The sequence below is a fragment of the Heterodontus francisci genome, chromosome 9 (assembly GCF_036365525.1).
Source record: "Heterodontus francisci isolate sHetFra1 chromosome 9, sHetFra1.hap1, whole genome shotgun sequence".
NCBI lineage: Eukaryota > Metazoa > Chordata > Chondrichthyes > Heterodontiformes > Heterodontidae > Heterodontus > Heterodontus francisci.
The window spans coordinates 65,896,104-65,968,192 of record NC_090379.1 but is presented as its reverse complement, the minus strand read 5'-3'; the positions used below and the strand labels follow the sequence as shown (position 1 = coordinate 65,968,192).

The following is a 72,089-nucleotide window of genomic DNA, read 5'->3' as shown; positions in this document are numbered from 1 at the left end:
TAGAGCAGTAAGGGAATTGTGTTGCAGTTTAAATCTATAATTATGTGTTCAAATAAATGAACCTTATTAAACATACAAACCTTTGGGTGAATTATTAACATATTCTCTTGTAATTGCAGGTCAACACAAGCTACATGCCTGGGTATAAAAAGGCTTACAGATGAAACATTAAACGAGGCTCCATATGTCCTCTCAGGTGTATGTAAACAATCCCATGGCACTGTTTTAAAGGAGATTAGTCCCTGGGCTTGAGAGGCTTGTCCTCTGATGAGTGGCTGAGTAAATTGGGTCTATGCTCCCTGGTGTTTAGAAAAATGAGATGTGATCTCATTGAAACATATAAGATTCTGAAGGGACGTGACAGGGTCGACACTGAGAGGTTGTTTCTCCTGGCTGAGGAGCAGACTGAGGATAAGGGATGGATCATTTAGGACTGAGATGAGGCGAATTTTATTCACTTAGAGAGTTGTAAATCGTTGGAATTGCCTACCCCAGACGATTGTGGATGCTCCATCATTGAATATATTTAAGGCTGAAATGGACAGATTTTTGGACTCTCAGGGAATGAAGGGAGATGGGAAGCAGGCTGGAAAGTGGAGTTGAAGCGTAAGATCAGCCATGATCATATTGAATACACTGGGGATAACTTCCCTGCTCTTAAGGAACAGGCTTGAGGGGCAGTATGCTCATATTTCTTATGTTCTTAAAAGCAGGGGAGTTATCCCCAGTGTCCTGGTCAATATTTATTCTTCAATCAACATCACAAAAACAGATTATCTGGTCATTAACACAATGCTGTTAGTGGGAGCTGCAAATTGGCTGCTGCATTTCCTACATTATGACAGTGAATCCACTTCAAAAAGTACTTCATTGGCTGTAAAGTGCTTTGGGACATCAGGTGGTCATGAAAAGCGCTATATAAATGCAAGTCCTTCTTTCTACTCCAGTCCTTTTTATAATATGGAAAACAGAAATGTCACTGTACTTCAAATGTGATCTAACCAAGGTTCGAGACATTCATTCTCTGCATTTCAGTTCTATCCTTCTAGTAATTAACCCCAATGCTTTGTTTTTCAATGGTTTAATTAACCTATGTTGCTGCTTTTAGTGATTTGTGTATCTGTCCATTCAGAACACCTGTTCCTCTGCCCCTTATTTTCCAAGGACTCACATATATTTTTTTCTCTATCAAAATGTATTACCTCACATTTACCTATATTGAAGTTCATTTGCCAGTTATGTGCTTATTCTGCAACTTTATTAATGTCTTCCTGTATGTTATTGCAGCCCTCCTCTGTATTAACTACACCTCCAATTCAGTGGTATCCACAAATTTAGAATAGTGTTTCCAATTATTGAGTCCAACTAATTTATGTACATTGTGAACTGAGTGGTCCTGGCACTACTCCTTGCGAAATGCCACTTCCTACCATTTGCCAATCTGAATAACTATCTTCAGCCACTACTTTCTGTTTTTCACTTTGTAGCTAGATTTCTATTCATTCTGCTAGTTGTCCCCTGACTCCACATGTTCTGACCTTAGTCATGAGTCTTGGTATCCAAATATATTACATCTACCACATTACCCTTATCTACCCTCTGTTACTTCATGAAAAGATTCCATAAGGCAATAAGGTTGGTCAAGCATAACCATTGCTTTTGGAATCCATGCTGACTACTCTTTATTATAATTTCAGTTTCTAGATATTTTTCTATTTCATCTTTGAGTAAGGATTCATAGAATCATAGAATGGTTACAGCACAGGAGGCCATTTGGCCTGTCAAACCCATGCCAGTTCTCTGCCCCACTCCCCCCACTCTTTCCCCATAGCCCTGCATTTTTTTTTCTTTAGGTGCTTATTCAACTACCTTTTGAAATCCTCAATTGAATTTTCCTCCACCACCACCCCCCCGCAATGGAATTGCATTCCAGATCCTAACCACTCACTGCGTAAAAAAGCTTTCCTCGTGTCGCCTTTGGTTCTTTTGCCATTCACCTTAAATCTGTGTCCTCTGGTTCTCAACTCTTCTGCCAATAGGAACAGTTTCTCTCTCTCTCTATTCTGTCTAGATGCCTCGTGATTTTCAACACCTCTAAGGAGAACAACCCCAGTTTCTCCAATCTATCACTGAAATCACTCTTCCTCAATGCGTTATTGAGGACAACTGTAGATCATCCATCACCGGAACAGTGCAAATCACTGTTGTCTACTCAATTTCCAACTAGACCTTGACAAAGGCTAGGTACGGATTTATTCATGTTTAGTGGGAAGTCATTTATCATCATCATTATCAATTACTTTTCCAGGCATATAGAAGTCCAACTATTACATTCTACAACCACCGAGGTAGTTATCAGAATCCTCATGGACATCTTTGCAACACATGGGCTTCTGGACAATGGACCACAGTTCGTGAATGAATGTTTTACCCAGTTTGCCATGAAGATGGACTTTCAGAATCTTACGAGCTGACCAAGGTATCTACAGTCCAATGGCGAGGGAGAACGACGTATGAGATCCATAATATCTTTACTCAAGAAAAATGAAGATCGTTCTATCTCATTCCTAGTTTATTGTTCAATGCCACTGCTGTATGGATTATCACCAGCAGAATTACTAATGTGAAGGAAGTTAAGAACACAGCTTCCAGTATTGCCTTAACAATTAATGCCTGGATTGAAGTCTCAAGACTATGAGAAAGTTCAAGAAAGAGAAAACTCCTAAAGGAGGAAACAAACTCAGAATTACAATAGGAGATTTCGAGCGAGAAGCTTACCCAAATTAAACAATGGTCAAAATGTTTGGATATGTGACCTAGAATGGGAAGTACAGTAATCCATAAACATAAGGACTATCAGCGATCGTATGTTATATGAATGAATGAAGGGAACATATGAAGGAGTCAGAGGAACATCATTCCCATTCCGCAAAAGCAACAGCCAATAATCCATCTGCCAGATCCAGACGAAGATGAATAAACCCAGTCCGAATGGAATACTACAACCCGTAGAAATGAAAAACCAAGCTTGCAACCCAGACTTCCTGTGAAGACTATTGATCGTCCCAGACAGATTACGACAGACAGATCGGGGACAGTTGTCAAACCTTCAATGAGACTGAATCTGTAAAGTCAGAGACGTGGGGGGAGAGAGAGTAGCAGAGAAGTCATAAATGTAGATGTTTGGAAAAATTTTGGATAAAGTCTTGGGGGGCGATGTAGTATCAGGATGTAAAAGGTTAATACAGAAGACAGTGAGAGAGACCCCCCCCACTGAACAAGCAATTATGTAACAGTAACATAGGACAGTGTTACGACCAAGTGAGAAAGGTGTCTAGGGGTCTCTTTCAGCCTTCACCTGGTCTTATTGTAACAGGATTTAATCTTAAACACACTGTGTTTTGAGCTCCCCCTTGGTGAATCCTTGTTCACTGCTTTCCAATTATAAGGCAAAGAAATAAGCACAAACAGGGCTTCTTAGTTTAAAGAAGAAAAGTGAAATTTATTAAAACTTAAACTGTAATTCGGTTAACGCCTAGGGATACACACTGCGCCCCACGCTGGCATGCATATGCAATATGCACATGCAAATAGAGACAGAAAAGAGCAGAAGAAAAAATAAATTAGGGAAGATTGAGACAATATCAGAAGAGTTTCCTGTTACTGTGCTTCGAGTTTACTGTAGTCCTTTTGTAGGTAGTCTTGCTTTTCGTTGGGGCCCAGTGTTCTTCTTAAACCTTGTTCACTGTAGGAGACTTTTCTCTTTTGGGGTTCATGTGTCTTCAATGGGTCTTCAGTTCTGTGAGAAAGAGATAGGAGCAGACAGGAGAGAGGTCTTTTCAGTCCAGGAGCAAACAGCTTTCTGAGTTTTAAAACTCAGTGGCAAGTTCAAATTCAAAAAAACTCCAACAGCCAGTTAGTCATGTGACTAAACTGGTCTGACCACGTCTGTTTGTGTATTTGGCCATCTTAGCAGTTAACCTGGAATGCTAGCCTCTCCACCTTCAACATCTGGTAATCAAATGTCCGTTGTTGGTTAAACTGGAGCAGGGAGTGGCCCCTTTGTCCTTTCCAAGCACTATCTGTTACTATGCAAATGTATTTCCAGTCAGGGGCTTGGCAACCCCTTGCAATAGGCCTTCTTTTCTTCTCAGCAACAATTTTAAAATGTAATGTCCATGTGGAGAAATTAATGCTGAGAGTGTATATAGTAACTGTAAATAATAAAGAGTTGTTAGTTAACCTTTACCAGGGTCTAAGACTTTTTCTAGAATGCCCAACAATGCTACTAATACAAACCCAACAACACAACAGACCCGACCAGTGTATGTGAGATTGGGAGTGCAGGAGCAGATTTCTCTGTTTATTTAATAGGGGTTGTCACGCATGACATTGGGAAAGCATCTCTAGCACCTGTCAGAATGTAAAGGTCACACAGGCCAGAGTGGTTCAAAAAGAAGTTTCAAGATCACCTTCTAAGGGCAACTAGAGATGGGCAATAAATGTTAGCATTGCCAGCGACACCTAGATCTTAAGAATGAATATTTTTTTAAAAAGCTTCATTGTTTACTCCACAGGTTTTCATCAGGCTCCTAAATGCATCAATCCCTTGAAGCAACCACAGGCTTTAGAGCCTGCAGCAGTGCTTTCTTGTGCCTTATGAGTGTTCCTAATAGGTTGCTGCAATGCCTATTATGCCCACAACTTGCAAATGAGCCCAGACAGAAAATTAGGGTTTGAATGCACGATACACGCATATTGTACTCTTTTCTATGGGCGCCAGGGAAATCACTACTTATATCTAAGCTGGCTGTTAGCGGTTTCATTATTGCAATTCAGCACCCTCTCAGCTGGACTCAAAACATTAGAACAAAGAACAAAGAACAAAGAACAGTACAGCACAGGAACAGGCCATTCAGCCCTCCAAGCCTGCGCCGATCTTGATGCCTGCCTAAACTAACACCTTCTGCACTTCCGGTTTAAGATGTCTCTTAAACGTCGCTATCGTATCTGCTTCCACCACCTCCCCTGGCAGTAATTTATGTTCATATTGTGGACAAGCCTTTCACATTTTGTTAATTCTCAGTGCTCTGTGGAAAAAGTCTCCAAAATCTAAGATCCATACCACTTTAAATAAATGGGTTTGAGAAATGCAAAAGGACCAATCTTTTCACTGATTCCCTCTGTCATACTACCTGGCGGACAACCTGACAACTGACAAACATTATTGTGCTAGCATTTTCAATGAAATTGTTTCTATTGCTCTGACACATCTTTATCTTCAAAAAAAAATGACAGTAATATCACTGTGCCAGCAACAGAAGTTTTTTCCCTTGTTCCTATGCCTTATAGCAACTGTCATTCAAGAGATTCATTATTTTGGTGAGGCTAACCGGAGTTCTCTACTCCAAAAAAAGCAGTGCTGTTCATCAGTCCCTCTGCAGTCTTACTGATAAATATCAGCTAGACTACACGAGGCACAGATGATTGCAGCTTAAAGATGTCAGGCAATGGTGATAGGTCGTGATAAGTTATCACCATTTTCTGCTCAATCCTTGGCCTGACTTTTAACTGCCGGCAAATTTCTGGCAAACTGCACTGACCAGTTAGTTTCCTGCCCGTTTTTGACAGAATGAGACATGGCTGCTTTTAATGACGATCGCCTCATTAAGCCCTGTCAGCCGACTTCCTACCTGAAACTGGCAAGTAGCCAGCAGGATGTGATAGAAAATCATGTGGACCAGAGTCAACCTGAAAGTTTCTGCCCTTGTACATATCTAACCCATCAGCCTTCGTTATTCATCATTCACAAGTTGGCTTTCTTTTCATTTTTTTTTTGGTCTCAGCAGCTCAGGAGCTACCATGACAAGTGGATTACTCATTTGACATTTCACATTTTAAAAATCCCTGAAGTAAATTTGTGGTATGGTGTCACAGCAAGATCAGGAGCTTCTCAGGTTTAATTCCTGGGCTGATCTCAGGACTAGTGCAGGTGTCAGATGTATCTCAAACATTTGTAGTTGGTTGAAAAAATTAAATCAGCCAGAATTTCCATTTCTGATATCATCCACCACTGGAAAATGTTCAAGTCTGAGTGTCGAGTGAAGACAGGATTCGGCACAATCATGATTGTTGGTTTCCAACATTTGGGCCCAGTTTTAACACTATGTAACTGAATGGGGCCCATACTGTCTAGGCTCACACAGGCCCTGCCTTAGGAGGGGGCGAAGTGGGGGAACCACTCAGGGTGACATGCTCGTGGGGCAGTAGGAGGGGGCACTGCGAGGGGGCACTGCAAAAGATGACATTGTGGGTAACCCTGACATGATGGCTAAAATGTTGATTCAGCATTTTTTTAGCACAGTTTGTAAGCTGTAGTTTGAGCAGCGAATTGAATGGATGACGAGCTGGCAGTGCGTGCAAGCTATGAAATGTGAGTGTGAGGCTTGCAGCAGAGCTAAATGCATGAGGGCAAGTTGAAGCTATGAATGTTAGGTATGAGTCACTATTGATATAGATTGTTGATAAGTGAGTGCTGGGGGGATGGTGCCTTGAGCATTGTGTGAGGCTAGTGGTGCGGATGGTGGGATATGGCATTTGAAGATAGAGTCACTGACCTTGACTACTCGTGTGAGGTCATTGAACTTTTTGCGCCCCTGCATCCAGGTCCTTAGGGCTTGACTTCTGGCATTGACTGCCACAGCTATCTGCTCCCACTGCCTTCTGAGGGTTTGTCTGGAGGGTCTCCTGTCCCCCATGATAGAGCATATCTCTCGTTTGCACCTCCTCAATAAGGTCTCCAGTGCAGCATCTGAAAATTGTGAAACCATTTGTGTGTTTTCCCCACATCAAAATCACTTTTAGAATTACTTCCAGCATCTGCTTCAGCCAAAATGCACCTCCCTTTTAAGAGTTACCAGACTGCCTTTCAATGACTCTCATGATTTTGTACCTCCACTCAGGTGAGCAGCCATGTTACAGCATGTTTTTTTTTTACTTGTTCATGGGATGTGAGCTTTACAGGCACAGCCCATCCCTAATTGCCCTTGAGAAGGTGGCGATGAGCCGCCTTCATCAACAACTGCAGTCCATATGCTGTAGGTACGCCCACAGTGCTGTTAGGGAGTGAGTTCCAGGTTTTTCACCCAGTGACAATGAAGGAACGGTGATATCATTCCAAGTCATGATGGTGTGTGGCTTGGAGGGAAACTTGCTGATGGTGGTGTTCCCATGCACTGGCAGACAGCATGAATTTTTACTCCAAGTATTTACATATCATTCCTTATAACCAAATCTCTAGAATTCTACAGTCTTTTTTATTCATATTTAATTGTAAAGGAACATTGGGGTCTAGAAGAAGGAGGCCTGAGGTTTGTCCAAAATTCACCTCATATCCTTCTTGGAATAAATCTGGTGAAATATGTGCACAAATCAGGGTAAGTCCAGGCAGGGAGGGGTGAGGCAAATGTGAAGTGGGGTGAGCACAGGCTAGTATTGGCCTGTGGTAGTAATGTGGGGGCAGGAAAAACCTGCCTCCTGTTTCGATGCTAAGATGTCTCACGGCATCAGGTCAAACATGGGCAAGGAAACCTCCTGCTGATTACCACCTACCACCCCCAGTCGGCTGATGAATCAGTGCATCTCCATGTTGAACAACAATTGGAAAAAGCACCAAGGGTAGCAAGGACGCAAAATGTACAGTTGGCGGGGGACTCCAATGTCCATCACCTAGAGTGGCTTGGTAGCCACCAAGAGCTGGCTGAGTCCTGAAGGACATGGCTGCTAGACTGGATCTGCGGCAGGTGGTGAGGGAACCAAAAAGATTTCCCCAGCATCATCAATGCCAGCCTTAAGCCAATCTGATTCACTCCACGTGATATCAAGAAATGGCTGAAGGCACTGGGTACTGCAAAGGCTGTGTGCCCAGACAACATTCTGACAATAGTACTTGAACTTGTCCTCAGCAATCTACCTGTCGCAGATGCATCTATCCATGACAGTGTTGATCGGAGTGAGCACCGCACAGTCCTTGTGGAGGTGAAGTCCCTTCTTCACACTGAGAGTACCCACGATCATGTTGTGTGGCATTACCAACACGCTAAATGGGATAGATTTTGAACAGATCTAGCAACTCAAAACTGGGCATCCATGAGGCACTGTGGGCCATCAGCTGCAGCAGAATTGTATTCAACCACAATCTGTCACCTCATGGCCCGGCATATCTCTCACTCTACCATTACCATCAAGCCGAGGGACCAACCCTGGTTCAATGAAGTGTGCAGGGGGGCATGCCAGGAGCAGCACCAGGCATACCTAAAAATGAGGTGTCAGCCTGGAGAAGCTACAACACAGGAATACTTGCATGCCAAACTGCGGAAGAAATATGCAATAGACAGGGCTAAGCGATCCCACAACCAACAGATCAGATATAAGCTCTGTGGTCCTATCACATCCAGTCGTGAATGGTGGTGGACAATTAAACAACTGACAGGAGGAGGAGGAGGAGGAGGCTCCGTAAACATCCCCATCCTTAATTATGGGGGAGCCCAGCACATCATTGCAAAAGACAAGGCTGAAGCATTTGCATCCATCTGCAGCCAGAAATGCCGAGTGGATGATCCATGTCTGCCTCCTCCTGAGGTCCCCACATCACAAATGCCAGTCTTCAGCCAATCTGATTCACTCCATGTGATATCAAGTAACTGCTGAAAGCACTGGATACTGCAAAAGCTATGGGCCCAGACAACATTCTGGCAATAGTACTTGTGCTCCAGAACTAGCTGTGCCGCGAGCCAAGGTGTTCCAGTACAGCTACAACACTGGCATCTATCCGCCAATGTGAAAAATTGCCCTGTCCACAAAAAGCAGGACAAATCCGACCCGACTAATTACTGCCCTATCAGTCTACTCCCGATCATCAGCAAAGTGATGGAAGGGGTCGTCAACAGTGCTATCAAGCAGCACTTGCTCAGCAATAACCTGCTCACTGATGCTCAGTTTGGGTTCTGCCAGGACCACTCAGCTCCTGACCTCATTGCAGCCTTGGTCCAAACATGAACAAAAGAGCTGAACTCAAGAGGTGAGGTGAGAGTAACTGCCCTTGAAATCAAGGCAGCATTTGACCGAGTATGGCATCAAGGAGCTCTAGCAAAACTGGAGTCAATGGGAATCAGGGGGAAAACTCTCCACTGGTTGGAGTCATACCTAGCACGAAGGAAGATGGTTGTGATTGTTGGAGGTCAATCATCTTAGTCCCAGGACATTACTGCAGGAGTTCCTCAGGGTAGCGTCCTAGGCCCAACCATCTTCAGCTGCTTCATCAATGACTTTCCCTCCATCATAATATCAGAAATGGGGATGTTCACTGATGATTGCACAATGTTCAGCACCATTCGCGACTCCTCAGATACTGAAGCAGTCTGTGTCCATATGCAGCAAGACCTGGACAACATCCAGGCTTGGGCTGATAAGTGGCAAGTAACATTCTTGCCACACAAGTGCCAGGCAATGACCATCTCAAACAAGAGAGAATCTAACCATCTCCCCTTGATGTTCAATGCCATTACCATCGCTGAATCTCCCGCTATCAATATCCTGGGGGTTACCATTGACAATATACTGAACTGGACCCCAGCCACACAGATGCTGTGGCTACAAGAGCAGGTCAGAGGCTGGGAATTCTGCGGCGAGTAACTCACCTCCGGACTCCCCAAAGCCTGGTCACCATCTACAAGTCAAGAGTGTGATGGAATACTCTCCACTTACCGAGATGGGTGCAGCTCCAATAATACTCAAGAAGCTCGAAGCCATCCAGGAGAAAGCAGTCTGCTTGATTGGCACTCCACCAACCACCTTCAACATTCACTCCCTCCACCGCAGTGGCAGCAGTGTGTGCCATCTACAATATGTACAGCAGCAACTCACCAAGACACCTTCAACAGGACCTTCCAAACCCGCAACCTCTACCATCTAGAAGGACAAGGGCAGCAGATGCATGCGAACACCACCACATGCAAGTCCCCCTCCAAGCCACACACCATCCTGACTTGGAACTATATCGCCATTCCTTCACTGTCGCTGGGTCAAAATCCTGGAATTCCCTTCCTAACAGCACTGTTGGTGTAACTGCACCCCGAGGACAGCAGCAGTTCAAGAAGATAGCTCACCACCACCTTCTCAAGGGCAATTAGGGATGGGCAATAAATGCTGGCATAGCCAGTGAAGCCACATTCCCAGAACAAATAAAAAAAAGTTAAAAGCATGTGCTTGCCGGTTTCTTCAGAAGCCGCCTGCAGTCCTTTTAAGATTCACTCATCCGGCATCTGTTGAGCCTGAAGTATTAGTAGGCAAATTGTGACTAGTTTAAATGAATTTAACAAACGGTTCCTGAACTGGGCTCCAGATCTTTATTACAATATTGAAATTGGCCTGTGCTCATTTCAGGCAGTCACCAAGCCCAAACAAAAGCCTGAGGAATTTAGCAGTTGCTTGAACATGTGCAAATTAGGCTATTGCTCTGCTAAATTCATCATTGTTTTTCATCTTTTACACCTGTAAAACGGGTGGAATGAATTTCAATTTGTGCCCCATTGTTTTAAAATATGTAGATACACTTTTAACGAAAGATGTTAATTGAGGTCTCTATTCAGTAATTTTGGAAAGTGCACTAACTTGAGGTTCTATCATTGCATGATTTGACTGGCTACAATATTAATGCAGAGTTTATCTGATTCATGGTCGCAGAGTTGATAATCCGCTTCAACTATGAGAGTTTTACAGCAGGCTCCACAATTAGATGTTTGCTTATCCCTAACTAGTCCCTCAGCACTCGCTTCTTGTCAATGCTTGGATGCTTATTGTCAATAGCCTCGACCGAAATGAATCACCATGAAAGGTTAAGGTCTTTTACCAGAGAATTTAAGAAAGGTTCCTGCAAAATTCCATCTTCTGGCCATTTTTATTCCAGGCATTCAGCTTGTAAACTCTAAATAAACCAAAAGAAAGTAGCTGATCCAGTTTACATCATCCCTCCATAGAATTATGTAGAATCTATAGCACAGAAATAGACAATTTGGCCCAACTGTGGAGTGTGTTTATACTCCATATAAAGCTCCTCTCACTCTAATTACACCATCTCACCATATTCTGGTATTCCCTTCAGTCTCATGTATGCATCAACCCTCGCCTTATTTGTACCAATGATATCTGCTTCAACCACTCCATGTGACAGACTGTCCCACGTTCACATCATTCTCTGTGAGAATAACTTCTTTATTTGACCTGTCAATGGTTATCTTATATTTATGCACCTTATTCTGGATTTACTCAATAGCAACACTTTCTCCACATCATTCCGATTGAACCCCGTCATAATTGAATCTATCAGTTCTCCTCACAAACTTCCCTCATCTACAGAAAAGAGTCCCAGTCTGCTCAATCTTTTCTGATAGTTGCAGTCTCTCAATTCGGGTAACACGCTTGTGCGTCTTTTCTGAACTTCCTCCAGTCCTCCAATATCCTTTTTATAGCATAGAGACCAGAATTGCACAAATGTGATGCAGGCAAGGTTCTATATATAAATTTAACATTATCTGCCTACTATTGTATTCGATTCCTCCAGAAATGAACCACGGGACATAGTTTGCACTCTTTATGGTTTATCAATTTGTGTTGCTACTTTTACTGATTTATATATCTGCATCTCTACTCCATCTACTCCTTTGTCTTCCTTATTCCTCATACCAAAATTAACCACCTTACACTTTGCTGCAAGAATATTGAACTATGTAGAACATGCTTTATGATTGGGTAAACTAAGTAACCGAATTATGGGAGAAGTGTCAAGCCAGAAGCTGCAAGAGAATTATGCTGAAGTTGCGAAAGTATTGTTCGTGCCAAGACAGTTGATTAGGTTGAAACCACAGTGAGACAGTTGATTAGGTTGAAATCACATTGAGTAGTTGATTAGGTTAAAACCACAGTGTAACTGAAGTTGTGTAACCACATGATGAGATACATTGTAAGAAAAGGAACTGGAGAACAAAAGGGATCACAATCTCATTAGAATGTACGTGACTTGACTCACAGGAGATAGCGGACTCATGTGGATGGCAACAATTGGATCAGAAATGGACGGGCTTATCCCTGAAAGGTGTTCTGACAAAAGTTGGCAAGGGCACCAAGGGATAAAAGGGATAACCGGCATGACAGAGAGAAGACACTAGGCAGGAGAAGAAGGATACAGAGAAAGACAGACAGCTGCAACATGCGAAGTATATAGCTCAGATTGTTCCGTAAATCGCTGCCTAAATCTATAATATCGTGCTACTTGGATTTCTCTCTTGTTTCTCAATGAAGTAATGCAACCTGCCAATTGGTATAGTCACATTGAATCCTTAACCACTACATTGCTATATTGAACTTAATTTGCCATTTACCCACCCTCTCTGCAAGCCTATTTATATCGCCCTGTATTTTGGTGCAATTCTTCAATTGTAAGCTTTACCCCCAATTTGGTATCATCTGTAAAATTTTGATGCCGTACCTTCAATTTCTCATTTTGTTTTATTCGTTCATGGGATATGGGTGTCGCTGGCTACACCAGCATTTATTGTGGTATTTCATTGAAGAATTCAATAGGTTCTTTGAGTACAACCATGCACTTAGAAATGTATTCTGGTTATATTTAATTAAATTCTCAGGCCCCTATTTTTACTGCCTCCCGATGGTGGTAAAAGTGCCCTCTGTTTAACTGCCCCCAGGCAGTTAAAATAAGGTAAGTCATTTACTCCTTCCAATCCCACTGTGTCCCAATATTAAAGTGCTCTTTTGGGCAGAGGATTAGGACACCCACAGGAAGGAAACAGGGTCCTACACTATCATCAGGTTTCACATCTGCAATTTCTACCTGAGACCTGAGCAGAGAGGCAGCCTTGGCTTCCCTATCAGGCAAAGCCTGCGAGGAGTCACAGCCTGGACCAGAAGATAAGCTTTGAAGTTTTATTTTATGTTTCCTTGTGGCAAAAAGGGACAGGAGTGCTCCTCTTGGCCTCACAAGGAGACCTATTCCTAGAAACATAGGAGCAGGAGAAGACCATTCAGCCTATCGAGCCTGCTCCATCATTCAATTAGATCATGGCTGATCATCTACCTCAACGCCACTTTCCCGGGCTATCCCCATATCGCTTGATGTCATTAATATCCAGATATCTATCGATTTCTGTCTTGAACATGATTGAACTTCCACAGCCCTCTGGGGTAGAAAATTCCAAAGATTCACCACTCTCTGAGTAAAGAAATTCCTCCTCATCTCAGTTTTAAATGGCCTACCCCTTATTCTGAGACAATGTCTCTTGGTTCTAGACTCACAGCCAGGGGAAACATCCTATTTACATCCACCCTGTCATGCCCTGTAAGAATTTTGTAAGTTTCAATGAGATCACTTCTCATTCTTCAAAACTCTAGAGAATATAGAATAATCTTGTGCTGGTGTACCACCCTACTGATCTTGGACAGTTCCTTCCTTTCTTGCACCCCCTCGATAGTGGCCAGAGGCTTCCATCACTCCCATTGGTGGCCTGAGGCTTCAATCCCTTCCATTACTGGGCATAGGCTTCCCCCTTCTCCCTCCCCCTTTTCAATCCCTACCTAGAGCCTTCCCTATCCCACTGGCTGCAGGGAATATTTCACACTGGACCTTAGCTGCAGCGTGCTGTCATTAGTTGCACATCCCAACCCGCCGGCCAGGTAGTCAATCTGGCCAGTTGTCAGGCAGGATTTTTGTAGAGATTTTAGTTAAACACCAATAAGATCAGCAGGACCTCAACATTCGCAGCCTTACTGGGGTCCTCACCCTCTACCAGGCTTCTCGGCACACTGCCTGCGCCCTCACTTCAGGAAATTCTAGGTCACTGTCTCAAGATGTCTTGTTATCTGATCTTTTAGCAAAGACTCCAGTATCTTTCCTCCCACTAATATTAAGCGAACTGATCCACAATTCCTTGGATTCGATCTATCTCCCTTTCTGAAGATAGAAATTACATCTGCTGTCTGCAAGTCTTCTGGCAGTACTCCTTTTTCTGTTTAATTACTAGTGCTTGTTAATGCCTCCCAAGTTTCATCGAATATTGGCAGCACAATACATCTGAACCTGGGATTTTGTCCTTTTTAATTTTGGTCAGTTTGTTTATTATCTCCTTTCTTTACATCGTAACAGAGGCAAAATACCGGGTTGAGTTTTACTGGCCCCTCGATGCCGCGGATAGCGGTGCGGGGGCCGGTAAAATGCTGTGGGGAGAGGCCCGCCTCGACCCACGATGTCGACACGTGCCTGCCGCATTTTACCGGCGGTGGCGGGATCTCGGTGCGGCCCCCCCACCACCGCCGCACGGCAGCAACACCACAATCAACATACATTAATGATTACTAACCTATGCTGATTATGCAGCCCGCTGCCTCTCCACCACCACTGCCGGATTTTCCATTGAACGGGCAGCTGTCACGTACCGTCCCATTCACGATCTGAAAAGCCGGCAGGTCCTCACTCTGCATTACTGAAGGGAGGAGGGAGGGGGGATATGCAGGGGTCTAACTCTGCATTCCTAAAGGGAAGAGGGAGGGGGGGATATGCAGGGGTCTAACTCTGCATTCCTAAAGGGAAGAGGGAGGGGGGGATATGCAGGGGTCTAACTCTGCATTCCTAAAGGGAAGAGGGAGGGGGGGATATGCAGGGGTCTAACTCTGCATTCCTAAAGGGAAGAGGGAGGGGGGGATATGCAGGGGTCTAACTCTGCATTCCTAAAGGGAAGAGGGAGGGGGGGATATGCAGGGGTCTAACTCCGCATTCCTAAAGGGAAGAGGGAGGGGGGGATATGCAGGGGTCTAACTCTGCATTCCTAAAGGGAAGAGGGAGGGGGGGATATGCAGGGGTCTAACTCTGCATTCCTAAAGGGAAGAGGGAGGGGGGGATATGCAGGGGTCTAACTCTGCATTCCTAAAGGGAGGAGGGAGGGGGGGATACACAGAGGTCTAACTCTGCATTCTTAAAGGGAGGAGGGAGGGGGGGATATGCAGGGGTCTAACTCTGCATTCCTAAAGGGAAGAGGGAGGGGGGATATGCAGGGGTCCAACTCTGCATTCCTAAAGGGAAGAGGGAGGGGGGATATGCAGGGGTCTAACTCTGCATTCCTAAAGGGAAGAGGGAGGGGGGGAATATGCAGGGGTCTAACTCTGCATTCCTAAAGGGAAGAGGGAGGGTGGATATGCAGGGGTCTAACTCTGCATTCTTAAAGGGAGGAGGGAGGGGTGATATGCAGGGGTCTAACTCTGCATTCCTAAAGGGAGGAGGGAGGGGGGGATACACAGAGGTCTAACTCCGCATTCTTAAAGGGAGGAGGGAGGGGGGATATGCAGGGGTCTAACTCTGCATTCCTAAAGGGAAGAGGGAGGGGGGGGATATGCAGGGGTCTAACTCTGCATTCCTAAAGGGAGGAGGGAGGGGGGGATACACAGAGGTCTAACTCTGCATTCTTAAAGGGAGGAGGGAGGGGGGGATATGCAGGGGTCTAACTCTGCATTCCTAAAGGGAAGAGGAAGGGGGGATATGCAGGGGTCTAACTCTGCATTCCTAAAGGGAAGAGGGAGGGGGGATATGCAGGGGTCTAACTCTGCATTCCTAAAGGGAAGAGGGAGCGGGGGGGGGGGGGGGGTGGGGGGTGGGGGTGGGGGGGATATGCAGGGGTCTTACTCTGCATTCCTAAAGGGAAGAGGGAGGGTGGATATGCAGGGGTCTAACTCTGCATTCCTAAAGGCAAGAGGGAGGGGGGGATACACAGAGGTCTAACTCTGCATTCTTAAAGGGAGGAGGGAGGGGGGATATGCAGGGGTCTAACTCTGCATTCCTAAAGGGAGGAGGGAGGGGGGGGGGGATACACAGAGGTCTAACTCTGCATTCTTAAAGGGAGGAGGGAGGGTGGATACGCAGGGGTCTAACTCTGCATTTCTAAAGGGAAGAGGGAGGGGGAGATATGCAGGGGTCTAACTCTGCATTCCTAAAGGGAAGAGGGAGGGGTGATATGCAGGGGTCTAACTCTGCATTCCGAAAGGGAAGAGGGAGGGGGAGATATGCAGGGGTCTAACTCTGCATTCCTAAAGGGAAGACGGAGGGGGGGATACACAGAGGTCTAACTCTGCATTCTTAAAGGGAGGAGGGAGGGTGGATATGCAGGGGTCTAACTCTGCATTTCTAAAGGGAAGAGGGAGGGGGGGATATGCAGGGGTCTAACTCTGCATTTCTAAAGGGAAGAGGGAGGGGGGGATATGCAGGGGTCTAACTCTGCATTTCTAAAGGGAAGAGGGAGGGGGGGATATGCAGGGGTCTAACTCTGTATTCCTAAAGGGAAGTGGGAGGGGGGGATATGCAGGGGTCTAACTCTGCATTCCTAAAGGGAAGAGGGAGGGGGGGATACACAGAGGTCTAACTCTGTATTCCTAAAGGGAGGAGGGAGGGGTGATATGCAGGGGTCTAACTCTGCATTCCAAGAGGGAGTGGGGGGGGGGGGATATGCAGGGGTCTAACTCTGCATTCCTAAAGGGAAGAGGGAGGGGGGGATACACAGAGGTCTAACTCTGTATTCCTAAAGGGAGGAGGGAGGGGTGATATGCAGGGGTCTAACTCTGCATTCCAAGAGGGAGTGGGGGGGGGGGATATGCAGGGGTCTAACTCTGCATTCCTAAAGGGAAGAGGGAGGGGGGGATATGCAGGGGTCTAACTCTGCATTCCAAAAGGGAAGTGGGAGGGGAGGGATACACAGAGGTCTAACTCTGCATTCTTAAAGGGAGGAGGGAGGGTGGATTTGCAGGGGTCTAACTCTGCATTCCTAAAGGGAAGAGGGAGGGGGGGATATGCAGGGGTCTAACTCTGCATTCCTCAAGGGAGGAGGGAGGGGTGATATGCAGGGGTCTAACTCTGCATTCCAAGAGGGAGGGGGTGGGGGGATACACAGGGGTCTCACTCTGCATTCTGAAAGGGAGGAGGGAGGGGGGATATGCAGGGGTCTAACTCTGCATTTCTAAAGGGAGGAGGGAGGGGTGATATGCAGGGGTCTAATTCTGCATTCCAAGAGGGAGGGTGGGGGGATACACAGGGGTCACTCTGCATTCTGAAAGGGAGGAGGTCTGGGATTACTGGAGGGAAAGCTGAGCTGGCATGAAGGGAGGTACTGTGTACCATCCCTCCATTATCAGCGTATGCTCTGTGTTTGTGAGGGGGCAATGGCACATTGGGCACCCTGTGTGTGGAGAGGGTGCCAGAAAGGGCACGAGCCTTAAGGTTTTATGGATGGTGGGGGCAATCGATTCAGCTGGTCAGATTTTGATGTGGTCATGCTGTGCCACTCTGAGTGTTGGCCAAGATGAGCACTGCCATGGCACACCACATAGTTGATCCAGGAAAGTAGCTGATGTACCCATCAACACCAATCCCTGCCCTGTTAGGAACCTTCGAATACATAAAGGGTTCAACTTTATTTTTCACAAGTAGGTATGGATCATCCTACATTGTGTGATTCTCTGCACGTGATGATCTGTATGCGCCAGAGGCAATATCAACTGGCAGGTGTGGTCCACGTAGAGGCCCTCGGTCGTGAGCAGCAGCCCTCAAGGGGAGCTCGCCATTATGATTGCCGTGCATCTACAGGCCTCACATAACATGTCATCGGATGTCAGAGCACCAGTGGCAGAGGAAATTGCTCATATAGAGAGGATGGTGACATGTCTCTCTGCCCTGCTCAAGGATGACCTGCAGCCCATGGGGTCCGGTGGTCATCCCATGCCTTTGTTCCTCATAGTGACAGCGGTTCTCAAGCCTCTACAGCCTTTTAGGGGCCCACCATAGACTTTAGTGGGGTCACACAGTCAGCAGTGCACCGCTGCATCAGGGAGGTCACCAATGCCCTGCTCCAGAGGGCCAGTGAGGATGTCCACTTCAGGACGGACTCTCACAGCCAGGCCCAGAGTGCCATTGGTTTTGGCACCATTGCCGGAGAACCATAGGTTGTAATGTTCATAGACTGCACTCATGTGGCCATCAGGCCTACTGCCAGGCTACCACCTGCAGACGTCACCATTAAAGGAGCCCTCTCAATCTAGGTGAAGCTGGTATGTGAACACTGCAGATGCTTGCAGCGAATGTGTGACTGCTTCTCAGGCAGCTGGGTATTGCGCCAGTCCCGGCTGCCACCGCTGTTCACTGAACTGGCTCAGATGGAGGGGTGGCTTCTTGGAGATAAAGGCTATCCTTTGCAGACATGGCTCCCGACTCCAGTGAGAGACTCCACCACTGCTGCAGAGGAGAGATACAATGCCAGCCACTGAGCTACATGAGCCACCATCGAGCAGGAGATCAGCATGCTGAAGGAGCACCTCCAATGCCGGTATGGATAGGGTGATGCCCTGTACTACGGGCTGAAAAGGCCAGCTCCTTTCTTTGCTGCTCTGCACAACTACACACCTAATTGGCCTGGCATGATGAGGAGAGTCGTCAACAGGATTCCTCCTCGGACTGTGAGGACGCCGAGGACCTACAATATAAAAGACGCATGGGAGGGCAGATGGCACCAAGGCTCTGCACGCAGGGCTATAAGTGAGGTAAGGATGTACGGAAGTGGCTTATCAAACAACAGCTCTCTGCTCCATAGGAACCAGCATGAGCTCTGCAAGCCACACATCACCCTCGCTCACCTGCTGTGCACCAGACCACATCTGCAGCATCCCTGTATAAACCATTAGAGGCAGCAGCTGACTAAGCCAATGTCCATGTCACTGCATCCATGGAGATGCTCATGTGTAATGGTGGAATGGCAATGCTGTTATTGCATACGCTAGCTCTTCTGAAGGGCCAACAGTGCAAAGGGATGTGACATTGGCGTTACATGCTGGCACACATCATTCGCACAGAGAAAAGGACACACATGTTGGTGAGAAACATTTCGTGAAAGACGTATTTACATTGCTGTGACACCTCTGCATTCCCATTTGTGTCAGTGTGTTCTCATTAAACCTCTGTAATACCTTATATGGTTTATTTAAGTCTCACATCCTGGAATGTGCAAATTTAAGATTATTCACCCAGGCACAGCACCCCTACAAGAAGGAATGTTACACTTGAGTGGAAGAAGAGGATCGCAACTTCACAGGACACTGGGACACAGCAGGGTAAGTATGTGGCAGCAAAGCGGAAAGTGTTGGGGTAACTCAGCAGGTCAGGCAGCATTTGTGGAGAGAGAAGCAGAGTTAACTTTCAGGTCTGTGAACTTGGACAAGTTAACTCTGCTTCTCTCTCCACAGATGCTGCCTGACCTGCTGGATTTCTGCAGCACTTTCTGCTTTGCTGCCAGATAGAGAGCAGCCCCGCTCTTCAGTAGTCAGGTAAGTATTTCTTTGACAGCCGTCAGGGAACAGGTGCTGGGACGCTTAAAATAGGGCCCCAGCACCTGCTGCACAACTGTCAAAGGGTTCCTCACTGCGCCGAATGTCCCGCATCTCCCAACGCAATATCAGAGGGGAGGCTTGGCGCAGTGATGCTAATGAGCCCCCTCGCGTAATATCACGGGGGCCCTGCGGCGGCCACTAAATGCAGGCGCCGTGCTGAGTTCAAAGGGCGCTGCCGCCTAATAAAATTCAGCCCACCTATTCAGTATCCCTGGCATTTCAACATCACCTCCTTTGAATTTATTGTGTTCACTCCATAGTGATCCTATCACTATCTTAATTCTCCTTTTCTTGTTTATATGCCTATAGAATAATTTACTATTTTTCATTGTATACTTCTCTATTTTCATTTTGTATTGCCTCTTTGCCTGCCTAATGGTCTGTTCGCCCCTTTCTTAAGATCATCATATTCATCTTTGTCCTCCCTATTGTTCATAAACATAGTAACTGCCTTTTTCTTTAGGCTTAATTTTATCTACAGCTCTATTTATTCATGGCATTGCATTCCTGGCTCGTTTGTTCTTATTGTTTACTGAAATATATTTCTCCTGCACTCGAACTATTGCCCACTGTTGTTCCACTTCTTTATCTGTCACTACTTTTATTTCTTTCTTAGCTCAATCCATATTTCATAGTTGTTTTTCTTGTAATCTATTACTTTGGTCTTTGCACTATCTGTAACTCCCTCCGTCATTATCTTATATCTTATTATTTTATGTTCACGAGATGTTCTCCCTAGATGTTCTCCTACATTTACTTATCGTAACTGCTTTGGTTCATTTACCACCACTCAGTCTGACAGTGCTTTCTCCTTTCTTGGGTTTCTTACATATTGGGTCAGTAAGGAATCCTGCACATGCTGTAAAAACTCCATCCCTTTTTCCCCTTTCACTCCCTTTCAGTTTAATTGGGATAGCTGAATTCACCCATGATGATGATTTTGCTTTTTTTGAAACTTATTTCATATAATTGCCTGCATATTTGTCTTTCCACCACATGATGGTCGGTAGTATATCTCCAATAGTGTAACTAATCCCTTGCTGTGCTTTATCTCAATTCATATGAATTCTAATTGCATCTTTTTGTCTATGTCTTTTCTTGCTACTGCTGTTATGTTATTTTTGATTAACACTACTACTCCACCAACCCTTCTTCATTTCCTATAACTTCTAAATACATTTTAGCATACAATATTTAACCGCCAGTCCTGTCCTATCTGCAAATGTTTCCATTATATCTATATATCTAGGGCGGCACAGTGGCGCAGTGGTTAGCACCGCAGCCTCACAGCTCCAGGGACCCGGGTTCGATTCCGGGTACTGCCTGTGTGGAGTTTGCAAGTTCTCCCTGTGTCTGCATGGGTTTTCTCCGGGTGCTCCGGTTTCCTCCCACAAGCCAAAAGACTTGCAGGTTGATAGGTAAATTGGCCATTATAAATTGTCACTAGTATAGGTAGGTGGTAGGGAATGTAAGGACAGGTGGGGATGTTTGGTAGGAATATGGGATTAGTGTAGGATTAGTATAAATGGGTGGTTGATGTTCGGCACAGACTCGGTGGGCCGAAGGGCCTGTTTCAGTGCTGTATCTCTAATCTAAAAAAAACATGTTTCGTCATTTCTAATTACTACCTCCTCTTCCCCAGATTTTGTTGCTAATACTCTGTACACAGCTATATAGGCACATTTAATATGCTCTTGATGTTCAATACTCCTTTTTTATTTTTGTTATGTGGTTTATTATTATTTTCCATGAACTTTTCTGTTCCATGAGTACTCTTCCTTTTTCTCTCAACTTTTTTTCTTTCCTTTAAGTTTATTCATAATCTTATCTATTATATGCCATCCCACCTCCTTTACTATTTTAAAGTCTTTTCTTCAGCCATATTTATCCTTGCTGCTAGGATTTTGGTCCCTGCCCTGTTCACGTATTGCCCATCCCAGCATACAGCTCTTTCCTGCACCAGTACTGATGCAAGTGCCCATGAATTGGAACCCCTCTTTCCCACATCACTTTTTCAGATACGCATCCACACTTTCCTGATCTGTTTAACACTATGCTCATTGGCACATGGCTCACGCAGTAATGCAGAGATTAACACCTTGAGCGTTGCTTTTTAATTTAGTTCCTACCCCGATATCCCTTGGTAGGACCTCCTCCCTTTTCTTTGCTCTTGACCATTAAAGAAAGCAAAACCTTGCAATTTTCTGGTGCCATTCATGACTTGAGAGCAGCAGGGAGAAGAAAATCCCAAACAGTGTAGGTGCGAGAACACAGCCTTGTTTCACACCACTCAGGATAGGAAAGGGGTCTGATGAGGCGCCACTATGCTGAATTGTGCCTTTCATATTGTCATGGAATGAGGTGATGATACTTAGTAGCTTTGGTGGACATCCGATCTTTGCGAGTAGTCTGAAGAGACCACGTCTGCTGACGAGGTCAAAGGCTTTGGTGAGATCAATGAAAGCAACATAGAGGGGCATCTGTTGTTCGCGGCATTTCTCCTGTAGCTGACGAAGGGAGAACAACATGTCACTGATCGATCTCTCTGCTCAAAAGCCACACTGTGCCTCAGGGTAGACACGCTCGGCCAGCTTAAAGCGACTCGAGCGAAGACTTTCCCCACTATGCCGAGCAGGGAGATTCCACGGCAGTTGTTGCAGTCACTGCGGTCACCTTTGTTTTTATAGAGGGTGATGATATTGGCATCGCACATGTCCTGTGGTACTGCTCCCTCATCCCAGCACAGGCAAAGCAGTTCGTAGAGTGCTGAGAGTATAGCAGGCTTAGCACTCTGGATTATTTCAGGTGTAAAGCCGTCCTTCCCAGGGGCTTTTCCGCTGGCTAGAGAATCAATGGCATTACTGAGTTCTGATTTTGTTGGCTGTACGTCCAGTTTACCCATGACTGGCAGAGACTGGGCTGCATTGAGGGCAGTCTCAGCGACATTCTCCCTGGAGTACAGTTCGAGGTAGTGCTCAACCTAGCAGTCCATTTGCTTGCATTGACGATGCTGCATTAACATCTCACACTGAAGAGTGTCTGCAGAATCTCATCAACAGGTTTGCAGCTGCCTGCAACGTATTTGGCCTAACCATCAGCTTTAAGAAAACAAACATCATGGGGCAGGACGTCAGAAATGCTCCATCCATCAATATCGGCGACCACGCTCTGGAAGTGGTTCAAGAGTTCACTTACCTCGGCTCAACTATCACCAGTAACCTTTCTCTCGATGCACAAATCAACAAGCGCATGGGAAAGGCTTCCACTGCTATGTCCAGACTGGCCAAGAGAGTGTGGGAAAATGGCGCACTGACACGGAACACAAAAGTCCGCGTGTATCAAGCCTGTGTCCTCAGTACCTTGCTCTACGGCAGCGAGGCCTGGACAACATATGTCAGCCAAGAGTGACGTCTCAATTCATTCCATCTTTGCTGCCTCCGGAGAATACTTGGCATCAGGTGGCAGGAACGTATCTCCAACACAGAAGTCCTCGAGGCGGCCAACATCCCCAGCATATACACACTACTGAGTCAGTGGCGCTTGAGATGGCTTGGCCATGTGAACCGCATGGAAGATGGCAGGATCCCAAAGGACACATTGTACAGCGAGCTCACCACTGGTATCAGACCCACCGGTCGTCCATGCCTCCACTTTAAAGACGTCTGCAAACGCGACATGAAGTCCTGTGACATTGATCACAAGTCGTGGGAGTCAGTTGCCAGTGATCGCCAGAGCTGGTGGGCAGCCATAAAGGCAGGGCTAAAGTGTGGCGAGTCGAAGAGACTTAGCAGTTGGCAGGAAAAAAGACAGCAGCGCAAGGGGAGAGCCAACTGCGAAACAGCCCCGACAACCAATTTTATCTGCCCTTGCTAGCGAACCCCACAACCCCCTCTCCCACAGCCCCCATCCCACAAGGTCCCTCCTGCCCTGACCTACCTGTTGCCTGGATCCAGTGCCACTCCTGTGTCTCTGGTGGTTGCTCCTCCAGCAGCAAGCACCTGCTCCGCGCTGCTCAGTGGAAGAGCTGCTGGCCTCTAATTGGCTGGCAGCTCTCCGACACTGGGACTTCCGGTGATGGGTTCCTTGATCCTGTGGCAGACCCGCCACTGACCACTTAAGTGCCTGATTGGCACTTGATTCAACGGGCCTTCCAGAGAAGAGGCGATGTGGGGATCTCAATGTTCTTTTTCTGGATGTCGAGACCCCTGTCACAAGCGTAAAATCCTGGCTCTTTTCTTCAAATAGTATCATGTAATTGTTTAAGTTTACCTGAGAGGACAGATAGGGCTTCAGTTTAACACTCACCCAAAAGATAGCACTTTCAACAGTCCAGCACTCTCTAAGTACTGTACTGAGTGCAGTCTAGATTTTGCACTCAAGACTCTGAAGTGGGGCTCAAACCTGCAACATTCTGACTCAGAAGTGAGAATATTACCACTAATCCATGGCTGACATATTGGCTCACCTTCCATATTGCTTTGCATTTCCATGACTTGCATGCTCAATCTATAATGTATCTTCTCACTCTGCTGCCTTCTGTCTTCAACAGGTTTTTCACATTTTTATGTGATGTACTATTAGTCATGACCATCTTAATCTGCATGTACACAGCCTTTAGTCGCATTCAGGTTGTATTGTATTGTTTACTGCCTAGAGGTCCATCTCCACTGGTGAATGCTCCAAGATGGCTTTGAATGTCCTGATAATGAGGGTGATACTAGATAATTTACTCAACTGTTCAAGCCATTATCCTGAATGGGAGCTTTTTAGACATGTGTCTAAACGTCGATGTCCTGGAATGTGAGGTATTTCAATGCAAATTGTGGTGACCAGCTTAGCTGGCAGTTTTTAAAAAGTTTAATGTAGGTTTCCAACTGATAAATTAAAAATCCTCATTCAGCATAGCATGTTTTTTTGACAGAGGGTCATTTACAAATCATGTGCAGTTATTTGATTTGATTAAAGACAATAATTTTCCTGAGCATAATACAACAAAAATCTTTAAGATTGATACTCAATTAACTTATTTGTAAATGGCTAGGATAATATAATTGACTTGTTGACATGACCTTTTTGGTCATTAACTGAATATGTAGAACTGAGTAACGACTCTTTCTTTTGCATTAAGCCTTCCACCAAATAACTGCTGGATGATTAGGATTCTTTCTTGCATTTCAATTTGTTAGAAGTATAGCCAGCATTTAGAATGCTTTGTGTTTCCTTTGTTGTGCTCCATCAATCTGTTCTAACACAAGTAAATTGAATTGTTAATAGAATTGGGCTTTGTACCAAAGAATAAGCATTGACTTATGATTTTGTGTAAACTCTTAATTGTTTTATTATTTATTCGTTCTTGGGCTATGAGCATCACTAGCTAGGCCAGCATTTGTGGCCCATCCCTAATCGCCCTTGAGAAGGTGGTGGTGAGCTGCCTTCTTAAACTGATGCAGGTCACATTTTGCAGGTAAACCCACAGTGCTGTCAGGGAGGGAGTTCCAGGATTTTGACCCACCGACAGTGAAGGAATGGCAATATAGTTCCAAGTTGGGATGGAGGGCAGCTTGCAGGTGGTGCTGTTCCCATGCATTTGCTGCCCTTGTCCTTCTAGGTGGTAGAGGTCATGGAAACCCTGTGCTGTTGAAGGAATCTTGGTGCATTGCTGCAGTGCATCTTGTAGATCGTTCAGACTGCTGCCCCTGTACTCCGGTAGTGGAGGGAGTGAACATTTAAGATGGACGGTGGGGTGCTGATCAAACAAGCCGCTTTGCCTTGGAAGGTGTTGAGCTTCCTGTGTTGTTGGAGCTGCAGTTATCCAGGCAAGTGGAGAATATTCCGTCACACTTCTGATTTGTGCCTTGTAGATGGTGAACAAGCTATTGGGAGTCAGGAGGTGAGTTACTCGCCATATAATTCCCAGCCTCTGACCTTCTCTAATAGAAACAACATTTATATGGCTGGTCCAGTTATGTTTCTGATCAATGTTAACCCCTAGGATGTTGATGGTGGGGGATTCAGCGATGGTAATGTTGTTGAATGTCAAGGGGAGATGGTTAGATTCTGTTCTGTTGGAGATGGTCATTGCCTGGCATTTGTGTGGCACGAATGTTACTTGCCACATATCAGCCCAAGCCTGAATGTTGTCCAGGTCTTGCCACATGCTGGCACAAACTGCTTTAGTATCTGAGGAGTTGTGAATGGTATTGAATATTGTGCAATCATCAGCGAATATCCCCTCTTCTGACCTTATGTTGGAGGGAAGGTCATTGATGAAGCAGCTGAAGATGGACAGTACCCTGAGGAACGCCTACACGATGTCCTGAGGCTGAGATGATTGGCCTCCAACAACCACAACCATCTTTCTTTGTGCTAGGTATGAATCCAACCAGTGGAGAACTTTCCTCCGGTTCTCATTGACTTCATTTTTGCTAGGGTTCCTTGATGCCACACTTGGTCAAATGCTGCCTTATTGTCAAAAGCAGTCACTCACACCTCACCTCTTAAGTTTATTTTGTTCATGTTTGGACCAAGGCTGAAATGAAGTCTGCAACCAAGTGGCCCTGGTAGAACTCAAACTGAGCATCGGTAAGTTGTTGTTGAATACTACCGCTTGATAGCGCTTTCAATAACACCTTCCATTGCTTTGCTGATGTTTGAGAGTAGGGTGATGGAGTGGTAATTGGCTGGATTTGGTTTGTCCTGCTTTTTGTGGACAGGACATACCTGGGCAATTTTCCACATTGCTGGGTAAATGCCTGTGTTGTAGTTGCACTGAAATAACTTCAGATCCATATCCCAAATATTTATTCAAATAATTTATAGAAAATTTGAAGCTGTGGGTGAATGCACAGACTGGCACAAACTGCTTTAGTATCTGAGGAGTTGTGAATGGTATTGAATATTGTGCAATCATCAGCGAATATCCCCTCTTCTGACCTTATGTTGGAGGGAAGGTCATTGATGAAGCGGCCACATCTCTTTCCTCAGCGACTGTCTCCAGTTCCAACCTATTCCATGTGGATTCCAACTGAAGTTCCATCCTTCATGTTTTGAATCCACCCAGTACCTCCAAGACATACAACATTCCTCAGACTGCTGTTCTTGTCGCATCTTGAGATCCACACTCAGTGCCATGCACTGCTACATGTACCCACTAGACTTCTCTCTCCAGGAGCACTGACTCATTTTATCTCAAAGCTGTCATGCTCCATAGTTTCATTGCATCCTTCGACTTTTCCAACACTTCAACAAAAAACTTTTTCTCTTCCTTTCAGACGTTAAGGAACACAAGCTCCAGTAGCTAATGAGGACCAATGCCCCTCCAGATCTTTCTGCCCCTTCACTTCTCTCTTACCCCATCCCTTCTGCTTATCTGACCCATTGCCATGTATTCACAACACCCTCTGACCTTCCCTCGACTTCTCTGTCTCTATTTCTGGAGATAGGCTGGCTACTAATATTCATTATAAGCCCACCGACTCCCATAACTACCTCAACTGCACTTCCTCACACCCTGCCTCCTGTAAAGACTCCATTCCATTCTCCCTGTTTCTCCGTCTCAGTCGCATCTGTTCTGATGATGCAACGTTCCACAACAGTGCTTCTGGTATGTAGAAATTGATAGATTTTTAAATACCATTGATATAAGGGGATATGAGGATAGTGTGGGAAAAAGACATGGAAGTGGATGATCAGCCATGATCGTATTGAATGGCGGGGCAGGCTCGATGGGCTGAATGGCCTACTCCTGCTCCTATGTTCATAAGCCTTCTATTTTTCCTCAGCCAAGGATTCCCCCCACTGTGGTTGACAGGGCCTTCAGCTGTGTTTGACCCATTTCTGTAACACTTGGCCTTTTACCTCCTCTCCTCAGCATTCAAGGCCCCAAACACTGCTTCCAGGTGAAGCAGCGATTTACTAGTACTTCTTTTAATTTAGTATACTGTGTTCGCTGTTCACAACGCGGTCTCCTCTACATTAGGGAGATCAATCACAGATTGGGTGACCACTTTCTGGAACACCTCCACTCAGTCTGCAAGCATGACCCCAAGCTTCCGGTTGCTTGCCATTTTAACTCACCACTTTGCTCTCATGCCTACATTTCTGTTCTTAGTCTGCTGCAGAGTTCCAGTGAAGCTCAATGCAAGCTCGAGGAACAGCATCTCAGCTTCTATTTAGGCATTTTATAGCCTTCTGGACTCAACATTGAGTTTAACAATGACAGACCATGAACCGCATTTTGATTGTGCTTTTGTTTTACCATGTGCCTGTCTTAAACTTGTTTTTCATGTTTTTGCTTTCGGACAGAGCTGTTCATTTTTCTACCATTAATACTCTCTCTGAACAAATGCTTTGTCTTTTACTACTACTATTACGACTCCCTTTGCCTTTTATTCCATGACATCTTTGTCATTTAATCTATCCTGCTCTATCACACACCTTTCCTTTTGTTCTTCTCTCCCCGCACCCCCCACCCTGCCCTTTCACTTGCTCAAAGCCTATTACATTTTTAACCTTTGCCAGTTCTGATGAAAAGCCATCGACCTGAAACGTTAATTCTGTTTCTCTCTCCACAGATGCTGCCAGACCTGCTGAGTATTTCCAGCACCTTCTCTTTTGATTTAAGATTAACTTGCATTTTGTTTGGCTGTAAATAAAATGAGTAAAAGTTGAGGGATAATTTACTAATTATTATCAAGTATTTGGTTTTCTTGTTATGTCAAGCACTTATGTATTTCCATATTGCTCATACTAAATTATCTCCTAAGTGACTCATTGGTGTTAACTAGGGATACAGCAGTGTATTGGAGACAGGTTTGCATGAAGGGAGAAGTTGGAATGGCAGGAAATGGGTCCAGAAATTGGTTCCTGGAAGGGGTGAATGCAACTCGAGCTGGCTTGCACTGAATTCATTTAGCCTCTTTGTCTCCCAGCCTACAAAATAATGGGAGGGAAAGCTCATCAGAAGAATGGGGATGCAGGAATGAAGCAAGATTCAACAGTTGCAAATTCCTACAAGGAGACAGTTTGAAATCATATAATCATAGAATGGTTACAGCACAGAAGGATGCCATTCCACCCGTCGTGTCCGTGTTGGATCTCTGCAAGAACAACTCAGCTAGCCCCACTGCCCTGCCCTTTCTCCGTAGCCCTGCAAATCGTTTCTCTTCAGGCACTTATCCAATTCCCTTCTGAAAGCCATGAATGCTTGGGGCAGGGAAATAACTTAATAGTATTGATCAGTTTGATATTCTATAAAGACATGAGTATCACTGTGTCTATTCCAAGTTATTGTCAAGGATTAGCTTAAATTTGTCTTTGTTTATTATTTTGTCTGCTAAAGGCATTAATTGGAAGGTTGTCTACTGTAAATATATAATTATATTTCATGACCCTTACTCATATGCATGTTACTTATATTTGGGTCTCAAGGCAAGGATCGCCACTCTTGAGTAATGGGTGCAGGGGTTCACCCATGAGAGTGATCTAAGATACAAGTGCTGAAATAATTTAGGATAGAAAGGTTAGAAAAGACCCAAAAGCACACGGGATCAGAGGTGAGCTGGCAAGATGGATACAGAACTGGCTCTGTCATAGAAGACAGAGGGTAGCAGTGGAAGGGTGCTTTTCTGAATGGAGGGATGTGACTAGTGGTGTTCCGCAGGGATCAGTGCTGGGACCTTTGCTCTTTGTAAAATGATTTGGAGGAAAATGTAGCTGGACTGATTCGTAAGTTTGCGGACGACATAAAGGTTAGTGGAGTTGCGGACAGTGATGAGGATTGTCAGAGGATACAGCAGGATATAGATCGGTTGGAGACATGGGCGGAGAAATAGCAGATGGAGTTTAATCCGGACAAATGTGAGGTAATGCATTTTGGAAGATCTAATGCAGGTGGGAAGTATACAGTAAATGGCAGAACCCTTAGGAGTATTGACAGGCAGAGAGATCTGGGCGTACAGGTCCACAGGTCACTGAAAGTGGCAACGCAGGTGGATAAGGTTGTCAAGAAGGCATACGGCATGCTTGCCTTCATCGGTCAGGGCATAGAGTATAAAAATTGGCAAGTCATGCTGCAGCTGTACAGAACTTTAGTTAGGCCACACTTAGAATATTGCGTGCAATTCTGGTTGCCACACTACCAGAAGGACATGGAGGCTTTGGAGAGGGTACAGAAGAGGTTTACCAGGATGTTGCCTGGACTGGAGGGCATTAGCTATGAGGAGAGGTTGGATAAACTCGGGTTGTTTTCACTGGAACGACGGAGGTGGAGGGGCGACATGATAGAGGTTTACAAAGTTATAAGCGGCATGGACAGAGTGGATAGTCAGGAGCTTTTTTCCAGGGTGCAAGAGTCAGTTACTAGGGGACATAGGTTTAAGGTGAGAGGGGCAAAGTTTAGAGGGGATGTGCGAGGCAAGTTCTTTACACAGAGGGTGGTGAGTGCCTGGAACTTGCTGCCAGGGGAGGTGGTGGAAGCAGGTACGATAGTGACGTTTAAGAGGCATCTTGACAAATACATGAATAGGATGGGAATAGAGGGATACGGTCCCCGGAAGTGCAGAAGGTTTTAGTTTAGGCAGGCATCAAGATCGGCACAGGCTTGGAGGGCCGAATGGCCTGTTCCTGTGCTGTACTGTTCTTTGTTCTTTGTTCATACCAGTAGTGTAGCATAGAGCTTCACTTTGTTCATTCAGACCTAAAGCAAGGTTTACAACAAGTCACATATTAACAGTTTTACAGAAGACAAATGGCCAAACTAAACCTTGGAAAGGGGTAAAGAAAGAATCAGAGCTGGCTAACGTAACTGAAGAGCAGTAGAAGGAGAATGGGAAACAGTAACATAGATGGAAACGAGAGAAAGAATTAAGTGATTTCAAGCTCACAGAGAAAGAGAAAAAGTATGGTCATGCTCTTGAGCTAGCAGAGAAACATATTGACAGCAAGTCTGGTAAGTGCAAGTATAACTTTAGCTCCTATCTCTTAAATTAGTTAAAACTAATAGAATTCAATTTGTTAAGAAAAAGATGATCTAGAGACTTATATTCTAGCTTCTATGTCAGCATATAAGTCAAATATGTCAAGGCTGAAAAGTTTACACCCCCGCCTAATGATAAAGTGTTTGCAGTTTTCTCCTGTTGATTGATAGAATGAACGATGAAACTGTCTTGAATGCTAATCTTAACAATTATGACCTAAAGCCTGAAGTATAGAGGCAGAAGTATAAGACATTGAGGAAATCTTCACATTGTGCATATAGTGAATTGGTAGCTAGAATTTGGGATGGGAAATTATTGCTGAGTAGTAAAATTATAAAAGATTATAGTGATCTTCATTACCAACTGTTGAAGGTGTGATTTCCACATGTGGCTCCAGATGATTTCAGGATATACAAAGGTCAGGTAAAGCAACAAAAGGTCAGACAGAGGGAGATATGCCTAATCAAGAATGCACCCACAGCCCTGACCACTGCATATTGTTATGATCAAGGGAGGAGGAGTGCACTGTCTTTACTAGTTCCACTTTTCCACAGGTCACAACATATATTTAAATGTTTACCCAGTTACTGATACTGTCAATCATATACTCTACTCATTATCCCCAAATAAAATACATGAACCAAGTTTCTTTGATAAACAACAAAATTATCAGTTTATTAAAGAACAAGACTTATCCAGTAACAAAGCAAAACATTAGCACACAGATTGAAATTGAAGGTTCCCTTTTCACCTTAGCCCAAACACACACACACACACACACACACACACACACGTTAAAGAAAAATAAAGACATACATAGATCTTTTACAAAATAAAAACTTTGGCCAAATACTTATTAATCCTTGAAGAAAAAGGATGGGATATGTTGTGTCCCAGAGATGGCATACAGCTTGGCATCCAAGTACACATAGATGGGTCACTGGGACCTTTTCTGAAGCAGTTCTTTTCAGGTGGCGTAGAAATGTAATCTGGCAGGCTATCCAGGAGTGTCTCAGGACAAATTCAGCATCAGGGTTTTTAGCTCTCACACACTGAATTTTTCAAAGTTTTGCAGAGACAGGAGGAAAGAGATGAGCTGGGTGCTTTTCTCTTGGCAGGCTGATCTCCAACTGCCTTCAAACATAGTTCACATCCCAACTGAACCAAAACGGGCTGGATTTTAAAGGCCCTCTGACGCCAGGAATGGTGGCGATAGGGCAATGAAGATAGGAATGGAGGAGGCCCGCCACCGATGCGACGCCAATGCCAGCAGGCCGCGTACCGATCCCGGCAGCAGCGGTGAGGCTTTGTGGCGGCCGCCCCACCACTCGGCGACAGGACCTGCATTAAAATATGTTAATGGCTACTTACTATGCAGGCCTCAGTGATTCTACCAGCAGGTTGGTATCTTCATTCTTGCGGCCAGCAATAGTGCGCCTTCGAATCCCCGTTCATGAAAAAAGGTGCGACACCTGTAGGGAGGGGGTAGGAGGTGATTTTCTTTGTGCTGGGGGCGGGGTGTGGGGAGCAGGGTTGCAATGCTTTGGATTGGTCAGGGGGGTGAGGGGGGGACGGGAAGGGTAAAGCACAAAGGTTCCAAACTTTGTGCGGGGGGGGGGGGGAGGGGGGTGGAGAAGGTCAAATTTTCAAGGTAGGTATTCCACGGAGGGAGGTGGAAGGGCAGGAATGATGTGCAATGCTATTGGGGTGGGGTGGGGTAGGGGGTGGGAGAGTTCATGGCAAGGCTTTTTATTCATTTTTATAATTTTTAATGTAACTATCCCTTTAAAATCTAAATGCTCAGTTAGGGCTCTATGCCCTTTGAAAATGGTGCCGGCACCTGCACATTGGCACCGGATGCCAGTGCTGGTGATGGCTCGCCTGCCCCCTTCACGTCATTGGGATGGCGGGGGAGGGCAGTCACCCCGGACATGTAATGTGTTGCCGCATTTGGAATCATGGTGGCTCCGCGACGTGAGCCCCGTGCATGCGGGCCACAGTTTTTTACGCCCACCACCTACTTTGGCGGTGGACTCTTAAAATGCAGCTCAATATCTCAGATGTGAAACCAGCTCCTGACCTTCATAAATCTTGACATGTCACTTCTCTGTAAACATCTCCCCACATCACCAAGGTTTCTGTTGTTTGTTGAGCTTAAGGCATGTGACATCCAGTAAACATTTGTTTTCAAACAAGACCTCTCAGCCACCCTCCAAACAAAGGCAAAGTCCAACATCTATGGAATCTCCCCAGTCTTAAATGAATCCATCTCCAAAATTCTAACACACGAATCCTCAAAAAAAAAATTTAAAAATAGAAGCACTTTCATAACAATATTATGTGAAGACTGGGCACATAGCAGGAAGAGCACTTGCATTACCTGCCTAAAGTCCCTGCAGAGAGGTTGAACAGTTTTGTGGGAAGGGCAAGAATTCCAGTGACTGCGCTGTTGGAAAGTTCTCTTTATGGATAGTTGACTAAGTCATTCAACCAATGGTACCAATGGATGAAGTGTGCATTGGGATTCTATGTACGTCATAGGACCTCGATTAGCAAACCATAATGAGATGCCAGTTAAAATCAGACAGGCACCTGGGCTGTCCATGAGGAGGCCCTCAGTAAAATGGTAGCAGGTGGGAATGGCACGGGGGACCGAGTAGAAAGTACAGCACAGCTACTTGTAGGCAGTTATTGTGCTGATCCTAGCTTTTTGGTTTGAGGTAAACAATGTCAATGAATGGGATAACTGAGAAAATGCAACAAAGCTCCGAAGCAACCTCTAATTATAAATGAACTCGACAAAAGAATGATATCATAGGTCCCATGCGAAATGGGGAAAATGTGCACATCAGCGACTATAGACTTAGGCTTGGAAATCAGTGGAGACTCCACTATTGTAAGTGCAGAGGAGGGAGCCCTCATCAAAGGCCAGAAACGCTGTCCAAAATACTAAGGGGTTATTTGGATAGCCCGGGCTGGCTGCCAGCAAAGGTGCACCAGTGGCAACTTTCCTGGCTTGAGTTGAAACACCTTGTAAAGAGAAGCAGAATCTTCCGGATGCCCAATTAGTCCAAAGAAAAACAGCTTTTTCCAAATTTGCGGCTCCCCTTCAATCTACTCCAACTAGAGAAGATGATCAATTCATTCTGGGATCAATTAGTGTGCTCTAGTAAAGGTTTTGGAGCAATGTAGCCTCTAACTTTTTTTGGAATGCTCAGGCAATTTGTTTAAGTGCATGGCCGCTTTCAATTTTTCTGTGGGGTCATGCACGCACTAACGTAAAGCAGATGATCTGTGCGCAGCCTGAACAGGAATTTTTGGGTTGCTGTGTAGCCACATAGCTTAGAGGGAACATTGGTTTGAAGCCTTCAGAAGTCCTCAAAGGTACTTACATCAGGTCTCAATTAGCATGTGTTCCGCTGAAGCCTTTAGGGGAAATTAAAAGGGGAATTTCATGGGGAAATCCAGGAATTCCCCTTGAACACACTCACTTGATATAGTGAAAGAGGCAGGGGCAAGTGCAATATCCAAGAAACACCCTGCCCCAACCAGAATTTAAAGGTTTGGCCCAAAGTCAATGGGAAAGTAAAATCGGGCAGAGTGAGAAATGAGCGGCTGATTGGCCCAGGAGAGCAGTATACCGGTTTGCTGACATGTTCTCGCCTCATGGCCACATCCATGTTCCAACAATGTTCCTTTGAAAAAGCACATAAATCACTCTCCTAGTTTAGCTTAGAAAAAAAAAGCAGCCAAAAATAAAGTCAAATATCACCAAAATGTTCTCAAGTAGCCTAACAATTCCAAACAGAGATTTACCTTAATGGAAGCATGTAGACTGCAGCAATCCAAGAATGAAACAGTTTACTACACCAAGATGCTTCATCACTCTTCAATTGACAATTGCTTATACTGAACATAGAAAACTAAAAATCACTCTCTTGCAAAAGCCCTAGTGCCTGTCTTCCGTATTCCCATGAAGTGCCTCCTCAGCGTCTACAGCAGAGAAGATGGAAAGCTGTTGAATGTCCATTAAGGACCCATTAGATGGCCACGTTGGGTGACCTTGAATAGATCTAGGCATTGGGGGCTCAGCTGTAGACTACAATATCTTGGCAGCAACCAGGCTAGTCAGGCTCAGCCAGCTGTCTGGCACCAACAAAGGCACAGTATGGCAGGTGAGAAGGCTCGCTGTCCTTCTGAGAGAGTACACTATGTGCCTCCCCCATAGAACCAATGTCATTCTCATGGGCTGCATCTCAGCACTCCCACTGCTTTGTCTGAAAACAGACTTCAGGAATGATGTGATGGTCTCAAAATCTCTATTGATGCTTTGAATCTTTGAAAGCCAAAGAGTTGCTGAACCCAAGAGCCAAAATGGCAAAAGTCTGAGCTTCCACGGAAGCTGTCAGAGCTGGCACCAGAGGCTCCATCATTATGGGCCAATGCAGTATTCTTAGAGCTCACCACTCACTCCGTGGTTGACTGCATGGTGTGGATGTTGTGTGGAGTTGGAGTTGAATTCCACCCTGTTTCAGGCAGGCCAATATACTTTAGATGCTCACACTGTACAGCTACCAGCTTTCTTCTGTAGGCTGGGTTTTACAGGCAATCACCTCTGGCCTTTGCAGCAGGTCTAGGAAGTGAGGATGTCCTCTGCTGATATGCATCCTATCCTTGCTCCTGCATACTTGTGATCAGTGAATCTCTCAGTGTGGACTGTCTATTCTGGCCTCTAAACTATGTGGGGTGCCAAACTTAGAGCTGGTCCTTGCTTGGGTCAGGCTGAGTGACACTTGCATCTTCTGGAGGGCTGTCCTCCCCTTCCTCCATCCATGCTGTGCGGTCTGAAGTTTCAGCCTCTAAAAAGGAAGAGAGAGACAAGGGTTAATAGTTAATGGCAAAGTTAAGTGGAAATAGACGAATGGCAACTGAAAGCACAGCCCTTTGTCATGCATAGCCTGAGTGTGAAATTTCAGAGAGAAGGGAAGAGGGTGAGTTAGTCAAAAACCTTGTGGGACATTTCTCCAGCCCCCAGAGGCCATACTCCTGACACATGTCTTGTCTACAATGGTCTCTTCCAGAAACTGGGCATCTATGTATGGTGGATCTCCTTTATTGGTTGCCTGCTCCCTGTTATTGTGCGCCAGCTTTTCTTGCAAGAAAGAAGGGAGTTTCTAGTGTTAGCCTGTTGAGATTTTTTGAGCAGGTTAATGTCAGGGTAGAATAATATTGCTGATGTATAAAAGATAGCACAAGTTTGAGGTGAAGCAAGTGAAAGAAGTGAGAATTAATACAGCAGCAGGTGTCTGTAGCAGCAGAAAAAGGTGGAACAAAGAGTGCTTCAGTAATTGGAGGAGAGTTGTGGGAAGCAGGGAAGGTAAGTTGTGCGAGTGCTGAGGTCACAGGTAATGCAGGGCTAAGTAGAATGAGAGATATGAGTTATGAGTCTGACCTCAGTAGCCATTGTGAGGTCATTAAATTTATTTCGGCATTGTAGCCAGGTCCTTGGAGTGATAGGTCTGGTGCTGACCTGCTTTGCCCCCTCTGCCTAGTGTTACTGGGAAGCTAGACAGCGTACCTTCTTGCTCCTGTGAAGAAAGAGGAACTCCCTCATCCACCAACACCTCCAAATCAGCATCAACAGCAGGGAGGCCTTCCAGCATCTCTTCTGCTTGCCATTTTACTAGCGTTCAGAATTACAGCCACAGTGTACCTTCCTCGTAAGAAGTTCTGATTGTTTTTAACCAATGCCAGTGACATTTCATTTCCCATTCCCCCATTTGGCGAGCTATCAATGAAGAGCATGAGTAACACTGACAACTCATTTATTTCATGCTAAGCAGGCACAGGGACCAATTTAGTACAACACCCAAGTCCGCAAGAACAGGTGTGCGATCAGAACTCACCGACCATTTTGCCTCTTGTTTGGCCATAACAAATTTAGTCCCCTGTGTTACAGTCATATCCTTGACCATCAAAGCTACAAATGTGAAAAAAATAAAAGTGGAACATTGCTCAATGACCCTGCAATTATTTATATGTGTGCCAGATAGTATTTGTGAAGATGATAGCCTGGAAAATTAAACTTGTCAACAAGTGACAAGATTAACCAATACAATGTGGTCAGCTACAAAAACATTCAAATACAACATGGTGCTCACTGACACTGTTTTGATGTGCCTAAGTACACTGGAAATAATAACTGTGTCCTTTCCAGTTCTGAGCTGCAGGTTTGTGTGGCTTTTCAAAATGGGATTGTTCAACTAATGTTGTATCATAGAGTACTTGTTGCTGAGAAGGTATCTATTATGGGACCTGAACTGAGATAAGATAAATCAGCATATCAATCAAAGACCTCAACTGTGTCAAAAAACATTTTATTACATTTGGGCTGGATAAAACACAGGTTCCAAGGGAAGCATTAAACAAATTAAGCTACCTAAATCCTTTGTTCCTCCAGTCCTAATATGGACCAAGTGATCCAGTTATTCTCCTTGACAAACAATTGGCTTGCAATTCTTAATAGAACACTCAGTGGTACAATGCATTTGCATCCTATCCTTTCATCTTTCGTCTTGGTTCAAATCCAGTCCAGACTCCTGAAATGAATATCTATTCTCTCTGGCTCTAAGAAATATACATAAGATCAGACAAATCTTGATCAAGCTCTAAACTGGCATGAGATCACAGCACAAAACTACCCACAAATTGGCATGAAAGAGACAGCCTGACTCAAATATAAGCATAGCTGTTAAGGAAAAATAAATCACATTGATGCAATAAGATGGGCTGTAAGGACTTTCTGTGGTTTAAGGAATGTTATTAGGACCAAAATGTCATTTGCATTTGACTATACTGGGGGTGCTGAATGTTAAGCAATGCCAAAAGAAATGTCCCAATCACCAAAAAATATCAATCGGAAAATTATAAATCATCTTAAGCACTTTGCAGACTATTTTCACAACTTCTATCACACAAAATATTTACATGAAAAAAATAACACATTGATCAATTCCTTGTACTGCAGATGTTGCCTATTTCTTTGGTAATTTGCCAGGCCAAACATTCTACCTTATCTAACTAACATGGCATTTTATTTTTATTTTCTTAAAGTAATTTCTTACTAAAACAAATTGCAGGAACAAAATCAAAAATTGTGTGTTTTCAAACAATAAGAAGATAGGAACTTATCTTCAGTTTTGAGAAACAGTTTAGAATCCAGCAGTTTACAATCCATCACACTGAGATGCTTGGATGCAGTAAGGGACAATAAATGTTTAAAAATGAAGGGTCATGGACCTGAAACATTAACTCTGCTTCTCTCTCCACAGATGCTGCCAGACCAGCTGAGTATTTCCAGCATTTCTTGTTTTTATTTCAGATTTCCAGCATCAGCAGTATTTTGCTTTTATTATTATTACAATAAGTGTTTAATTTGAGCAGCCGTGAAAGGGAAAACTCTGTATTTTCAAACAGATTTTCAGAACAGCTTTTTTCAGGTGGAAACCTAGCACACTTTATCAGAAATACAGGGGAAAAGAAAAACAAAAATTCTGATTTTATTGTTAATATTCAGATTGTTCTCTGAATCTCGGCAAGCAAATAGATGACAGTAAGTGACTTGTTTTGGAAAAAATTGTCAAAAGTTAGAATCGTAAAAGTTTCTTCCATCAAACCTAGGTGGGCTTCAATGTCAAAATAAAAGAATATAATAAAGACCTATCTTTTACTTTATTCCTTGAATGCAGTGAATGAATCAATGATCGCACATTTTGAGATTTTACCTTAGAATGATCAACATTTTAAAAGATTCAAAAAATCTTTTTTTGTCATAGGGCAGAAAACATCTATACCTCAAACTACACTAATTACTCCAAGGGCAGAAGAAAATATACCCAAATACTGATAAGCACACTGAAAGCATTTTCGAAAACTACCTTTGAGACAGTCTCCAGGCAGTCTTTATAGACAGCTGGTCTCCTGAGGCATCACGTTTGAATCATTAATTCATTTTCTGGACTGGCGGGATCAGCAGATAAAGCTAGTTTCAATACACAAGGGTTCTATAAGAAGGATTTCATTGCATAGCGTACTCTCTATGTTTACAAGAGCTTACAAACACAAAAAGTCAGACAGATTACGAGCCCATTTAAATATCTAAACTTTATTTTCAAAGAGCGAAACACATAGAAACAGGTTACACTTTTTATTGAAATGAGTGCATTTGACAGGTCTGTGTAAACCTTCCTGATAAAATAAAACCAGGTTTGTCATTACTCTGCTGCTAGGTTTCAGAAAACACTCCTTGTAAAATCCTTGGATGGACTGACTATCTTAAGTGTTTCTATCAGGTTAGGTCAAGCCATGATATAATGTGTGCTTCACTTTACAAATTGCATATGTTAAAAGGAGTCTAAAAATGTTTACCAGATAATAGGAGTGAGCACAACACAACCTTCACTAACTGGGTTGGTTAGATGTGGTCTGGGGCACAACCAGGATGTTATCAGCTTGCTTTGGATTTTGGATTTCTTGAAAAGTGGATGTTCACGTTCTTCGACAAGAAATACAATCCCAAACTTGATGAAAACTTGGCACAGAGTTTCCAATAAAACTATTACATTTTTCCCAGTAGTTAAATGGCTCAGAACTGTGATCGCGTTTGGCTGGATTTTAGCTCAGACCACACCAGCCCATTTATTTGAAATGCTGTCTCTTTGCTCATTTCTACCAGGTAAATAATGAATTTAGCAGTTGGGTTCTTCAAATGTCATACTATAGTAATATGCTTTGTAAAAAATGTCTTTCTATTTTAATGCTTGGCCTGATATTAGATTAAATAAATCTGTTTTTCCGATTCTTTACACATTCTAGATCATACCATTTTCCTTGTGTACTTTTGTATGAGGATAATTTCACAAAAATAGCGTTAGAATCAGTTGAAGCACTTCAGTAGCGGGCCTTAATGCAGCTCCTTTGAGTGGCAATATTTTCATTTAATGGCTCCTTTGAGTGGTAGTCAGACTATGAATACTTGATTTAAATGCAAAGATTACATTACCACAACCATTACTTTTTCTGATACAGGACTGGCACCCTTATTATGGAAGTTCAATCATTTTAGATGACTTAGCTGGCAGTATGGAGTACCTCTATCAGTCTTGACTGGGCAACCACAATTTTCAGGCCCTGCCTAATTGCACATATAACAGCTATTCATTGTACTAACACTGGCCGAGTATACTTATTTAATCCTTTATTGTACACAACATAACAACACAGAGTTGTTTTATCTGTACAGCATTTGCCTGAAAACAAAAGGCATTTACCATTGTCACTGAAAAGAAACATACAGCTCAATTTTTTTTAAAAATATCAATTTATTAAGTAGTCCATAAATAGGCTTTTTTTTCTTTAAGATGAAGGAAACCATATTTCCTTGGTCAAAGGCTTAGGTGAAAATTTTTCACTCATTTATCCCCATACTCCAGAACCAGAAAGCCAATCCTAAAGCAGGATAAGGCACTGGTGCTTAATCATGCTTTACCTTCATGTCTTTCAGTGCTGCCAGTTGATTTCTATCGAAGAATTGCGTGCATGAGCCAGTTCCATTACTACCTTGCTGGAAATGCCATCAAACAGAAAGACAAGCATCGAATTCCCAAACTGTTACAAGGCAGTGTTCCTTCACTGAAACATATTTAAAATGTCACACGGTGCTTTCCATTATCCACTCAGAACTTGAGAAAGTGGCTTTCCCACTGTCAGCATCAGAGTTTTCCAACTGTAATAACATCCCATTCATTGACATGCTCCTTTTTGACCACAGGCTGCTAATCTTTTGTGAATGAGTATAGCAATGATACTCTGATAAATCTCCATTGAGTGAATATCTCCGCTTAGCTCTGCTTGTTTCTGTTGGCAGAGTAAGATATTTAATAGACTTAGATTGTGCTCGTCTAAAAGTGGGAGTCTCTTTCAGAGAAATTGGAGCACATGAGGGCTTCTGTAAAGTTGCAGTATTTTCCCTTTTCTTTTTGGATGACTCGACATTGGTGAAAGCTTCCATTGGTCTTTCGACACTTGACTTTGGTCCAGCCTTTCTTTTCAGCTTTTGAGATGCACTAACACCTGTAGTCCAGTCAAGTGGCATGATGGAGGTAGTGGTAGCACAGTCCTGGCTCACAGCAGAATCTAACGGTTGCGTTTTGGGATCTTTATGATACTGTGTGTTTTCTTCTTGTCCCATGATGACTTTAGAAGTTGAGTGGGCTAATATTCCGCTACACATTTGCAAATGAGCTCCATTTGTCTGAGAGTAGACATTACTGACCTTTGTCATCTTATGTGGGTCATTATTGTTGCACACCTTGTATCTAATCATAAGTATGATAATGAAGACCAACACAGAGGCCACGATAATTCCACCGATTATAATTATCATGGTTCCTCCCAGAAACTGAGATGGCATAAAATGGCAGCGAACGTAATCCTGGTCTGTGGTAAATTGTATGCAGCCGACAACCCTGGTAGCTGTGAGGGAGGTGATGCCATCATCGTAGATCGCTAAGACACATAAATCATATTGTGTTCCTGCAGCCAGGTTAGTGACGAGGAAAGTTTTGCTTGTGGAAGGAATCATTCTAAGGGACAATATGCGGACTCTCATTAGTACACCTTTAAATACTTAATTCTTTTCTCTTAATTAGCAAGAAGAGCTCTATTTTTGTTGCTATAATTGAAAGCTTAAAGCCTTTGGAGGTGCCTTGGGGCAAATAACACATTTAGCTGTGCGCATAGCTGCATCTTTATTTTACACGACAAAACTTGTAAACTCATTGCCAGACCTTAATAAAATAAATTTTGAATTTTTTTTAAAAGCCATGCTATAATTTGAAGTTGAAAGGGGAATGTTAAAATATGTTGCCAGGACAAAAAATAAATCTACATAAAAGCGAACTACAAAAGAAATGAATCAATTACTGAGGAAGTCACAATCCGATTGATTTTGGGTGTCTTAATCTGAAGTGCCTTTTGCATTTTTTTTTAAGTGTCATCACACAACAGCCAACCTTTAAGAGACAGATTTGAACTGTGATGTACCAGCACGCACAGAATAAAGTAAGATTATAGCACAGGATTAAGGATTAGTATAGTATTATAAGAGTTTTACTCTTGCTTGTTTATTACCATGCAAAGGAAAACAATGCATTAATAATTGACCATATCCTTATAAAGCTCACATGAAGCTGTAATGTGACAGTGGTTTCACCTCCATTAATAAAACACTGCGTTAACAAAATCAATATAGGACCAACTGATTAAGTACTAAAGTGTAGAAACAGCTGAAAAGGCTTACCTGTAAACAAGTGAGTCATCATAAGAACCATTATACTGAATCTGGAACATACGAATACCAGGGATATTATGCTGCAAATTAAATTTAATAAGTGCAGATGACGATGAAGTTTCAGTAACTGTCACCCTCTTTTCTGGTTTGGCCTTAGTGTCACTAACACTATTACTAGTGTTTGAACCAGATTTAGTGGAAGTAGAAATGTCAGACGAGCCAGGATCCGGCTCATGAATGTGGTTTGTACTGTTAACTAAATGCGGGAGTTTGATTATATGAAGTTCCACCACTGCAGTGGTTTCTCCAGCAGCATTTGAAGCAATGCAGGTGAAAGTGCCTGTATCTTTAACAGTAGTTATGAGGATGTCTAAGGTTCCATTATTATATAAAGCTGTCCGCGATGAATTTGAAATGAGCTTGCCTTCAGGTGAACTCCAGTGGATGGAGGGGTCTGGGTCCCCAATGGCCTTGCACTTCAGTGTCGCACGTTGGCCTTCTAAAACTCTGAGCTCATGTGTATAGCGAGTAATCAGGGGCTGATCACAGATAAACTCTTCTTCTGGAATTGACCAAAAGTATCGGCCTGAAAGATGCTGAGGTGAGGCACAGGTCTCCAGATCATCATCCCTTGAAAGACGGCGCAGCCAGAGTAACTCACAGTTGCAATGCAAGGGATTCCCTCCAAAGCTTAATGTAAAACTTGGTGGGTTTAAGAGTCCTGAGTAGGCTAGTACCTGAGCTCTAGTGAATAATGGATCAGGTGGGAGCTTCCGCAATTTATTAGATGTCATATCCAATCGAGTCAACTTGTGAAGATGGGAGAAGGTCCCCTCATCAATTTGTTCAATCATGTTATGGTCCATGCTGAATGTATGCAAGTTGACCATCTTCTGAACTGCTTCCCAGGGAATAGATTTTAAATTATTATAGGATACATCCAACTCTTCAAGAGACAATAAAATATCATTAAAAGCTTCTGAGGAAATGTCAATTAGTTGATTGTTATTGACTACTAAATGGTGAAGGTTTGAAAGTCCACTAAATATGTCATTCGTGATCTGGGTTAGTCTGTTGCTATTCAAATGTAAGGCCCGCAGATTGCGCAGGTCTGCAAATGCCTGTGGTGCAACATAATTTATTGTATTCCGTGACAATGTAAGGTCAACCAGGCTGGTCATGTTAGCAAAGTCTTTTCTTTTAATGATTGTAATGAAATTATCTCCTAAACGTAGCTCCACTGTCCTTCTGTCAATGTTTGATGGGACAAAGAGAAGTCCTTTTTTGGCACAAAGAGTTGCAAGGTTTGGAGACAGATTCTGACAGATACAACGCTTGGGACAGACCTGGGCCTTCACTGTCATACCAATTAACAGCAGATAAAAAAGCAGTTTTTCCATTGTAAATCAGGTTAACTAGCCTGGAAAAGAAACAGAATGTTTAGAAAATAAATGGAGCAACCATTAATTATTCAGTCATTATGAACTTTAGTCCGCTTGTTCTAAAGCATTTTCAAAGCAAAGACGATTCCAGGGATTGTTTTGAATCATTCTCAGTGCAAATGTATTAATAGTCATTTAAATTATTGAGCAGCAAGATGATGCAGTATGCTGATGCACCAATGAACTGAGTAATGGAACAACGGGAGATAAGTTTGCCCCTGTAATTCTCTATGTGGTGGGTTCCCAAACTTGGCTGTGCCACTGGAAAGATGTGAATAAAAACTAATTTACTCACAAGAGAAAATTGAAAAGAGAAACACCCAAGCCTACTTCTGTATACCCCTAATTGCTAGATCAATATCAATGTTTAACAGAAGCTTCACAGTAATTCATCCACACACCCTTGTAGTCAATTAGTACTGCAACATGTAAGCAGATGTAAACAGAATTGGGTTAGTTGGGGGTCTTAAAATGGGGGTGATAATTTAAGAAGTTAAAAAAGTACAGAGCATTGTTAATAACTTAATGCAATATTGATTAGATCTACACATTCAGATTCCATATAGAAGAGAAGTCTATTCAATTATTAACTGCACTGTCTGAAAAATATATGGCAAATGAAAGCCCCTCATGGCAAATTTGCATACTGTGAAGGTAACACAATTAAAGTTGCTTATAAAAATGAATAGTGAACTGGAAATGTAATGTACTCCAGTGAGTTTGTTCCTTGTTACAATTTTTTCTTGTTTTATTTATTTCTATCTGAATGGTAGTAAACAAAATACTAAATACTCTCACAAATCTCTCACAGAACTGCTCATAGTGAGTTGGAGGTTTTATAAGAACAAGATTATTATCAGGGAACCTGATTTATCAACATTGAGGGCACAGTCATGAGATCTGGGGGTACCAGGAAAGGGTCTGGGTCTACACTGTGGAGGGAACTCTGGGACCACTGCAGCAAGTCCTGGGATCACTGGATGAAGGATCCTGACATCTGACAGTATGAGAGAGGGAAATGCCAGCATCCTGGAACATTGAGAGTAGTCCTGGAATCAATGAGCCCTGGAAATGCAGTGTTGGGAATTTTGAGGGGTTCCAGGATCTGGAAAGGGAAGGAAGTTCTGCAGTCAATTTAACCGGGGAGTGGTCTTAGGAGCTTTTCGGGTAGGAAGCAGGCTGAATTGAGGGTTGTTGCGATTGCATAATATTGGGGGCAGGGTCTAGCAGCCCTGTGGAGGGTCCAACAGATGGTACCCAAACTGCCCTTGGCCCCTTTTGGAATATGAGGCCCCAATACCCCCTTCCTTCCCCACCACTGCTACCTTGCCTCCACTCTTGATTTATCTGTAACCCCTCTTGCACCATCAGGCATCTCATCCAACTGCTCTCTCCATTATCACCAGTTCCTGTTTTTTACATTCGATCTTAAAGCATCTAGTTCATTCGTGAGTTTGCTGCTTCATACAACGTTTAACAAACATAAATTTCCAGAAAGAAACATAAATGAGCACATGAAACATTCAAACATGCATTGTTTATGCAGTTTCCTAGCTTTTAATTTTAAAAATCGCTTAAGCTTAAAATGGTTCAGAAGAGAAAGATTGTTTTGACTGGCGAATAGAAAATACATTCCCAGTAAACAATCTTTGGTGAGAATTAAAATAGCATTAAAAGGAACCACAGCTGCTTGTAATCACAACTATATTAATCACAGGCGTTGTCTAGTTGAGCATTTCATAACAGAAAAGTTGCGAGATCGGCTTGAAATAAATGTTTGAGAAATTAATCTTCAGTTGTTTTAAAATCTTAGAAGGAGAAAAGTAACTGATAAAACCTCAGAGAACAATTTGAAAAATGCTTCTGTTTCAACCAATAATGTATTCTGGGAAATTCTGCAACTTGTACATGCTCAGAATCTAGAGATACGGATTAATTTCCATCCAACTGTTATGAGATAAAACTATCCAGTTGAAATTTTTGATGCAGGCTTTTGAAATCTGAATGAAATTATTAAAATATTTTCTGTAAAACAATATTTTGGACATTAAAAAAATTCAGTCACTAAGAAAAATGTCAGATACTTTTTCTTCAAAAACTATCTTTTGTGATTTATTTGGTTCCTCGACAAAGCATGATTGTGAATAAAAATAATGTTTAGATAGAATATTTCTCATTATGAATGTTGATATAAGAATTTCTATTATAAATGTTCAAATAGGCAATTCAATGTAAGATGTCAACGTAAGGTGTATGACTGACAACTTTAACCCAGGAAGTAAGGTTTGTGGCAGCTAAGTGTATGCCATATGCGAGACGATTATAATATATGGAATGTAAATGATGTAGCAAATGAGAAAAGGTATCATGAATTCACAAAGATTTCTGCTGATTATTTTACAGGGAAAAATGTGTGCATGTTATATAGTTAATGTCTATCATAAAACAGAATGCTTGTTTTTAGTTATATAAAACACTATTCCAAAAGACACGGCACATCATTTTTACTTGTGTCCTCCATTTCACAGTATTCAGTATTTCAGAAGGGAACTGTCATTGAATTGGTGGCTAATTTCTAATTATCGCTCTGAGGTAGAAAATGTTTATTGGAAAAGTATGGCTGGTTTTAATGTAATTTGAAGCCTTAATATATCATTAAGAACTTCAAATAGTGCAATTAAAAATCTCCAGTTTAACAAATAGTCTCATTCATAGCTGCAAAGAAATTGTAATGACAATCAATCTAAACTACAAAAGTGTAGGTAAGACACAAGCACAATACTGTATTAATATTCATGATATTCAAACACCTTTTTTTATCATTCCAACTAGTAATGCGATTGTTTCAATTTTTTGAAGCATTCACAGTGCATTCAAAATATGACAGTGTGACTGCTCAGGAGCAATGTCAGAGGTAGCTCACCAGGGTTGGAATGAGCAATGTAAAATAGTATGTTTATTAATGCTGCAGTGTTAAAATATTTCATAACCTGTTATATTAAAGAAATCTACCCATACAGTTGCATCCAGCAGTGATAAGGCTGTCAATTTACAGTGCTCTTTCCGACCCTGCTGAGATGCATGAGATCACACAGTACATCAAAAAGCAAACAAAATATTATTTCAATATAATTCTTGAAATGTAACTGAATCAAATTAAAGAACTTGCAGAAAGATAGAACTGAGGAAAACAATTGACAGAAAGTCTCAATCCTGTTCCTGACAATTCTTGTAAATTTAACTGCAGTCCTAATCATTTTATTAAGCTGTCTTTGCTGTTGCAGTGTTGCATATTTATTATTACTTGGGTAAGGCTCAGACCTTTAAAGGACATTATTATAATATAAAAAAATACTAAATTAAATTCAAGATCAATCAGATTCAGAATCAGATTTGCATTTATCATCAATTAAATTCATGATCATCTAAATGTGCACTAGTTACTGACAAGTGATGCCATCGGTTTACTGCTATGGTATAAATTACAGCTTAGGTATGATTCTAAGCATTAATCACAGATTTGTGCAATTCTGCTGTGTCATGTTATGCTGATTTGCCACAAACATTAGGGCTCTAAGTCCATATTTTAAAAATTAATTACCATCCATGTAATTGTTGAGTAAATTACATTTATTCGTTGGGGTTTCTGCTCACTATAGTTATGTCATAGAGGTAGAAATTCCCAATGATGATGTAATGGAAAAATGGTGGATTGATATGATAGATTAAATTACCTGGAAAAAATTGGTTTAGGTGAGAAGATATGGAATCACTCTCTAAAATGTGTTGTCACAAATATGTAAACTTCCTTCCAGTCCATAAGGGTTCCGTTTGGAGATACTCACACTGAACACCAACGCTTATCTGAAATATTGTGTTTTTTGTTTCTTCCACTTGTAAATATGAAAATGAACATTCACGATATAGTTATTTGAATGGACAGTAATCTTCCAACCTGAATTACCCAAACAGGGTCAAATTCAGACATCCACGAAGAAATCTGAAATGCTCCAATACAGGGTTCTTTGGTGTTGTTCAGGCTTTCACTCATAGAAAACCCTCTTTATAATGTTGCTTTCTGACTGTGAATCAATCTGAAATAGAACAAGATGGGCAAATGTGGATTGTTTAGATTCATAGTTTTCTAACCATATAGTAAATGGTGGCAAGCATGTAGTGAGACATTTTATGAGTTCTTATCGGTTCTGTCAATATACATGACCAATTGGCAGTGTTTGGTCAAAATTTAGTGATGCTCAATTTTTCTAAGATCTTGGGTGCCAATGTATGGCAATTGTTTAAATAAATATACAGTTATTTATGTTTTCTCTTTAATCCATCAAATTGGATTTCCATTGAAGTTAATGTCTAACACCAGAGATCAACATTTTTGGTGATCTTAATTTAAATGGATCCAAATCTTGATCTTTGACTGAAGTTTCATTTTGGAAGAATATAACTATCCAGAATTTCATTACGATTTCTATTTTAAAAGCAATTAAAAAGTGACAAAAATGGCTAATTAATTACAATTCACTGCCATCTGAAAGTTTATATGGCGTAAAAGAGTTATATTGTTTAGCAAGATAATTTTACAAGATGAAAAATCCACAAAAGAAAATCAGAGCTCCAATATGGTGATGGTAATAGAGTTTTGCATCATTCTTAGAATAACTTATGCTACTTTGCTAAAGTTTCAAGGCTGTGTATTTCAAATACTTTATTGTTAGATGCCATACCACCAGCACTACTAATATGTGGCTTTTCGGTCACATATGTGAATTGCATTGACAATTATCTCGTGTGGCACGATGCAAACTATGATGTGAGCCAAGGATTGTGGGATATTAAATCCAGTTTCAATTCAGCTTGTCTTTTCTCATTTGTTTAATTGAAGTTGAGGCTACAACTAACCAAAACAGTGAGTAGCTCAGTAAGAACTAGATATTTTCCATACAATGGTAAAAAATAATCACATATCAGTTATTTTATGTGTATTTTAGAACTGCCATGAGTTGTTTAAACTTATGCACATTTAAAAGTATTAGGACATTGGAAAAGATCAACAAATGTATTACATAAATCTTCCAATATTAGGGTTAAAATTTGCTAGGCATTTGGAACCTTCTGGAGATTATTTAAGAGATTGTCCCTGAATCAGCTTCAGGGCAAAAGAGGAAGTAACTAACTGACTGAGTGACAGTAGTGAGAGAAGAAAAAGTAAGAAAATATAAAGAGATGGAACATATTTGCACAATAATAATATTTAGAAAGAGGGAAAACATGACAATTAAGAGAATGTAGAATCAGAATCAAAAGAAACTGTAGTAAAAAAAAACAAAGAAACCATGAAAATAGAAAACAGGATTTGAGAAAGGTAGCGAGGAAAGGGAAATAGGAAGGAGAAATAAAAGGAAATAAGGATTTATAAAGCAATAAATCCTTTGAAAACAAATAAGTGAGGACAAAGTGCAGAAGTTAAAAATTTCAAAAAAAGAGTAATTGACAAAGGAAGGAAAATGAATGAATGTGAATTAGCTTGCAGTTATGGTCAAACGGTCAACGTCTCATTAGGAATCTGGGCACTGATCCTTAGTAGCTATTGATAATGCTGGGCATTTGAGAATTTCATAGTAACATGATATTTACATCACTAAGACCTTATGATAACACTGCACCAGTCTTCCTAAATTTGAGTGACCTGCATTTAGTTGCCACCTGACTGCAGAGAGGCATACAAAAGCCCACCCCAATCATAACTGCTAAGCAGGTTTGTCTCTCACCGAACATTTTAATTAAGATAAAGCTCCTTCAATTTTTTGTTTGATGCTGATTTGTATCAACAAACCATGGCTATTCTGGTGTGGAAAGAAGAATGGATCTTAAATGAACCAGGTAAAATTGGTGAAATGACTATGCAGGCATCAGAAGGTCAGTACAATTGCCTTCCAGTGCTCTGCCCTATTGTCTTAAAATGACTCATGCTATAGTAACTTTGTAGAAATCAACTGAGAAATTGTGCAGCCAGGAGGATGCAGATTCATTGTAGCACTGCACCTCCATTTTTTAATACAGACTGCATACTTTTTGATAGGCAGTGTTTGTCTTAGCTGTTCATGAAGTAACAGAATATATTTGTAACACTAAAGAGTCAAGGCTGTAAATATTACCCTTAAGTTAATTTTTTTTGTAGAGATTTAATTTTTTCCCAATAATATTTACGCTTCCTACTCCACTAAATAAAAAAACACCAGAGCGATGAATGCAGCAGATACATTCCATTCACTTAGCACTTATGCTGGGAACATAGTAATCTAGACCAGGCTGTCAGCATACATCATTTTACTCACTGGCAGAGCTTGCTTTTAAATAGCATTAGCCACAGAAATGTCACAATGATTCATTTTGAATTTTCCTTGAAAACAACATGTAACAACAAGGCCTAACAATATTCAAAAGATCACAACTGTAAAGGACATTGGATAGTTCAGACTGATGTATATTCACTAACTAGTGAATCTGTGTCCATGACGAGGTAATCTGACAGTTTGGATTGAATAATATCAAGATTAGTTTTGTTGCACTTTCTACCAGAACTGCTGTTTGTCCCTTTTGGATTAATTAACATGAGTAAGCCATAAAAGCATTGCCAGTCTGGGCACTGATATCCAGTAGAGTAGATAAACTGTCACCTTTGAAGTTTCCTGCCGTTATAGTCTTGTCTCATTCTAGCCTCCTGAGTTATTCAGCTGACAGGGATGTCACTGTGTTTTTCTATTGCTGAAGAGGAGGCATAACCTGAATTCTAGCACCACCAGACAGCAAAGTCCAAGCTATGAGTTGTTCATATCAATGATACAATATTTTGAAGTGCAGCAATTAAGTATTGATATAAAAGGCAGCAGATGAGTCCTTAATTATCTGTTCAAAATTAAATTTGAATGTGAACCATTTTGGTCTATTTAGTTGACTGGAAAATATTTATCTTGTCACCTCAAAGTTTTGGCTTTAAAAAAAAAGGACTGCATCTATACAATATTGGTCTGTCAGTGCCAAATGAGCATTAGAGCTTTGAATAATTCAGTTGCTACAATATGACATTTAACATTCATGAGGCCAGTCTATAGCAATTGATCTTGTTAACCTCTGCAGGCATTGCCGGACCATATTAGTAAAGATCATAAACTAGGACACAAAAGAAGAAGTAAATTAACACAATAACTTGTCTGAAAAGCTGCCATCACCTTGGTCATCACCCCACTGTTCTCAGCAATCAGCAATTAGATCATGCTCACCGTAAAACCAAGCCGTATACGAAAAATCGGGGGGCGGGACGGGCGGAGGAGATTGGTTAACAAACTGAATAGGAATGTTCCTTGACATAAGATGGACATTGGATATTTCTTTCTATAAAGATTTAGCATTTTGTTAATATGAGAATAATTATTCATTCACAGGGGATGTGTGAAACAGAAGGAAACATCATTATCGGAAAACTCTTGCTTAAAACCCTTACTGTACAAATTCAGATGAGAAAAAGGCACAATCATAACCATGATGTTTTTCTTCAATAAAATAAACTTCAACCATGTTTTAAACTGAAATTTCAATCCTTTCTCGTATCTTTTTTTTACCATCGTCAGTTGAATCTAAGATTGTACACAAGTATATTATTCGGGCTGTCTTTGTATGTTACGGTAGCAGATGCGTGCCCCAGATAACACTGGCCCTCAGCAGAATTGCACTACGGTAAACGACAGCTGTTTTTTTTTTACCTCGTTGCACTAGAGAGATCATATTTACGGGACTCTTACCTTCGGGTACTATAATGTAATGGCACTGCAGATTTAGTATTTTGCAGCGTTGAAAATAAGATGTTTTCTTCTCCTCTGGCATAGTTCCTCTGCTCTTCTACATACCTTCAATCTCTAGACAGGCCACTTACTGAGACCAACTCAGGGGGGACAAAGTAAGTATTCTTTAGAAATTGGGTCGATTTATATGGGCGTTTTTTTTTAAAGGCGGGGATAAGGCAGCAGTGCATCTCTGCTTTGTCTTACAGGAGCATGTTTGCAAATATTCTTCAGTGAAAAGAGCCAGTAAAAGCTGATCTGTCGAGCATAGCTTTTCGATTAAATTTCCCTCAAGCAGCCTGCGGACGAAATCCATTTGATTTCAGCGTGCTAACTGTAGTTCTACAATAACAATTTGAGGCAACAGATATGCTTGCAAAACACTCGATATCGTATTTAGTTAATACACTCGATCCGGTATCCTGAAGGCTGCTCTGACCTTGCAACATACCTGTATCAAGTTTAAAAATAAACCTTAAGCTATTGCTTACGGTGAAGCTTCCCTTACAATGCAGCATGAACACCTTGAACAGTACACGATGCCCATGAGGCACTGAACACCGTGCAATGCAAAAAAAACAGGCATGATTCGGTGCTAAAAATGAACCCCGAATATATTACACATTGTACTGAGTTTTAAAAAATCATAAGTGAAAACAGATATGACAAAATGCTGAAATCCAAGAGTTACCTTTAAGGACGAACATCAGCCCTGCCCAGTTAGCTAAGGATCAGGGTAAGTGTGTCTTCTCACTCATCTCTTTCTCTTCTCATTACCTCAAGTCACTATTACAATCTATAGAATCTGCACGGTAAACTGTTGTCTATAGCGATGTGCTCCAAAAGGGCCATTTTTCAAAGCAGCCAAATCAAAAGACAAAAGCAGAATGCCATCCGTGTGTAGAAAACACCTTCAATTCAGAGGCTTGCATATATCCTCACAGTTAAACTTCAAAATACACATTTTCCAGGACACGGCGAAGAGCGGAGACATGCTCCCTGGGTCCATTCAGCGGCGATGTGGCTCTCCTGCTGTATACAGCAGGAACCGAGAGCAGCTTTCCTCCGCATCAAGCAAGCTGCTCTATTAGCTAAGCAAACGTCTCTGCAGTGAGAGCGATCAAGTGGCTGAGATGGGAAAGTCAGATCAAATCTCAGCAGGCAGAATTGCACCGTTGCACCTAGCACTTCCCCCAGCGCAGCCTCCACGCTGAGTTAATCCTCAGAGTGATCGAGTGCTACATTATCTCCCCCTCTCTCTCACGTACGGATGGACTTCAGAAAGCTCTCGCCCACTTTCGCTTCATAAGAAGAACCGCTGGCCAACAAGTTCGTTTTAAATCAATGTCATTCTGATTGTGTTCAAACAAAAAAAAATACAAGCCTTGGATACACGTACACCATGTCACTCCTATGCTCTCACAGAGCTAGAGACAAGGGTTTGCACCGCCGATGGTGGCATCCCATCAAGTTTGCTACAAGGGTGGGTTCCTTCTTGAGCAGAGAGCAAAATCCCTGTTTCCAGCGTTAGCTGGGAAATGGCCAGGAGGCGGAGGGTGTAGAGGAGGAATCCTTCAGGCTGCTTCTATCTGCTGACTGCCACTCAGGGAAACTTGTTAAGAAGTGCTGTCAAGCTTAGTTTCTTTTTAGTTTCTCTGGAGAAAAAAGGATATTGCTGTACGGAAAAGAGACGGCAAGAATAAGTCACACTGGGGAATATCCTATAATAAAAAGGTCGCTTACGCAAATTGCCAAACCTCCCTTCTGAGAGGAAAAGAATCCTGCAGAGACCCTGAAAGATTTCTGGCTGTGTGAGTGGCACAGAAGCATGGCCCTTGCTCAAAAGGCGTCTCCTTTAATTAACTGAAGAAACTGGGTTTTTGGAACATCCCTGATCTTGCTGAGTATTTTCTATTTTCTTGAACAATTTGACAGACTAAACATATTTGAGGGCCAGGCTGAATGAACACTCTTACTTTTCTATTGAAAATATTTTGGTTCGGATATGGTTAAAAGAAGCTACATTCTGAAAGAAGAAAGAAGAGAACATAGGCTGCTTTCCACATCCATAATACCCTTTGTGAAGCCACTTGAGCAACCTTCAATTTCAACAGGGAAGATCGCCTCGATGTCTAGAGCTGGCAGCATCATAATGCTTCCTGAAGAGCATCTATGTGTTAATATAACTTTTTTTTTCTTTTTTCGGGTCCTGCATAAATGCAGTATCATATGTTTTCTGATTGAGAAAGCAATGCTTCCAAATGTGGCCTATTTTTAAAATCCCTTGTCTCTGTCATTTGGAGATTAATTAGGATTACCTGAAAGGCTAATTTGTCTCAGTTAACAGAAATGGACATAGGGCATTAGGTCATTCTAATTTTGGCTCAGTATTGTTTTAATACTTGACAATAGCACTGAAGTATTAGTCTTGGATTTAATTATTTTGTATTGGTATTTTTCTATGGACCATATACTTATCACTTTCTCATTTGCCTCACATTTATTAGCATGGGATTGCTTCAATGTGAGAAACATGTTTTACAGTTCCAACCTGACCAACTGCTCTTTTTATGTAGATAAAATCATGCTTAGTATCTGAATGACATGGAAATCTGATGAGTGGATCCATTTGCTCTGTGCTTCAACATCCCTTCAGTCAACTGCTTAACATGCATTGAAACATGTTTTCAGTTCTTTGCTGATTCTGCAAGAAGCCTCTTTGCTTCTTTGTTTACTTTGCTTTTAAAAATAGCTAACTGATATGCACTACTGTATAAATGTTTAATCTACGAGGTCTGTAAATTGCTATTATCCCTTAAGAAGAATTGGCTGTTATGTTACAATGTAACTATATATATGTGTGTTAAGATTCAGCATTTTGTTCATGTTACCATCATATATGCACATGTAAATTCATTGCTTTAAAACATTACATTTATTTTCTGCTCTATGTAGCATTTACACTGTTGGCTTGGATCTTGTAGAACAAAAAGAAGTCTATATTCAGATTAAAATTAAACAATTCTGGTACCCAGTCTTTTACTTTTGGTAATAACTCATGTTTATGACATTTAATACATGGGTGAATAGGTCTGTTTTTTGCATAAAGTAGGGCAATTGTCAAATTGATGTCTTACTAATAGGGACAGTAATATATTCAGAATGATTTTGATTAGAACAGTAGTTATTCAAATGATCATCACCAAAATCATATATTTCTAGTCTCTTAAGCTTTTTAGTTTTTATTAATATCCATTAGCAAATAATAATGTATTTTATATTAAATTGAAATGTTATACTTCCTGTAATGATCATATATTTATATTTCTGAAACATGCTAAGTATTGGGAACAAAGGATAAAACATGTAAAATAAAGTAAATGATCTCAGGTTAAACAGCCTGAGACCCAATTGAGGACTTTTTCACAACAGACATTGTGCAAAATAAGACCCTAAAAACTGCATTCTTTAGCTGGTAAGGTGGGGGAGCTGTTGTATCACATTAAAACACTTTGGGAGTTCTAAACTGCATGAAAACCATGACATTTTGTCTTACTCCAGCCAATAACATAATGTAATTTTCTGATACATGGATGGTTGAGGGAAATTATTATGTGGGTTTTAAATAAAAGAATCATAAGCCATTCAGTTGCTGATACCAGGTAATATTACATATTATTTGCATCCATTACAGAGTTGTCAATTAAGCTGTTGGATTGCTGGACCTAAGGAAATTGTGTATAATTTGCTTTGCTTTTCTACTCAGTGAATATTTCTTCATTTGAGAGATGCATTTGGTCTCTGAATATTGTAACCTTTATTCATTTATGTCACTTCTCATTACTTCCTGCACCTTAAAGAAGCACATTAGCAAATGAACAGTATTTTTTGTTAACAAATTAACCACTCCTACAGAAAGATTTTTAAATGAATGAATAAATAAATAAATATTCACTTTCTTCCAGCAAATAACTTGCTCCTATTACAAAAGCAAAATACTACAGAGGTTGGAAATCTGAGATAAAGAAGAAAATGCAAGAAATGCTCAATAGATCAGGCAGCATCCGTGGAGAGAGAAACAGAGTTACCGGGCAGGATTTTATTTCGGTGACGGAGGTTCCGCCGACAGGCTGGAAGGAGGGGGAGGGGCTGGGGGGGGGTGGTGGTGTGACCCAACCTCGGTCCTGTATCAGACCTCCGGTCAAATTCAGTGGTGGGCAGGCAATTAACAGCCCACCATTGGGGATGCTGCCCCTTTAAGGGAAAACAATCCTGCCCCCAAGCTCAGCAGTACCAACAATGCTGCCAGGGCAGTGGCCACTGCCGATACTGGAGGAAACCCAGAGCAGCGAAGATGGAGGAGACCCTCAAACCCAAGTAAGTGGAGTTGGGGTTGCCGAGGCCAGTCAGGCAGGCAGGCTCTGGCAAGGGGGTGCGGGGGGTGGTTGGTAAGGGCAGAAGGGGTCGTGCTGCAGAGGCAACCATCACCGCTGGGGGACACTCCATGGTGGCCATGGATTACCCTCAGAGGATTGACCCCCCCACCCCAAGAGCTCACTGCGAGGCTGCCTGGTCTAACCTGATAGTGTTTCCATGCGACGGGGGCACTCCAATGTTAGCAAAATGCCAAGGCAGGAGGAAGCCTTTAAGTGGCCATTAATGGGCCTCTTAAGTGGCTTAATTAGCCTCCCAGTGGACATCCCATCCACCACGGTGCCCACCGCAGACAAAATGTCATGAAGGAAGCACAACATTGGGCATGCTACCTGATGCCACCCCACGCCATTTTGTGTGCCTCCCACCCACTTCCCACCTTGTCTCCAAGGGTATTATAAAATCCAGTCCAACATTTCAAGTCAGTTACCTTTCATCAGTTCTGACAAATGGTCACCGACCTGAAACTTTCACTGTTTCTCTCTCCACAGATGCTGCCTGACCTGCTGCATTTGCTACTCTTTCCTTTAGAAGGACTCCATACTGTCATGTATTTTCTCCTTTATAGGACCTCCACTGCAGCCCTTCCTGTAATGTCTTCCATTTACCTCAGATGCAAGTAACGTGGGCTGTACATTTCTACACCATTATCTATAATTTAATGCAATCAGCTGACAGAAGATCCAGTTTTCTGGGTTTTCTGGAGTTCTGTAGCAAAGGACTGTTCCAACCTCCAGTGACAGAGCAGTCAATCTGTTGCTGCAAAGGTTAGGATCTCACGGCTAGCAAAATGCACTGAAAGCTGACAATTTGAAATATCAATCAGTGCTCCATTTGGGTGATGCCTAAAAATGCATTGTAGATATGAATCCAGTTGGATTTAACGTCCTTACTGTTCCATATTAGAGGAGCACAAATAGAACAGGACCATTTTTTGCGGCATGAAAATTGGAAAGAAGCCACGTTCAAGCATTAAATTGCACTCTTTAGCTCTTGACCGATCCCCTTGCTGAGTCTTGAAAATATGTCAATATATGTTAATGAGGACCTTTGGCACTGCGGCTCCAAGTTTCTTGTTTTTACACCTGGAAGGAACTCAGGGTACGTTAGACTTAAAATTATAGGATAAAACTGCTGAGGCAGGTAAAAGGAGGTGTTCCTGAGCCTGAAGAATTTCATTAGTAATTTCTGCATTTAGGAACAATTTTTATGGTGTATGTTTTTTAACATTCTGCCTAGACAGATATGGACTTGCTTCTCACTGCTTCTGACAAGTTCAAACCACAATTTGATTTCCACCCCATCTCCCAGTACACTGAGGGCTTCCCAGGAACATGTAGGGAATTCCCTATGGGCACACCACTGCCATTATCATGTTAAGGTACATGCAGCAGTGCAAGGTGGAACAAAGGCCAGTCAGATAACATTTAAAGAGGATGCAGCCCACAGGATTGGGCTGAATTTTACAGACCCCCGACATTGGGGGTCGTGGTGGGGGGGCCGGAAAATGCATCCGGGAGAGGGCCGTCATGCACCCTGATACTGGGAGGGTCTGGCCCAATATTGCCGGCGGTGACGAGGCCTTGTGGTGGCCGCCCCACCGCTCGACGACAGGACCGCCATTTAAATATTCAAATAAATTAAAATCAATAAATTAATTATATTTACGTTCCCGCCGTCTGTCCCGGTGCGATCTTCCTGCCACTGGCCAGCACTCCCACGTCTTTGGATTCCCGTCTGGGGAAACGGGGCGGAACATAGTTTGGGAAGAGGCAGGAGGTAAGTTTATCAATGTTGGGTGGGGAGTGGGGTGTGATCGGGGTCAAATGAACATCACGGGTGTAGGAAATAGTGGGAAGGTTTATAGCTGAAATTTTGCACAGTTTTTTTGGGGGAGAAGGTCAGATTGTGAAGGTAAGCGTTTTTGGGGTGGAAAGGGCAAATAATTAATTTAATTGATATTGGGGGAGTGGGAAAGAGACAAAGGAAATGTATTTATTTTCTTTCATTCAATGTTTCTTTAAATATTTAAATATAATGGTAAGGCTCAATGTCCTTTAAAAATGGCGTCAGTGCCTGCACACAGGCAGCTGACGCCATTGCCGGGGACGGCCAGCCTACCCCCTCCTAGTGATTGGGGGAGGGTTGGGGCAGGCTGCCCAGGTTATTTAAATGAGCCACTGTGAGCAACGTGTGGCCCACGTGGGTGGGCCGCCATTGTTTTCGCCTGCCGCCACAGAGTATAAATGTCAGCCCGACATTACCCCCACATCCTGACAGGTTATACAGGCAGGACAGATCATATAAGAGTCTTAATGAGGAGTTGTGCACAAGAAAAGTGCTGCTCTCTATAAAGGACACAGGGCAGTTCTGTTATGAACTGCATGACATATTGCAGCTTTGCTCATCTGCCCACACACACTGTTGTCTCTGTAACTCTGGTGACCATCACACTTAAATTTCATGGTCAGGCTCATTTCAGGTAGCCATGGTCAATTTCTGTAGCACCAGCCAGGGCACAATTTAGATTTTTAGATTTAGATTTAGAGATACAGCACTGAAACAGGCCCTTCGGCCCACCGAATCTGTGCCGACCATTAACCACCCATTTATACTAATCCTACACTAATCCCATATTCCTACCATATCCTCACCTGTCCCTATATTCCCCTACCACCTACCTATACTAGTGGCAATTTATAATGGCCAATTCACCTATCAACCTGCAAGTCTTTTGGCTGTGGGAGGAAACCGGAGCACCTGGAGGAAACCCACGCAGACACAGGGAGAACTTGCAAACTCCACACAGGCAGTACCCAGAATTGAACCCGGGTCACTGGAGGTGTGAGGCTGCGGTGCTAACCACTGCGCCATAGTGCATTTTATGAGTGCACCGCAGTTTGTGGCAGTGCACTCTAAAAACGGTGTGCATTCCGTGCGGATGCGCTGTCTCTGTGCCCCCGCGATGTTATCTGCGGGAGCTCATTTAAATAGAGGGGCGGAGTGCTGGGCAGGTGCTGGCGCCATTTTTAAAGGGCTTTAAGCCCTTACAGTGTAGTTTTAATTTTTAAAGGTGCAGTCATTGGGAAGTTTTATTAGCAATGAATAAAGATGTTGAGGCCTTTCCCCAACCACCCCCCACAATGGTCATTTAAGTGGCATTTATTTTCAAAAAATTACTTATTACCTTCCCAAACTTTCCTTCTGAACCTTCAAATATTTGGCCTCTAACACCTTCACACCATCCCCACACCCAATGAAAATTGATTTCCCCGCTCCTCCACCCCTCCCGTCCTGAAGATTTTATTCCTCCCCCTTCCCATCAGGTTCTCGCCCGGAACTTTGTACGGAGTTCCGAAGACAAGTAGAGCGTGAATGGCGGCTGTAATATCGGAGTGGGATGGCCGCTGCCTGCAGGTAGGTGAATTTGCATTTTATTAGGCCTAATTTTAATATGGAGATGAAGGGCCCGCTGCCTGGTGGCGGGGCGGGGTGGGGGGGGGGGGGTGCGCACCGAGGTTCCTCTGCCACCAGTAATATGCGGCGGGCTCTTGTGGACGTTGCAGATTGAGGTGGGCCTTTCCCTGCAGCATTTTACTGGCCACCCTCAAGGGGCCTGTAAAATTCAGCCCAGTGTGTGCATGCATTGGTCACATGACAAACATACTTTTCAGGAGAGCTGGAGAATTCATCACCCTTGGCAGCATAGCAAGACAGCAGTGAAATAGGACCATTGAGTTTTATGGGGATTCTGGCTTTCCCAAGTTCCAAGGTTTAATCAATGTCACCCACATTGCTTTGCAACCTCCCACAGAAAACCCCCTCAAATTACCTCAGCAGGAAACAATTCGATTTGCTCAATGTCCAAATTGTAAGTAACGTCATATAGAGAATTCTCATTTCAACACTGAGATGCTGGAAGTTATCAAAATTTGATGCTCTCTGACTTCAGGTGGAATAAACAGGTTAGTTGGTGGATTCTGGGCAACAAAGTCTACCCGTTCCTCCCATGGATATTGATCCCAGTATCCTGGACAGCAGCATTGCCACCATTACCATGCATTTTTTGACAATAAATACAGTGAATCACATGTCTCTACTCGATTGTTCATTGAGAGGATCATTGGACTCTTAAATGCATATTTTTAATATGTATAATACTTGTAAGCTGTTAACTGAACATTAGATGACTCCTTGTTGGGATTAAGATCATTATAGCCAAGGTCTTCCTCTTATTGCTTTTGCTATTCATAGAACATAGAATCATAGAATAGTACAGCACAAAAGGAGGCCAATCATCCCCTTGAGTATGTGATCTTTCAAACAGCAATCCAGTTAGTCCCACACCCCGGCTCTTTCCCCATATTCCTGCAAATTTTTCTCCTTCGAGTATTTATTCGATTCCTTTTTGAAAGCTACTATTGAATCTGTTTCTACCACTCAATCAGGCAGTGAATTCAAAATCCTAACCAGTCATTGCATAAAAAGTTTTTTTCTCTTATGTCACCTCTGATTCTTTTGACAATTATCTTAAATCTGTGCCCTTGGTTATTTATTGACTCTTCAGCCATTGGAAACAGTTTCTCTTTACTTACTCTACTAAACGCTTCATCGTTTTAAACACCTCCATCAAATCTCCTTTTGGCCTTCTCTGCTCTAAGGAAAACAACCCCAGTTTTTCCAGTCTCTTCACATAAATCTAATCTCTAATTTTTGGACCCATTCTAATAAATTTCTACTGTACCCTGTCCAAAGCCTTCACATTTTTCCTAAAGTGTGGCACCCAGAATTGGTCACAACACTCCAGCTGGGGCTGAACTAGTTAGTGTTTTATGTAGGCTTATTAGAACTTCAATCTAGAAATAGCTGAGGCCCAAACACTGATCCTTGAGGCATTCCATTAGTTACAAACTTCTTTTGGGCCTCCTTATCTCGAGAGACAATGGATACGCGCCTGGAGGTGGTCAGTGGTTTGTGAAGCAGCGCCTGGAGTGGCTATAAAGGCCAATTCTGGAGTGACAGGCTCTTCCACAGGTGCTGCAGAGAATTAGTTACAAACTACCAACAAGAAAATAACCTGTTTATTCCTATTCTCTGTTTATGACCATTAAACAAATCCTCAAACCATGCTAATTTATTATTCTAATCCCATGAGCCCTAATCTTGTGTAACAGCCTTTTGTATGGAACCTTGTCGAATGTCTTCTGAAAATTCAAATATACTATATCCACCTGTCAAACACAATTTCCCTTTCATAAATCTGTGTTATATCGGTCCAATCATACTGTGATTTTTTATGTTACCACATCACTTATAGTAGGTTCAAGCATTTTTCATACCACTGATAACAGGCTAACTGGCCTATAGTTGCCTGTTTTCTCTCGCCCTCCTTTCCTGAACAGCAAGGTTGCCTTTGCTACTTTGAAATCCATGGGGACCATTCCAGAGTCCAACAAATTCTGGAAGCTCAAAACCAATGCATTCACGATCTCTGGAGCCACCTCTTTTAAAACCCTGGGATGTAAACCATCAGGTCCAGAGGATTTGTTGCTTTTTGTCCCATTATTTTTTCCAGTACCTTTTTTTAAAAACTAATATTAAATACTTACGTTCTTCATTCTCCATTGGGTCCCCATTACTTTTGTTATGTATTTTCTGTCTTCTACTGTGAAGACAGATACAAAATATTTGTTTAACGTCCCTGCCATGTCCTTATTCCCCATTATAATTTCTCCTGTCTCTGCCTTCAAGGGATCCATGTTTACTTTTACTAATCTCTTCCTTTTTACCACTTGTAGAAGCTTTTACAATTTTTTTAAATATTTCTTGTTAGTTTACTCTTGTATTTTATTTTCTCCCTCTTTATCAATTTCTTGGTCATCATTTGCTGATTTTAAAATCCCTCCCAATCCTCAGGCATACTACACTTTTGGCAACATTGTAAGCCCCTTTTTATCTAAACTATCTGTCCTGCAGACCCACCACCTGCCAAGAATGAGGCATATTAATGTTGTCATATGAACATTGATTTGAAAACTGTTGCTGAAGTGAAGAAAGGACTTGTTTAAAAATGAAATCACCAGGCCCTTGGCTGGAAGTACATTTGCATATTAACAGACAGTGCTTGTGGAGACAAAGGGGTTACTTCCCTAATCCAATTTAACCCACAATGGACATTGAGCACCAGACATTGAAGGTGAGGGAGCTCGAATTTCAGGATGACTACTGGGATGGCCGAATCCACAAAAAGACATGGTCAGACCAGCTGGTCACATGACTAGCCTGCTTGGAAACCTGGTTTTTCTGAATTGTACAAAGAGCTTTGAACAGAGAGACTGCTGTATGCTCCTGGACTAAAGAAGACCTCTCCTGTCTGGCTCTCCCTCTCTTTCACAGAACTCCAAATCCACTGAAGACACATGAACCCCAAGAGGGAAAGGTCTCCTACAGTGAACAATGTTTAAGAAGAATACTGGGCCCCAACGAAGAGCAAGATCTACCTACAATCAAGGATTCTACAGTGAGCTTGAAGAATCGCAACAAAAACCTTCTTCAGAGATTGCCTCAAACCTTTCCATTTTATTTTCTTCTGCTCTTTTCTGTCTCTATCTACATGTGTACATCGCGTATGCATGCTAGGATGGGTGCGCCATGTAGCCATAGGTGTTAACCAAATTAGAGTTCAAGTTAAATGAAGTTCAACCTTTTTTCTTTAAACCTAAGAAAACCTGTTTGGCTAGTTTCTTTGACTTATAATTGGAAGTTAATGAATAAGGATTCACCAAGGGGGAGCTAAAAACATGGGGTGTTTAAAAATAAAACCCTGTTAAGGTAAGGCCAGGTGAAGGCTGAGAGGGAACCCTAGACATCTTTCTCATCTGGTTGTAACATATCCTTAACTTCTCTAGTTAGTTGCAGTTGGACCACTTTTCTTCTGGAGTTTTTATTCCTCAAGGGAATGTATATTCATTGTGAATTATGAATTATTACTTTAAATGTTTGCCATTGTGTAACTACTGCCATATCTTTTAATTTAATTTTCCATTCTTCCTTAGCCAACTTGCCCCTCATATATGCCTTTGGCTTTGTTTAAATTTATGACCCTATTTTTGGACTTCACTACATCACTCTCAAACTCAAATTGAATTCTATCATATTATGATCACTCATTCCCAGAGGATCTTTAACTATAAGATAACTAACACAGTCTCATCACGATGACCTAAACTCAAAACTCCTCAGTGACTGCTGCAAAGGACATCAGAACACATCTCATTCCTCAAGTTTCCTTTTCTGTGTAACATTGTCTATCTTTGACAAAGTGAATACAAACTAACCTATTCTCTCCTAACATCATGCCTCCTCTGGGTGCTTACTTCTGCTTTGATTTAATCTCTTCCAGTGCTTGCCCTCGATGCAACCTGAAGGTCAATATACAAGAAGTGTTTTGCTGCTCCTGTGTTACAAATCAATCTTAGAACTGAGGTGGCCCTGTTTTCATGGAACCGAATTTCTGACGGAGCTGCTACTGATTACATCTCTGAAACTTGTTCCTGGAAAACCTGCTATTGTCTCCCACATTATGACTGCCACAAGTCTTTCAACAAAGTTCCATTTGAAAACAAAAACTATGAATTTATCACAAAGCATTGGGCATTCAGGGTAAACCTTGAGAAAAGATAAGAATTTGGCTGAACAGAATGAACATTGGAACAGGAATAGGCCATTCAGCCCCTTGAGCCTGTTCCACCATTTAATTAGATCATCTTGATTTGTAGCTCAACGCTGTTCACTCATTTTTGTTTCATATCTCTTGATACCTTTACCACCAAAAATTTATCTCTCAGTCTTGAAAATTCCAATTAACCCGGTAGTCACAGCCTTTTAAGGGAACAAGTTTCTCATTTTCACCACCTTTATGTGAAAACCCGCTTCTTGATTGCACTCGTAAATGAATTAGCTCTACTTTTAAGATTATGCCCTCTTGTTTTGGATTCTCCCCCCAGAGGAAATAGTTTATCTTCTTTAACCTATCAAAACCTTTTATCATTTTAAACATCTTGATTAGATCACCCTTCAACCTTCTACACTCATAGCAAGACAATCCGACCTTTGATACTTTAAACTCTGATGTAATTTTGGTGAATCTGCATTATATCCCTTCCAAGGGCAATGTATCCTTCATGGGGCATTGTGCCTAAAACTGAACACTGTACTGTAGATGGAGTCTGACCAAGGCTCTATACAACTAAAGTATAACTGCTTCACTTTTGAATCAAGATGATGGCCAACATTGCATTAGCTTTATTGATTACTTTTTGTAGCTCTGCATGAGCTGTTAGTGATTTGTGTACATGGACATCTAAATCCCTTTGTTTCTTCACAACTCATTGTCTCTCACCATTACAAAAGCATTCCATTTTGTCTTTCTCAGATCCAAAGTGGATGACCTCACTTTCCCACTTTGATTTTGACTTTATGCAGTAGCGTACAATGGCAAATCAGCCACCCATTTTACATTTCTCCTGAGGGGAAACATGGGCCCAAAATAGTGAAAGGAAATTTTAGAACAACTACCAGGAAATGCTTCTTAATGTAAAGAACAATTAATATATGTAATAATAATCCTTTTTTTATTCTTTCATGGAATGTGGGCATCGCTGGCAAGGCCAGCATTTGTTGCCCATCCCAAATTGCCCTTGAGAAGGTAGTGGTGAGCTGCCTTCTTGAACTGCTGCTGTCCATCTGGTGCAGGTACACACACAGTGCTGTTGTGGAGGGAGTTACAGAATTTTGATCCAGCGACAGTGAAGGAAGGGTGATATATTTCCAAGTCAGGATGGTGTGTGACTTGGAGGGGAACATGCAGCGGTGGTGTTCCCATGCGTCTGCTGTCCTTGTCCCTCTAGGTGGAAGAGACTGTGGGTTTGGAAGGTGCTGTTGAAAGAGGTGAGGTGAGTTTCTTCAATGCATCTTGTATATGGTACATACTGTTTCTACTGTGCGTCAGTGGTGGAGGGAGTGAATGTTTAAGGTGGTGGATGGGGTGCCGATCAAGAGGGTTGCTTTGTCCCAGATGATGTCGAGCTTCCTGAGTGTTGTTGGAGCTGCAGTCATCCAGGCAAGTGGAGAGTATTCCATCACACTCCTGACTTGTGCATTGTAGATGGTGGACAGGCTTTGTGGAGTCAACAGGTGAGTTACCCGCTGTAGAATTTCCAGCCTCTGTCCTGCTCTTGTAGCCACAGTATTTATGCGGCTGCTCCAGTTCAGTTTCTGGTCAATGGTAACCTCCAGATTGTTGATGGTGGGGGTTCAGCGATGGTAATGTTGTTGAATGTCAAGGGAAGATTGTTAGATTCTCCCTTATTGGAGATCGCCATTACCAGGCTCCTGTGTGGCCAAATGTTACTTGCCACTTATCAGCCCAAACCTGAATGTTGTCCAGGTCTTGCTGCATATGGGCATGGACTGCTTCAGTATCTGAGGATTTGCGAATGGTACGAACATTGTGCAATCATCAGTGAACATCCTCACTTCTGACCTTATGATGGAGGGAAGGTCATTGATGAAGCAGCTGAAGATGGTTGGGCCTAGGACACTACCCTGAGGAACTGCTGCAGTGATGTCTTGGGGCTAAGATGATTGGCCTCCAACAACCACAACCATTTTCTTTTGTGCTAGGTATGACTCCAACCAGTGAAGAGTTTTCCCCTTGATTCTCATTGATTTCAGTTAGGCTAGGGCCCCATGATGCCATACTCGTCAAACACTGCCTTGATATCAAGTGCAATCACTCTCACCTCACCTCTTGAGTTCAGCTCTTTTGTTGATGATATTGTACTGGAGGCAAAAATCTCTGGAATCATTTAAAAAAAACAATTGGAAGCACCAGAGGAGGATGGTAGGATATTTCTGGATTGATGAATTAAGATGGGCTGAATGACCATCTTTAAGGAATCTATGTCTTTAGATAAGTAATTCCTTACAGTTCAGGCTAGTTTGTTATTGAACATAAGCTAATTACAGAGGCGCCAAAAACATAACAACTATTATGGTTATATAAGAACATCTACAACTGCTCTCCCCATGATCCAAGTGAGCAGGTGTGACCTCCATAAGTTGTAGATTTCTGACTGTCCCTCAGAACTGTTCTAACTCTAAGTGGCCTGAGCCATTTTTTTATACCCTATGACTGTCTGATTCTACACATTTCTTGCACAATAACTTATTCATCCTTATGTGGAAAGTTCTTGTCTCATCATGTTCTGACCCTGAAATTATTTTATCCAACTGTCAACCCCATTCTTAACTTAGCTTGTCAGACAGTTTTTGTTCTCATGCACTTAGTTAACTCTGTTCCCATTCTTAAATACAGGTGGCACAGGGCCTGATGGGATACTTGACTACCTGCGGCTCGAACTTTACTCGTACACTGTCCCATCATATTAATTTTCTGATCTTGCAAACACAGAATAATAGAGTAAGCGCTATCTTGCAGATTACGCAGAACTTGCAGATATATACATCAAGGTTTTTGTGCAGCTATGCAGTTCTTTGCACTTATGTGAAGTTACTCATTGGCAGGACTGATCATTCTTGACCAGAAGACTAAAGTCAAATGGGAAAGGATAAACGAGGGATTATTTGGTTGGAGTAGGGAAGTGAGAGGATCATTGAAGACAGTTGCCTGTTCATTGGTCTGCCTTGAGATCCCTTCATCTATGGGAGATTGTGATGCCCTCATAAAGGCGAGTCATAACTCCTTGGCCGGAATTTTACGCCACCCCAATGAGCCAGATGGTGGTGGTGGTTGGGGGGTGGGGGGGTGCGTAAAATGAAGCAGAAGGTTCGAGAGGCCTTCCTGACCCACTGCCGCCTCTGCCCAACTTTATGTAGGGCCGGTGGGGTGTGGGCGGGAGGGGGGGGGGTGAAAATCGGGCCGCCCGCCCCAGGCCAATCAAGGCCCTTAAGCTGCCGATTAATGGCCACCTAAGGCCTTCACCCACCTCCACGCAGATTTTATGCGCGGCAAGCGGGCGTCCTGGAGCCTGAAAAGGCTGCCCGGGAAAGGCTAGCGACCTTTCCTCGCCCTGAGAGCCGCCCCCGCTTCCCCAACCACCTCCAGGACCCAAGACACACCCAGCAAGTCAGTCATTTCCTTATTTTCATTTGCAATATAACTAACTGTTTTTAAAAGGCCTACATTACCCTTTACTACCCTTTTTCCTTTAATATAATTGTAAAAACTTAATGTGTTAATCTTGATATCACTGGAACATTTCTTTTTGTGTTCCTTTTTTGAGGTTCTTCCAATCTTTTTTGCCTTGCTTTGCTGTTCTTGAAATTTCTCCCAGCCCCCTGGATCTACATTACTTTTTGCACTTTTGTATGTTTTTTCCTTTAGTTTTTTGTTATCTCTCACCTCTTTTGTCCACCATGGTTTTAGTTGTTACGCAGAGTTCTTTCCCGTTAGGGGTATGTACTGATCCTTTATTAAGCTAAATTGTGCTTTTGAACATCTCCCACTGTTCATCTAAAGTTTTAATTGAGAACAGTTTCACCACTTTGCTGTCTCATCCTATTAAAGTTAGTGGTACCAAAATCTAGAATTTTAGTAACTGTGTTACTTTTCTCCGTTTTAAACCTAACATTAAATTCAATCATATTATGATCACCTTTAGATCAATATTCCTTTATTATTAGATTATTAAGTAAAACAATTGCAAAATGTCACAGATGCTGCAAATCTGAAATTTAAAAAAAGGCTGGAAAGGCAGGAGAGATTAAATAATATTTCTAAACTGCAACTCTGCATAAGATAACAGCCATGAATGCCCCTAATTGCTTTAAGGAAAATGACAAGGTTTTAAACACTTTAAATAGCTTATTTGCTGTATGCTAACTTCCTTGGGATAAACACATCTATAACAGTAACACTCAGAAACCAACAAGTTCACACCGGCCTTCCACCCTATCACAAGCCTTCTCCTTTGTTCTTCCTTCCACCACCCCCAGCCCTGCATCCCCCTACACTTTGCAGCCTCTGTACTTGCTTAAAATCTGTTACATCTCTAACTTTGGCCAGTTTTGACAAAAGGTCAACAAGTTGAAATGTTGGGCTGGATTTTACAGCTCCCCCCCCGATGTTGGGGTTCGTGATGGAGGACGGCGGGAGGGGCAGAAAATGCCTCTAGCAGAGGCCGCTATGGGTCTCGACGCCAGGAAGGCCCGACCCAATATTGCCGGCGGCAGCGAGGCCGCATGGCGGCCCCTCCCGGCCACTCGACGACGGGAACAAAATTTGCATTTGTTAATTTTATTAAAATAAATGAATTGATTACTTACCTGCTCCTGCCGTCCGTCCCGGTTTGACATTAGTGCCAGTGGCCAGCACTCCCCCGACGTCGGATCCCCGTCCGTGAATCCAAGGCGGAACACTGGTGGGGAGGGGGAAGTAGATATGTTTTCAGTACAGGAGGTCGGGGAGCGGGGCCAAATTAATCTGATTAGTGTAGAGGATGGTGGGAAGGGGTAAATTTTAAAGTTTATGAACTTTGGGGGGTAATGTCGAGAGCATAAGTTAAGTGTTTTGGCGAGGGGAGAGGGCAAGTAATGATATTTATTGTTATGGGGGGGGGCGTGGGAGAGGGTCAGGATCACTTTATTTAATTTTTAAAGTCACTATTTCTTTAAATATTGTAATTGCAATGTAGGGCTCGAAGCCCTTTAAAAATGGCAGCGGGGCCTGCACAATGGTGCCTGACACCATTGTTGGGGACGGACCGCCTGCCTCCTCCACATCATTGTGGCGGGAGGGTGGGTCGCGGTCTGCCCCGGCCATATAAATGAGCCGTCGCTCATTTAAATGAGCTTTGCGCCGTGCTGTCCATGTGGGTGGACTGCCATTTTTAAAGCTTGCCTCTGAGATCAGCAGCAAGCTTATAAAATCCAGCCCGTTAACTCTGTTCCTCTCTTCACAGATGCAACCAGATTTGCTAAATATTTCCACCATTTTCAGAGATTATTAACTAAATCTGGCTCATTACTCATTGTCATGCTCATAGGGCTTGTCCTCCTGTTGGTTGTAGAATATATTTCTCTAAACTCTCTGCTGAATGCACTGAAGAAATTCAATACCTTTCTGACTTGTGCTTCTCTGCTCTTTCCAATCTATATAAAAATATAAGTCACCTTTTTTTTTTATTCATTCATGGGATGTAGGCATCACTGGCCAGGCCAGCATTTATTGCCCATCCCTAATTGCCCTTGAGAAGGTGGTGGTGAGCTGCCTTCCTAAACCGCTGCAGTTCATTTGGGGTAGGTATACCCAGAGTGCTGTTAGGAAGGGAGTTCCAGGATTTTGACCCAGCGACAGTAAAGGAACAGTGATATAGTTCCAAGTTAGGATGGTGTGTGACTTGGAGGGGAACTTGCAGGTGGTGGTGTTCCCATGTATTTGCTGCTCTTGTCCTTCTAGTTGGTAGAGGTCATGGGTTTGGAAGGTGCTGTCCAAGGAGCCTTGGTGCATTGCTGCAGTGCATCTTGTAGATGGTACACACTGCTGCCACTGTACGTCAGTGGTGGAGGGAGTGAATATTTGTCGATGGGGTGCCAATTAAGCGGGCTGCTTTGTCCTGGATGGTGTCGAGCTTCTTGAGTATTGTTGGAGCTGCACCCATCCAGGCAAGTGGAGAGTATTCCATCACACTCCTGACTTGTGCCTTGTAGATGGTGGACAGGCTTTGGGGAGTCAGGAGGTGAGTTACTCGCCTCAGGATTCCTAGCCTCTGACCTGTTCTTGTAGCCACAGTATTTATATGGCTACTCCAGTTCAGTTTCTGGTCAATGGTAGCCCCTAGGATGTTGATAGTGGGGGATTCAGCGATGGTAATGCCTTTGAATGTCAAGGGGAGATGGTTAGATTCTCTCTTGTTGGAGATGGTCATTGCCTGCCACTTGTGTGGCGCGAATGTTACTTGCCACTTATCAGCCCAAGCCTGGATATAGTCCAGGTCTTGCTGCATTTGTCACGAATGGTGCTGAACATTGTGCAATCATCAGCGAACATCCCCACTTCTGACCTTATGATTGAAGGAAGGTCATTGATGAAGCAGCTGAAGATGGTTGGGCCCAGGACACTGCCCTGAGGAACTCCTGCAGTGATGTCCTGGAGCTCAGATGATTGACCTCCAACAACCACAACCATCTTGCTTTGCGCTAGGTTTGTCTCCAGCCAGCGGAGGGTTTTCCCCCCTGATTCCCATTGACCTCAGTTTTGCTAGGGCTCCTTGATGCCATACTCGGTCAAATGCTGCCTTGATATCAAGGGCAGTCACTCTCACCTCACCTCTTACGTTCAGCTCTTCTGTCCATTTTTGAACCAAGGCTGTAACGAGGTCAGGAGCTGAGTGGCCCTGGCGGAACCCAAACTGAGCAGGTTATTGCTAAGCAAGTGCCGCTTGATGGCACTGTTGATGACACCTTCCATCACTTTACTGATGATTGAGAGTCAGCTGATGGGGCGGTAATTGGCCGGATTGGACTTGTCCTGATTTTTGTGTACAGGACATACATAGGCAATTTTCCACATTGCAGTTTAGATGCCAGTGTTGTAGCTGTACTCGAACAGCTTGGCTAGGGGCGCGGCAAGTTCTGGAGCACAGGTCTTCAGTACTATTGCCAGAAAAAATTCTAAAAGAACTCTACTTTGCCATAAACCTCTTTAATCTGGGACATAATCCAGGAATAGGCCATTTAGCCCCTCAAGCCTGTTCCATTATGGAGATACTGACTGGATTTTGTTTTTGATGGATACTTTCATGTATATACAATAAATATTACTAATTAATTATGATAGTTAATTGAATCAGATTTGCAGAGAATAAATACATATTAATTTCCTCTTCAGTTTTTGAATAATTGTTTTGCATATTTTCTGATGAAAAGGCTAGGGAAGTTAGGTTAAGCAATATCTACTGTTACGACCCAATGAGAAAGGGGTCTAGGGTTACCTATCAGCCTTCACCTGGTCTTACCGTAACAGGGTTTTATTTTAAACACACTGTGTTTGTAGCTCCCCCTTGGTGAATCCTTGTTCACTGCTTTCCAATTATAAGGCAAAGAATCCAGCACAAACAGGTTTTCTTAGGTTTAAAGAAGAAAGGTTGAACTTTATTAAACTTAAACTCTAATTCAGTTAACGCCCATGGATACGCAACGCGCCCACGCTAGCATGCATATGCAATACACACATGCAGATAGAGACAGAAAAGATCAGAAGAAATAAAGTGGGAAAGTCTGAGGCAATATCTGAAGATGGTTTTTGTTACTGTTCTTAGAGTTCGCTGTAGAGTCCATGATTGTAGGTAGGTCTTGCTTTTCGTTGGGGCCCAGTATTCTTCTTAAACCTTGTTCGATGCAGCAGAACTTTTCTCTCTTGAGGTTCATGTGTCTTCAGTGGATTTGGAGTTCTGTGAGAAAGAGATGGGAGCAGAGGAGAAGTCCTCTCAGTCCAGGAGTCTCTCCCTCTGTTTGTGCAATTCAAAAAACTCAGGTTGCCCAGCAGGTTAGTCATGTGACTAGCTGGTTTGACCATGTCTGTTTGTGGATTTAGCAATCTTCGCAGTCATCCTGGAATGAGAGCTTCTGCACCTTCAATGTCTGGTGATCAAAGTCCATTGTGGGTTGAATGGGTCAGGGAGTTGTTCTTTGTCTCCACAAGCACTGTCTGTTAGTATGTAAATGTTTTTTCCAGCCACGGCTGATCTGTTTAACAAGTCATTTCCTTGCTCCAGCAACAGTTTAAAATCAATGTTCATATGACAAAATTAATATGCCTCATTTTTGGCTGGTGGGGTCTGCATGACACTACATTAAACTGTAGACCCAGTCTGAATTAGTTATACAGAAGGTAATACTGTACTCCTGAAATGTTCGCGTAAAGAAGATGGATAAGTTTAAAGTAGAAAAAAATTGAAAAGTATTATCAAGCTGTGGTCAACAATGGAAGAGTCACATTAAGGACACATCATATGCAGCAATCACAGGAATGGAAAGGAAACCTGGGAAAGCTGCCACTGGGTCTCTGAATCTTATCTGGAAATCCTGCTGAGAGATCCGAGGGGTTGCAGTGAGGTGATCTTTCCAAGCAGGTGTGAATGGAAGTGGCCGAGGAAGTTAGCAGCAGGAGTGTGGTCCCGCCAACCTGGAGACCATGCACCGAGAGGATCCAGGACCTCAGGAGGGCGGGATAGGTGAGTGGTATAACACTTTCAGGTGCCAAACCCCACACTCTGACTTTCCCAGCATTTTCCTACACAGTGCTGGTCAAGTCAACATATTTTGCAGCTCCACGCATTCCTCTCTCTCCAAACATCTCACAACCCTGTCTGAACAGCCAACACTCACACACACCCACAGCCTATTGCCCTCATACCCATGCCTCAGAGTCACCCTCCACATATGGTGTACTTCCCTCCTCTCCACACAAGCCATTACGACCACTCTCACTTCTCTGAGAGCACACAACTTGGCAAGAGGTGAA

At 42.7% G+C, this 72,089-nt stretch overlaps 1 protein-coding gene across 3 annotated transcripts; it reads right to left on the bottom strand.

Annotated features, from left to right (window-relative positions):
* Window positions 1–38,608: 38,608 nt before the first annotated feature.
* On the bottom strand, window positions 38,609–52,205 carry lrfn5a (leucine rich repeat and fibronectin type III domain containing 5a). 3 transcript variants are annotated; one of them, XM_068038318.1, is made up of 4 exons: window positions 51,801–52,205; window positions 47,102–47,350; window positions 41,824–43,234; window positions 38,609–41,107 (listed from the first exon to the last, which is right to left on the bottom strand). In XM_068038318.1, exons 3-4 carry the CDS (start codon window positions 43,212–43,214, stop codon window positions 40,174–40,176), a joined length of 2,325 nt encoding a protein of 774 aa, XP_067894419.1. In that variant the 5' UTR covers window positions 43,215–43,234; window positions 47,102–47,350; window positions 51,801–52,205; the 3' UTR covers window positions 38,609–40,173. The 3 variants fall into 3 exon arrangements, with proteins under 3 accessions (XP_067894419.1, XP_067894420.1, XP_067894421.1); XM_068038319.1 differs by lacking the exon at window positions 51,801–52,205 and adding an exon at window positions 51,071–51,177; XM_068038320.1 differs by lacking the exon at window positions 47,102–47,350.
* Window positions 52,206–72,089: the final 19,884 nt, after the last annotated feature.

Bases quoted from the DNA above. Each gene is read 5' to 3' on its own strand.
- lrfn5a (XM_068038318.1), bottom strand. From the start codon at position 43,214: ATGGAAAAACTGCTTTTTTATCTGCTGTTAATTGGTATGACAGTGAAG. The intron at 41,108-41,823 runs GTAAGCCTTTTC...ATTGTCCCTTAG, and splicing joins GATGACTCACTTGTTTACAG to AATGATTCCTTCCACAAGCA.